This window comes from Plecotus auritus (assembly GCF_963455305.1).
Source record: "Plecotus auritus genome assembly, chromosome: 15".
Taxonomy (NCBI): Eukaryota; Metazoa; Chordata; class Mammalia; order Chiroptera; family Vespertilionidae; genus Plecotus; species Plecotus auritus.
The window spans coordinates 11,815,791-11,868,703 of NC_137781.1; the positions used below are offsets into that span (position 1 = coordinate 11,815,791).

The following is a 52,913-nucleotide window of genomic DNA, read 5'->3' on the forward strand; positions in this document are numbered from 1 at the left end:
ATATTGCCACCAAAGATTAGTTCCCAGGCTCGCTGCTCAGATGAGCAAGGGAAGCAAGGCCCCAGGCCTTTCTAGGAACCGCTCTGGCCACACCCAGCTGTTATGGGCAGGGAAGCTTTTATGTGCAGCTCCTGGGCAGTGGGCTCGCTGCGCTCTCCGCCCCTTCCAGGCAACGGAGTGCACTTGGAATCAAACCTGCAGGGAGCCCTGGTCGGCAGCTCATTTGGTTAGAGAGTAGTCCCCATATGCCAGGGCGTGGGTTGGATTTCTGTTTAGGGCACGGGCAAGAAGCAACCAATGAGCCCTAACCTGTTTGGCTCAGTGGATAGAGCTTCCGCCTGTGGACTCAACGGTCCCAGGTTCAATTCCGGTCAAGGGCATGTACCTTGGTTTTGGGCACATACCCGGTGGGGAGTGTGCAGGAGGCCGATGTTTCTAATTCTCTATCCCTCTCCCTTCCTCTCTGTAAAGAATCAATAAAATAATATTTTTTAAAAAGAAGCAACCAATGAATGCATAACTAGGTGGGACAGCAATCCACGTTTCTCTTGCTCTCAATAAATAAAAATAAAAATCCGCCCTGGTCGATGGCTCAGTTAGTTAGAGCTTGTATGGTACACCAAAAGGTTGTGGGTGTGGGTGTGGGTGGGGGTGGGTGGGTGTGGGTGGGTTCCATTCACAGTCAGGGCCCAGGCCTAGATTGCAGGTTTGATCCCCGGTCCGTGCCCTATTAAGCTGTCTCTTTCCCTTCCTCTCTCTAAAAATGAATTTATTTTTAATTAAATCTTTATTGTTGAAAGTATTGCATTTGTCCCCTTTAAAAATCAATTTTAAAAAAATATCCTGTGGTGAGGATTAAACGAAAAAAATTTAAAAACAAAACCGCCCCAGGGTAGCGCCTCCAGTGGCCGAGCGAGGAAAGCGGTCCGCCCTCGGGTGTGGCCAAACGCTCAGGAGGCGACCCCAGTTTCACATCCCTGCAGCGGAGTCTGAGCTCTCGCGACAGACCGCTGTGGGCGGGGGGCGGGGTTTCGCGAGGAGCGACAGGACGGAGCACCAATCGCAGGCCTGTTCCGCCACGGTGCTTGGTTTGAAATCCCGCGGGTGCCTAACGGCTCGCGAAGTGGCAGATCCTGTGCGAGCCGGTGCTAGGGGCTGGTTGCGGCGCTCGGTTCCGGGTGGAGTAGGTCGTGGACCTCGCCGTCCGGTGACTGGGAGACTTCCATCATGAGGAGAAGGTGCGGGCTGTGGGGGAGTTGGGGACGTGCGAGGGGGACGCCCGTCCCGGGTGCGGGGCCGGTGGGGCTTCCAGAGGCCCCTCTGGGCCCTGAGCGAGGGTGTCACCTCGGCCCGCGCTCGAGTGAGGCTGGGGCTCGACCGGGCAGGGCCGGCGGCGGTGGGCGACGCACGGGGAGCGGCCCCGGCGGGGCGGAGGCCACCCCAGACCCGGACGCCAGGTGGGGCCGAGCGCGGGTGCGTGGAGGAGCCGCAGGTCCGCGGGCGGGGAGTTTGTGTTTATCGTTGTCTCCCTTTTTCTGGGGGCAGTTTTCACGTCGTACTTGAATTGAAAGAGAGCTTGGTGTCCATGCAAGTTAAGAAACTCCGTGTGGAATTCTTTCCGGTCGTTTTAACGATTCGGTGCCGGGGAAGGAGGACCGACTGGGAGTCGGGACCGACGGCGTCACACTGTCATTGGGACAGGATGGGAATGTGTCTTCTCGCCTTTCAGATAAAAGTTACACGCCCTCGCCGGTTTGGCTCGGCAGATAGAGCGTCGGCCTGGGGACTGGTACCGGGTTCGATTCCGGCCAGGGCACATGCCCGGGTTGCGGGCTCCATCCGCAGTGCGCGGCGTGCGGGAGGCAGCCGATTGATGATTGTCTCTCTTCATTGATGTTTCTTTCCTCTCTGAAATAATATATATATATTTCAAAAAGAAGACATGCATAAGGCTAATTTAAAAAGGTGTACTTTTAAAATATATAAATAAAAAATGAAAGTTACACGATCATTTTGTGTTAAAAGTAAGAAGGTCCTCTCCTTGGGGCTCCGAGCCCGATGTTCTGGGCGCTGGCTCTGCTCCAAGGAGACGTCCCCTGGGCGGCGGGGCGGGCCAGGCCTCAGCGCCCAGCCCAAGTCACTCCGGGCACCGCCTCGCTACACAGAGCGGCAGCGGGGCCCGGGGGGTCCAAGTGGGGAGCGGCTCTCCTTTGGTCTCGCTTCCCAGCGACGCCTCTCACCCACTTTGCGTTCATTCCCCTGCTCTCCTGGACAAAGCTGACCTGCCCCTTGGCCGCACCCCGCCCCTGCAGCATCCCCACTCCCTTTGTAGCGGGGATACTGCTCACTGGGTTCCTGCTGTTGTGTGTGTGTTGGGGGCGGGGAGGGGCAGGTGTTCCTTCTTTCCCACCCTTCCCTCCGGCTTCCCACTAAGCCTTAGGGGCCGGGAGGGCTCCCCTAGCCTTGAAGGCGCCAGAGTCCCATCTGGCTCTGACAAGCAGTCCCACCCATTGGCCACACCTGCTGCTGACTGGTGTGGCTCACCAGGTGGGGCTCACACCCTCTTTTCTTCCTTCCCTGCCTCCCTAGCCCCTGCACTAGGCTGGGCAGCCCCCTAAGGGGGCACAGGGAGGCAGGCAGGAGGGGTTTGAGGCCCCTACCCTCCCTGCTTCCATTGTAGGCCTCAAGTTTCCCCTTTTCTCACATGGGGCCCTACTCACAAGGAACTAGCCTTGCCCACTCCCACCCCCAGCTCCTCTCCAGATAGGTACGGGATCCTGTACAAATCTCCATCCTTTCCCATTTCAGTGTTTTTGTTTTTTACTGGAAGGATAGGAGAATTACAGGCCTCATACTTAAAGTTACAAGCCCCCATTTAAGAAGTAATCCTGCTAGTGGACTAAATTCCAGCTCGTGCATAAAGGACAGTCATGACTGGAAAAGGCCTAAAGTTGTATTGGAATGACCTATAACAAACCTTCAGTCAGTTTCAAGATTAGTTTCCTTTAGTGGGGTTCCTTTAAAATCATTATTTTCCCAATTAGTTCAGTATCTGAATAATTTACTTCTAACTACATTCCACCCTTCTGGAAAAGGATATGTGGCCGTCCTTGATTTCAAGAAAATCTCAGCTGCTTTGTCTGTGAAGTGACCCATTCTTTATCTCACTGCTTCACTAATAAACTCACTTTCACTTAAAAAAAGAAAATCTCGCCCTATCAGGTGAATTGGGGCAGATTTAACTAGTAAAAATATACAGGGTGTCCCCCAAAAATGTATACACACTTTTAATAATTCCAATGGGTTAAATTTGAAAAGAAAGGAACAACAATTGAGGTAGCAGCTGTTAAAGTATGCATACATTTTTTGGGACATCCTGTATATTGCCCCATAACATTCCCTAACTAGAAGGGAACTGGTTCTGATTTACCTGTCCCTACCATTTGTATAGAAGATTTACTCCAAGATTTGCTTCTTAATTGAGGAGGGTTTAAGATCAGATAAAGTAGCCCCAGTATCTACAAGGGCCTTAGTAATTTCCCCTTTTACAGTGATTTCAATTTTCCCAAAAGTATTAAGAAGGGGAGCCCTGGTTGGTTTGGCTCAGTGGCTAGAGCATTGACCTGGGGATAGAAGGGTCCCCGATTTGATTCCAGTCAAGGGCACATGCCCAGGTTGTGGGCTCGATCCCCAGTAGGGGGCATGCAGGAGGCAGCAGATAAATGATTCTCTCATCATTGATGTTTTTCTCTCTCCCTCTCCCTCTCTGAAATTAATGAAAATATATTTTTGAAAAAATAAGAAGGGGAAATAACCTCTCATAGTCCTTGGAGCAACCTTGTTTGCTTCTGTTTATTTTTCTAAATCCCATTTTAGTTTTCTACAACCCTACTTTTTGTGTGTTTTTTTGTTTGTTTTTTGTTAATCCTCACCCCAGCATATTTTTCCATTGATTTTGAGAGAGAGTGGAAGGAAGAGGGAGAGACAGAGAGAAACATCGATGTGAGAGAGACATATTGATTGGTTGCCTGCTGCATGCATCCAGACCAGGGCCAGGGGATCGAGCCTGCAACCTAGGTACGAAGCTTGGGACCCTTCAGACTGCTGGCTGATGCTCTAGCCACTGAGCCAAACTGGCTAGGGTTCTACAACCCTTCCTAAGGTGACTGGGTTTTCTACATTAAAAACAGACCTCTCTGAGGGGTGGGAATGGCTGGGGAGAGGTCAATGGGGGGAAAAGGAGACATATGTAATACTTTAAACAATAAAGAATTTAAATGAAAAACAAAAAAAATCAAAAAACAGACCTCTCTATAAGAGTTTCCCAGCAAACCTTATTTAGTTATTCTGTTGCTTTGCTCCCAGAAACCAATAGGTATATTCATTGGAATAAGACAGAATAACCAGGATCACATGTTCTAACAGTAAATTAGTTCCTCTAAATAAATTTTTAAAATGTATATATATTTATGCCTTTCTCCCTTTCTGCCTCTTATTTAATTAAATCCTCGCCCAAGAGAATTTTTCCCATTGTTTTTTGTTCGTTTGTTTAAATATTTCAAGAAAAATGATTTTAAATATAATAATGTTATATGCAATAAACATTAATATTTCAAGACACAAAGATTTTAAATAACATTACAAAAACTCTACTAACCACAAAAGTTGCAGGAAATATTAAAAATCTGCAAGTAACAGGATTACTTCTATTATATTCTAAAATAGTCTTTTTCTCTGGCTCTATTTTTGTTCATCAGTTATGTTGTTCATTATATTGCACAAATGAGTGAGATCATGTGATATTTTATCTTTCTCTGACTGGCTTATTTCACTTAGCATAATGCTCTCTGAGTCCATCCATGCTGTTGCAAGGATGGTAAGAGTGCCTTCTTTTTTACAGCAGCGTAGTATTCCATTGTGTAGATGTCCCACCGTTTTTAATCCACTCATCGGCTTATGGGCACTTAGGCTGTTTCCAAATCTTAGCTATTGTAAATTGAGCTGCTATGAACATAGGGGTGCATATGTCCTTTCTGATTCGTGTTTCTAATTTTTTGGGATATATTCCTAGAAGTGGGATCACTGGGTCAAATGGGAGTTCCGTTTTTAATTGTTTTATGGAAGTCCATACTGTTTTCCACAGTGGCTGCACCGGTCTGCATTCCCACCAGCAGTGCACGAGGGTTCCTTTTCCTCTGCATCCTCCCAGCACTTGTCGTTTGTTGATGGTAGCCATTCTGACAGGTGTGAGATGGTACCTCATTGTCGTTTTGATTTGCATCTCTCAGATGATTAGTGACTTTGAGCATGTTTTCATGTCTCTTGGCCTTCTGTATGTCCTCTTTCGCAAAGTGTCTAAGTCCTTTGCCCATATTTTTATTGGATTGTTTATCTTCCTTTTGTTAAGTTGTATGAATTCCCTGTAAATGTTGGAGATTAAACCCTTATGGGAGATAACATTGGCAAATGTGTTCTCCCATACGGTAGGCTTTCTTGTTTTGTTGATGGTTTCTTTTGCTGTGCAGAAGCTTTTTATTTTGATGTAGTCCAATTTGTTTATTTTCTCCTTAGTTTCCTTTGCCTTTGGAGCTATATCTGTAAAGTTATTGCTACGACATATGTCTGAATGCCTATGGATTCTTCTAAGGTTTTTATGGTTTCCTGTCTTACATTTAAGTCCTTTATCTATTTTGAGTTTATTTTTGCGTATGGTGTAAGTTGGTGATCTAGTTTCATTTTTTCCGCATGTGTCTGTCCAATTTTCCCAACTCCATTTATGGAAGAGACTATCTTTTTAAAAAATATATATTTTATTGATTTTTTACAGAGAGGAAGGGAGCGGGAGAGAGTTAGAAACATTGATGAGAGAGAAACATCAGTCACCTGCCTTCTGCACACCCCCTACTGGGGATGTGCCCGCAACCAAAGGTACATGCCCTTGACCGGAATCGAACCAGGGACCCTTGAGTCCGCAGGCCGTCGTTCTATCCACTGAGCAAACCGGTTAGGGCAAGGAAGAGAGTATCTTGGCTCCATTGTATGCTCTTGCCTCCTTTGTCAAATATTTTTTTTTTTTTTTAAATTCAGTTTCTGCATTTTTTTTTTGTTTGTTTTCTTTTTTTTTTTTTAAATAAATCTTTATTCAGATTATTACAATTATTTCTCCTTTTTTCCCCCATAGTTCCCCTCCAGCCATTTCCCACCCCACCTTCTGCCCTTACCTACCCCCCACTGTCCTCATCCATAGGTGTATGATTTTTTTTTTTTTTTTTTTTTTAACATATTTTATTGATATTTTACAGAGAGGAAGGGAGAGGGATAGAGAGCTAGAAACATCGATGAGAGAGAAACATCGACCAGCCGCCTCCCGCACACCCCTCACTGGGGATGTGCCCGCAACCCAGGTACATGCCCCTGACCGGAATCGAAACCGGGACCCCTCAGTCCGCAGGCCGACGCTCCATCCACTGAGCCAAACCGGTTTTGGCCATAGGTGTATGATTTTTGTCCAGTCTCTTTATGAACCCCCCCATACCCCTTTCCCCCTGGGAATTATCAGTCCACTCCCTTTCTATGCCCCTGATTCTATTGTATTCACCAGATTATTCTGTTCCTCAGGTTTTTAATTCACTTGATTTTTAGGTTCACTTGTTGATAGATATGTATTTGTTGTTCATAATTTTTATCTTTCCTTTTTTCTTCTTCCTCTTCTTTAAGAATACCTTTCAGCATTTCATATAATACTGGTTTGGTGGTGATGAACTCCTTTAGCTTTTTCTTGTCTGTGAAACTCTTTATCTGCCCTTCAATTCTGAATGATAGCTTTGCTGGGTAGAGTAATCTTGGTTGTAGGTTCTTGCTATTCATCACTTTGAGTATTTCTTGCCACTCCCGTCTGGCCTGCATAGTTTCCGTTGAAAAGTCAGCTGACAGTCGTATGGGTGCTCCCCTGTAGGTAACTAACTGTTTTTCTCTTGCTGCTTTTAATATTCTCTCTTTGTCTTTTGCTCTTGGCATTTTAATTATGATGTGTCTTGGTGTAGTCCTCTTTGGGTTCCTTTTGTTTGGGGTTCTGTGGGCTTCCTGGACTTGTAAGTCTATCTCTTTCACCAGGTGGGGGAAGTTTTCGGTCATTATTTCTTCAAATAGGTTTTCAGTATTTTGCTCTCTCTCTTCTTCTGGCACCCCCATAATTCTGATGTTGGTACGCTTGAAGTTGTCCCAGAGTCTTCTTACATTATCTTCAACTTTTTGGATTTTTTTTTTGCTTTTTGCTTTTTCGGTTGAGTGTTTTTTGCTTCTTTGTATTTCAATTCTTTGACTTGATTTTTGTGTTCCTCTTGTCTGTTTTTGGGTCTCTGTATAATATTTTTTATTTCAGTCAGTGTATGTTTAATTTCTAGTTGGTCCTTTTTCATCTCTTCGAGGGTCTCGTTATATTTATCGGCCTTTTCTAGGATATTCTTAAAAAGCCTTATAACCGTGGTTTTGAATTCTATATCCAGTCGTTTGTTTTCCTCCATTTCTTTCGTTTGTGATCTGATTCTTAGACGCCGCATTTTCACTGCTTCCCTGAGTTGGTAGATTTGTGTGCTAGGTTTCCAATTTGGCCCAGTGGGTCTGCCTCCCCAGTTAACCTGGGGTGGACACTCTTGGTGCACCCCTTTGTGGACTGTGTGTACAGCCTTGTTGTAATTAAGTCTTTATTGTTGTTGGTATCACTGGGAAGAATTGACCTCCAGGCCAGTTGGCTGTAAGGATCAGCTGTGTCTATGCTGGGAGAAGTCCGGTGCTGGAGACAGCCTTATAGGATTAGACTTGCCAAATTGCAATAGCCTCTGTGCTCTGCTTGGATGGGGTGGAGTCTCAGTCTTGGCTTCCCATCAGCCTTGCCCTTGCTAGCACGTGTGTGCCTTCAGTCCTCTGCCTTCCCGGCTCCCGATTCTCCGCCTGAGAGTCCAGACTCCCCCCACAAGAGCGTGGGTCTCCGGGGGCTCGCCTGGAACTGGGATTCACTGCAGTCAGAACTGGGGCTCACTTCAGTCAGAACTGGTGTTCGGTGCCGTCAGGAGCCTCTCACTCCCTTCCGCTAGGGAAAGCCTGTGGCAGCCTCCGCAGCCTTTGTGCGCACTGGCGCGAGCGGACTTTCAGTCTTCCGCCTTCCCCGGCTCCCGAGTCTCCGCCCGAGAGTCCAGACTCCCCCCACAAGAGCGTGGGTCCCCGGGGGTTCGCCTGGAACTGGGGTTCACTGCAGTCAGAACTGGGGCTCACTTCAGTCAGAACTGGGGTTTTGTGCCGTCAGGAGCCTCTCACTCCCTTCCGCTAGGGAAAGCCTGTGGCAGCCTCCCGCAGCCTTTGTGCGCACTGGCGCGAGCGGACTTTCAGTCTTCCGCCTTCCCCGGCTCCCGAGTCTCCGCCCGAGAGTCCAGACTCCCCCCACAAGAGCGTGGGTCCCCAGGGGCTCGCCCGGAATAGGTGTTCAGTGCAGTCAGAACTGGGGTTCAATGCGGTCGGGGGCTCCCTTCCCCCTTCCGCCAGAGAAAGCCAGCCAGGCACTCCGCCGCCCTTCCTCTCTGCGCGCACAAAGACCCTTTGCCGTACCTCCAATTCTCTGTGAGCTTTTCTCCTTCCTTCTAGTTGTAGAATTTTCACTCAGTCAGCTTTCCTGCGGTTCTGGATGGTGTCCGTTCTGTCTTTTAGTTGTAGTTTTGAAATTGTTGTGCGAGGCAGCAGTTTAGGTGTTTACCTATGCCGCCATCTTGGTTTCTCCCCCTTTGTCAAATATTAATTGAGCATATTGGCTTGGGTCGATTTCTGGGTTCTCTGTTCTGTGCCATTTGGTCTATATGTCTGTTCTTGTGCTAGTACCAGGCAGTTTTGACAACAGTGACTTTGTAATAAAGCTTAATATCTGGTATTGTGACCCCTCCAACTTGGTTCTTCTTTCTCAGGATTGCTGCGGCTATTCAGGGTCTTTTTTTATTCCAGATGAATTTTTGGAGAGTTCTAGATCTGTGAAATATTCCATTGGTATCTTGTGGGAACCCTTTTCACGTCCCGCGTGGTTCAGGGTTCGGGTTCTGAAGGAGGCTGCACACAAATGACAGAGACTAGAAAAGTATTAATTTGGGAATTGGGGGTCAGGTGGAAGCCCAAGAGAGGACTACACCCCGCTCTGGCCTTGCTATCCCATTTATTAAGATTATGGGATACACCCATAGCCTTTAGGCAGGCAATTCCAATAATAGCCAATCCGCAAGAATTTACAAGACTAACAGGTGGAGGCTGCTTCAGCTACCAATGTCTCAACTAAACAGTGAGTGATTAGCTCTGACCTTTCAGAGCTTCCAAGGTTAACCAGCTTTCCGGGTTCCTTGTCCACACCTTTCTGCTAGTGGGACAATGATCTGTTTCCGACAGTATTTTATGGGGATTGCATTGAATCTATAGGTTGCTTTGGGTAGCATGGACATTTTAATGATGTTGATTTTACCAACCCATGAACACGGTATATTCTTCCATTTGTTTATGTCTTCCTCTGTCTCTTTTTTCAACGTCCTATAGTTTTCCGAATATAGGTCTTTTACCTCCTTAGTTAAGTTTATTCCTAGGTATCTTAATTTTTTTGTTTCAATAGTAAATGGGATTTTTTATTTTTTTTATTTTTTTTTTTAGTTTCTCTTCCTGTGAGTTCATTATTGGTGTATAAAGAAGCCATAGAGTTCTGGGTGTTAATTTTATATCCTGCTACATTGCTGAATTCATTTATTAAGTCTAGTAGTTTTTTTATGGAGTCTTTGGGGTTTTCTGTGTACAGTGTCATGTCATCTGCGAATAATGACAGTTTTACTTCTTTTCCAATTTGGATGCCTTTTATTTCTTCTTCTTATCTGATCGCTATGTCTAGCACTTCTAATATGTGTCAAATAGGAGTGGTGAAAGTGGGCATCCCTGTCTTGTTCCTGTTCTTAGGGGGAATGGTTTTAGTTTTTGCCCATTGAGTATGATGTTGCCTGTAAGTTTGTCATATATGGCCTTTATCATGTTGCAATATGCTCCCTCTATTCCCACTTTGCTGAGAGTTTTTATCAAAAATGGGTGTTGGATTTTGTCAAATGCTTTTTCTGCGTCTATTGACATGATCATGTGATTTTTGTCTTTCAATTTGTTTATGTGATGTATCACGTTTATTGATTTGCAAGTATTGTACCAGCCTTGCACCCCTGGAATAAATCCCACTTGATCATGGTGTATGATCTTCTTAATATATTGCTGGATGCGATTTGCTAATGTTTTGAGGATTTTAGCATCTATGTTCATTAGGGATATTGGCCTGTAATTCTTTTAGTAGTGTCTTTATCTGGTTTTGAAATTAGAAAAATGCTGGCCTCATAAAAAGCGTTTGGGAATGTTCCTTCTTCCTCTTGGATTTTCGGAAATAGTTTGAGGAGTATAGGTGTTAGTTCTTCTTTGAATGTTTGGTAAAACTCCCCCATGAAGCCGTCTGGACTTGGGCTTTTGTTTGGTGGAGTTTTTTTTATTTCTGCTTCTATTTCATCAGTTGTTACTGGCCTATTCAGGTTTTTTTATTCTTCCTGATTTAGTTTTGGAAGATTGTATTTTTCTAGGAATATTTCTCTTTCATCCACATTGTCCTCCTTGTTGGCATATAGTTGTTCATAGTATTTTCTTACAATCCTTTGGATTTCTGTGGTGTCAGTGGTTACTTCTCCACTTCCGTTTCTGACTTTATTTATTTGGGTCCTCTGTTTCTTGATGAGTCTGGCTAATGGTTTATCAATTTTGTTTATCCTTTCAAAGAACCAGCCCTTGGTTTCATTGATCTTATTTTTTTTAGTCTCTATGGTACTTATTTCTGCTCAAATCTTTATTATTTCCTTCCTTCTCCTTGCTCTGGGCTTTTCTTGTTCTCTTTCTAGTTCCTTAAGTTGTAGGGCTAAATAGTTTATTGCCCGTTTTTTTGTTTGTTTGTTTGTTTTGTTTTGTTGTTGTTTTTTTGAGGTATGCCTGTAGTGCTATGAACTTCCATCTGAGGACTGTCTTTGCTGTGTCCCAGAGATTTGGGGTGGTTGTGTGTTCCATTTTCATGTGTTTTCAGGAAATGTTTTATTTTTTCTTGATCTCTTTGGTAAACATTCATTGTTTTTTTGTTTTTTTTTTTAATAAATCTTTATTGTTCAGATTATTACAGGTGTTCCTCTTTTTTTCCCCCATAGCTCCCCTCCACCTGGTTCCCCACCCCACCCCATGCCCTTACCCCCCGCCACTGTCTTCATCCATAGGTGTAAGATTTTTGTCCAATCTCTTCCCGCACCCCTCACACTCCCTTCCCCCTGAGAATTGTCAGTCCACTCCCTTTCTATGTCCCTGATTCTATTATATTCACCAGTCCATTCTGTTCTTCAGATTTTTTATTCACTTGATTTTTAGATTCACTTGTTGGTAGGTATGTATTTGATGCCATTTTGTTGTTCATAATTTTTATCTTTACCTTTTTCTTCTTCTTCCTCTTCTTAAAGAACACCCTCCAGCATTTCATGTAATCCTGGTTTGGTGGTGATGAACTCCTTTAGCTTTTTCTTTTCTGTGAAGCTCTTTATCTGACCTTCAACTCTGAATGATAGCTTTGCTGGGTAGAGTAATCTTGGTTGTAGGTTCTTGCTGTTCATCACTTTGAGTATTTCTTGCCACTCCCTTCTGGCCTGCATAGTTTCTGCCGAGAAATCAGCTGACAGTCGTATGGGTGCTGCCTTGTAGGTAACTAACCGTTTTTCTCTTGCTGCTTTCAAGATTCTCTCTTTGTCTTTTGCCCTTGGCATTTTAATTGTGATGTGTCTTGGTGTGGTCCTCTTTGGATTCCTCTTGTATGGGGTTCTGTGTGCTTCCTGAACTTGTAAGTCTATTTCTTTCACCAGGTAGGGAAAGTTTTCTGTCATTATTTCTTCTAATAGGTTTTCAATATTTTGCTCTCTCTCTTCTTCTGGCACCCCCATAATTTGGATGTTGGTATGCTTAAAGTTGTCCCAGAGGCTTCTTACACTATCTTCATATTTTTGGATTTTTTCTTTTTGTTTTTCTGGTTGGGTGTTTTTTGTTTCCTCATATTTCAGATCTTTGGTTTGATTCTTGGGGTACGTTGATCTACAGCTGAGTTTCTGTATATTCTTTATTTCAGACATGTATGCTTAATTTCTGACTGGTCCTTTTCCATTTTTTTGGCATTCTCATTAAGATCCTTAAAGGTCTCACTAAGCTCCTCAGCGGTTTTTAGAAGATTCTTGAGTAACCTTATAAATGTGGTTCTGAACTCTATGTCGTCCAGTAGTTTGCTTTCCTCCATTTCTCTCATTCGTGACATATTTCTTTGTCTCTGAATTTTGCTGCTTCCTTGTGTTGATGGGGTGGCTTTGTGTGGTAGGTGACCTATAGGGGCCAGTAGCTCAGCCTCCCCAGGTGGACGCCTTTGGTACACCCCTTTGTGGGCTGAGTGCAAAGTCTTGGTTTAGTTAAGCCTTGATTGCTGTTGGTACACTGGGAGGAATTGACCTCCAGGCCAATTGGCTGTGAGGACCCGCTGTGTCTATAATGGAAGAACTGCTGTGCTGGAGACACGCTTATGGTGCAGGACTTGTTTCTCACTGAGAAACAAGTGAGAAACAAGTGGGGCTTTGGTGCTCACTGAGTCTGCCTCTTGAATGTGTCACTTATGGATGTGAGGAGTTGAAATGTGGTGTCTCACACTGACCACTAGGTACACTGGCTTCTGGATCTCCAATGGGGTGCAGGTCAGCTACTGTCTGAGGCCACCCAGCAGGAGCTACAGCGAGAACTACAGTTTTCTCCTCTTTGCTTGGGGTTTGGAGGGTTTTGGAGCTGTCTGACTTGGGCTGCAAGTTTGCTAGGTTAAGCTGCGATAGGGCAGGCCATTCATATGCTAAAGCCGCTGCTTGGAGCTTGGGTGGGTTTGTAGGTTGTGGGGGGCAGGGTCTCAGGGCGTGACTAGGCTAGGGCGTGGCAAACAGCGATGGCTGCCAGTTAGCCGGCTCTGCGTCTCCGACCACGTCCCCCGTCTTGCGCCCCAGCACAATAAACAATTATTCCTGCGCGCAGCCCTGCAAGCAAGCCTCCCTCACTTTCCGACCCCAGCTTCTCCCCGTAGGAGTTTGGGTCCCCCGCGTCTCTCCAGAAACTGGAGTTCAGAGTAATCGGGAGCTTATCTCCCTTTGGGTTGAAAACAGCAGCGCTCCCAGTCGCCCGTTGCAGCCCGATTCCTGTGCCTCCGTACCTCAGCTTTTCAGCGCTTGTGCACCCCTCAATGCTGTTTGCTCTTTCCTTCTAGTTGTAGAACTTCCACTCAGCCAGCTTTCCCATGGTTCTGGGTGATAGACGTTTTGTCTTTTAGTTGTAGTTTTGAAATTATTGTGCGAGGCAGCAGTTTAGGTGTTTACCTACGCCGCCATCTTGGATCCTCTCCAACATTCATTGTTTAATAACATGCTATTTAGTCTCCATGTTTTAGATGTTTTGGGGCGTTTTTACTGTAGTTGATTTCATTCTACTATGATCTGAAAAGAGGCTTGATATGATTTCAATCTTCTTGAACTTTTAGAGACTTGTTTTGTGTTCTAACATGTGGTCCATCTTTGTGAATGATCCATGTGCATTGAGAAGAATGTATATTCTACTGCATTGGGGTGAAATGTTCTATAAATGTCAATTAAATCCATCTGATCCATTGTGTCCTTTAGAGTCTCTGTTTCCTTGTTAAGTTTTTGTCTGGAAGATCTATCCAGTGAAGTCAGAGGGGTGTTAAAGTCCCTTACTATGACTGTATTGTTGTCAATCTCTCCGTTAAAGTCCTCTAGAAGTTCTTTTTATATATTTAGGTGCTCCTCTATTGGGTGCATATTTGTTTACCAGGGTTATATCCTCTTGTTGGATCGATCCCTTTAGTAATATGTAGTGACCTTTGTTGTCTCTTGTGATGGCCTTCATTTTAAAGTCTATTTTGTCAGATATGAGTATTGCTACTCCAGCTTTTTTTTCTTTTCCATTTGCATGGAAAAAATTTTCCTATCCCTTCACTCTCATCCTGTGTGTGTCTTTTGTTTTGAGGTATGTCTCTTGTAGACAGCATATAGTTGTGTCATGTTTTTGCATCCACGCAGCTACCCTACACCTTTTGATTGGAGCATATAATCCACTAACACTTAGGGTTATTATTGAGAGGTACTTATCTATTGCTGTTTTAATTCTGTATGGCTCCGTTTCTCTCTGTTTCTTCTTCTCATTACAGGAATCCCTTTAGCATTTCTTGTTATGCTGGCTTGGTGGTGATGTACTCCTTTAACCTTTTTTTGTCTGGGAAGTTCTTTATTGCCCGGCTATTTTGAATGATAGCCTTGCTGGATATAGTAATCTTGGTCTCAGATCCTTGCTTTCCATTATGTTGAGTACTTCATGCCATTTCCTTCTGGCCTTTAGAGTTTCTCATGAGATATCAGGTGTTAGCCTAATGGGTCCTTTGTAGGTAACAATTTTCTTTTCTCTTGCTGCCTTTAAGATTCTCTCTTTGTCTTTAATTTTTGGCATTTGAATTATGATTAGTCTGGGCGTGGGCCTGTTTGGGTTCTTCTTGTTTAGGGTTCTCCGTGCCTCCTGCACTAATGTGACTTTTTCCTTTACCAGGTTAGGCAAGTTTTCTGCCATTATTTCTTCAAACACCTTCTCTATGCCTTTCTCCCTTTCTGCCTCTTCTGGCACACCTGCTATTCTAATATTGTTACGTTTCACATTGTTCCACAGCTCCCTAAGGCTGTCCTGTTTTTTTCTTTTTGGTTCTCTGATTGAGTAATATTTTCAACTCTGTCTTCTAATTCACTAATTCGATCCTCAGCTTCTCCTAATCTGCTGTGTATTCCTTCTAATGTGTTCTTTATTTGTGTTATGTCATTCTTTATCTCAGACTGTTCCTTTTTCATAGTTACTACCAGTATATCTTTTTTCATGCTGTTGAGCATTTTTATGATCATTATTCTGAACTGTGATTCAGATAAATTTCTTATCTCTGTTTCATTTATCTCTTCTTCTGGAGAATTCTCTAGTTCTTTCATTTGGGGGTTGTTTCTTTGTCTCCTCATTTTGGCTTTCTGTTTGGGGTTTGTGACTATGTATTAGGTAGATCCTAAGCATGTCAAACTCAAAGGCTAACATGGGCCAAATGAGGCATGCAACCCATGGGCTGCGAGTTTGACATGCTTGCTCTACACCTCAATCTCTAGTGCAGGACAGCACCCCCGTCCCCCGAGAGAGAGAATGGAGAGGAGGGGAGATGGAGAAAAACATTGATATGAAAGAGAAACATCACTTGGTTGCCTCCCGTTCACACACCCTGACCAGGGCCAGGGATCCAGCCTTCAACCGAGGTATATACCATACCCTTGCCTGGGAATAAAGGGGTATTGAACCCGAGGCTCTTTGGTCTGCGGTGCAATGCTCTAACCACTGAGCAAACCAGCCAGGGCTGTAAATACTTCTCTTAGTGTGTCAGAGGCAGTGGCTCATGCAGCTGATTTCTCTTTTGCTTTCCAGTGAGGTGATTGCGGAGGAGTCCCTATTATGTCTCCAGAAAGCGCTGAGTCACCTTCGGGACATATGGGAATTGATTGGGATTCCTGAGGACCAGCGGTTACAAAGAACTCAGGTTGTACATAAGCATATCAAGGTGAGTTTAGTGCCTGTGTCTTTGCAGGAGGACATGGGTATTAAAATTTTGAAGTGATTGGTGTTTTGGTGTTATTTGTTGTTCGGTGTTTTTTTCCCCCTTAGTTCCAGATTTTATGGGGCTGTCTTCTCTCTGGTAGGACCTCCTGGATATGATGATTGCTGAAGAGGAAAGTCTGAAGGCAAGGCTCATCAAAAGCATAGGCAACTGTCAAAAAGAGTTGGCTGTCTTGTGCAGCGAGTTGAATGTTGAGCCATTTCAGGTACACAGGGTCTGGGCTCCTGTTTGGGTCTGAGATGGAGGCAGGAGCTTTGCCTTGGGGCTGAGTGGAGGGTTTCTGTGTCAGGGTGGTCCTGGACACGACAAGTGGGGGAAATGTGCTGCCTAGCCAACCAGTGCCAGCAGTCATTTTTTATTTTTTATTGATTTCAGAGAGGAAGGCAGAGGGAGAGAGAGAGAGAAACATCCATGATGAGAGAGAATCATGGATCGGCTGCCTCCTGCAAGTCCCCCACTGGGGATCAAGCCCGTAACCTGGTCATGTGCCCTTGACTGGAATCGAACCTGGGACCTTTCGGTTCCCAGGCCGACGCTCTACCCACTGAGCAAAACCAGCTAGGGCCCTGTTACCCAGAGTTGCCCTGTTGAGAGGTGAAGCAGCTAATTTATTTTTTGAGAGTTTGTTTATTAAAGCTGGGGACAGCAAAACAAGGAAGGGCTTAGAAGAAATAGGAGAGAGTCTCCTTGGAGCTGTTTTGGGAAGTCAGAGAAAAGGGGGCCATGGAGACAGCTTCAAGGGGTTGGCCCGGGACAAGACGCTGCACATTGCTCCCCTGATTGTAAGTCTCGTGGGGACTCAGAGTTTCGGAGATGCCGCCTGAGGGAGAGAGGCGTGGGCCTGCTCTCAGGAGGGTCAGCTTGCCAGAGGTGAATCAGCTAATGAGTGTTGCAGTGCTTTAGTCTAAAACACTCCCTCTTGCTATCAGTCTGTGAGGCATATACTACAACTTTTTTATTTTTAACTCTCAGGAAAAGTTAGGCAGAGATGATACTGTGCCATGAACTGATTTATTTCTAAGTTGTCCTACTTTGAGGAAATCCACTTAGAACTTGGACCAATGGTATTTCCTCTTCTACAGGAGGATGGAGAGCCGACCATCTTGCAACTAGAAAAAGACTTGCGCACTCAGGTGGAGCTGATGCGCAAACAGAAAAAGGAGAGGAAACGTGAACTGAAACTACTTACAGAACAAGATCAAGAACTGTGTGAAGTGCTTTGCATGCCACACTATGACATTGACAGCGACTCCGTTCCCAGCCTGGAAGAGCTGAACCAGTTCAGAAAACATTTGGCAACTTTGAGGGAAACAAAGGTATACTCCTTGCCTCCATACTTCCTAAAAGTCAGTTTGACTTTCCTGTGGGTATCTTCTGATCATTTGATTTTACAGGCATCTCGGCGTGAGGAGTTTGTCAACATAAAAAGACAGATCATACTGTGTATGGAAGAATTAGATCACACCCCAGATACAAGCTTCGAAAGAGATGTGGTGTGTGAAGATGAAGATGCCTTTTGTTTATCTTTGGAAAATATTGCAGCACTACAGAAGTTGCTACAGCAGGTAATGTTTATTCCAAATATGGCCTGGGATCTCATCTCCATAGTATCCAGCAATTTGAAAAAAAAGGGACAGTTTTTCCCTGCAGTGTTCTTTAGGACCCAATGTAGGTTAAGAAAATGAGGGAGGGAGGATGAAGATAGTATATGATATACAACCATGATGTTTTTTAAAAGAAAACTTAATTTATATGTAGCTATAAGAACATGAAATTGAAATGATGGATGAAATAATAGTCATTGAATTAGTGTTTAATTGAAAAATAATTTTTTAAATCTTTATTGTTGAGATTATTACTGATGTCCCTCTTTTTTCCCGTATTATCCCCCTCCACTGGAAAAAAATTTTATTTCAAAATTTGAATCCTAATTCTTGGGGTCTGAGATCCTGCTGTAAATGACAGACTTACAGTTTGTGTTCAGAAGTCATGAAAACACACCTCTTCACAATCTTATAACTATTTATTCTGCATCGGGTCCAGATACTTCTTTGGGGAAACCAGAGGGCTAGCCTCTGCTGCTGCCTTTGCGGTAACCACTGTCTTTCCTTGCCACAGCTGGAAGTGCGGAAATCACAAAACGAAGAAGTGTGTGAGGGGCTGCGTGCTCAGATCCGGGAGCTCTGGGACAGACTGCAAATACCAGAAGAAGAGAGAGAAGCTGTTGTGGCCATGGTTATGACTGGGTCGAAGGCCCAAGTTAAGAAAGCGGTAGGAAACCCATAGGGTGCTGGGTCCGTAGTCTCTACAGGCATTTTTATGTCTGATCTCATGTCTTTACCAACTTCTGCCTTGAACAAGTCTTTTTTTGTTGTTGTGAATCCTCACCCGAGGATATTTTCTCCATTGATTTTGAGAGAGAGTAGAAGGGAGGAAGAGAAACATTGTTGTGATAGAGACACATGAATTAGTTGCCTTCCACATGCACCCTGACAGACTGGGGATCAAACCAGCAACCCAGGTATCTGCCCTTGACCAGGAATCAAATCTGAGACCCTTCGGTGCACAGTCTAACGCTCTAACCACTAAACACACTGGCCAGGGCGAGCAAGTCTATTTTAAAGCAAGCATCAGAAAAAGGTGGCAGGAACCCACTTATCTTTTATCTTTCCTGTACCTTTCTTAGGTTTCTGGCTCCTTTGATAGCATTGTTAGAGTGTCGACTTACCTCTGTGATTTTGTACTATAATTTTATTTAAAAAGGTGAAATTTTTGCTCTAGCCAGTTTGGCTCAGTAGATAGAGCATCGGCCTGTGAACCAAAGGGTCCCGGTTTGATTCTGGTCAAGGGCATGTACCTTGCTTGCAGGCTCCTCCCCGGCCCGGGCCCTCATCGAGGCTCGTGCAGGAGGCAACCCAATCGACGTGTTTTCTCTCACATTGATGTTTCTCTCTTGTCTTTCCCTCATCCTTTCACTCTCCCTAAAAAAAAAAAAAAAAAAGAATGGAAAAATATCTGTGGCCCTAACCTGTTTGGCTCAGTGGATAGTGGGTCGGCCTGCGGACTGAAGGGTCCCCAGGTTCAATTCTGGTCAAGGGCACATGCCAAGGTTTCGGGCTCAATCCCCAGTAGGGGGCGTGCAGGAGGCAGCCAGTCAATAATTCTCTCTCATCATTGATGTTTCTGTCTCTCACTCCCTCTCCTTTCCTCTCTGAAATCAATAAAAATATATTTTTTTAAAATATCCTTGTGTGACAATGGAATACTATGCTGCCATAAAAAAAGAAGGAATTCTTACCATTTGTAGCAACCTGGATGGAATTGGAGAACATTATGCTAAGTGAAATAAGCCAGTCAATGAAAGAAAAATACCACATGATCTCATTTGTGGATAATAAAAAACATTATAAACTGTTGAACAAAAAGATAGATACAGAGGCAGTAAAGCATCAAACAGACTGTCAAATTACAGCGGGAAGGTTAGGGAGAGGTGGGGGAAATAAGAGATCAACCGAAGGACGTATATGCATGCATATAAGAATAACCAACGGATGCAAAACATTGGGGGGTGAGGGCATGTATGGGAGTGGGATGGGGGGCAATGGTAAGATATGTACACATATAATACCTTAATTTTTTTAAAAAAGGCAAAAAAAAATCCTTGTGTGAGCATTAACAAAAATAAATAAAAATGGAAAATTTCTGCAAGGCTCTGTGAATGTAAAAGTAGAACAAGCACCTTTACCAGGTATCTGTGTTTCAGCTGCAGTTAGAAGTGGATCGCTTGGAGGAATTGAAAATGCAAAACATGAAGAAAGTGATTGAAGCAATACGAGTGGAGCTGGCTAAGTACTGGGACCAGTGTTTCTACAGCCAGGAGCAGAGACAAGCTTTTGCTGCTTACCATGATGGTTAGTACAGGAGCGCTGGCCTTCATGGGGCCTGCACTTGTGAAGAAGTGCAGGTGTTCACCAGAAAGTGTTTCCTCTGCTGAACAGATAAAACTGCCTTTTCAAGCCTTTCACCATAAGTTGCCATTCCTGTGTCAGTGAGCATTTGCAGGTGCTACTGGGAAAGAAGGGATGTCTTGATTTCTGAAGCAGCTTATCACTGTAGCCTAGAGTTGTGAAGCTCAAGTTTATCAGCGCTTGCTTACTCTATGCCAGGTGCAATGTCAAGCTCTTAACAATAATATCTCAATCTCATGTCAAGAGATGAGGACACAAAGGTGCATAAATGTTGAGCAGCTTGAACCAGAGGCACAGCGGGTAAAGGGCAGAGTTCACATTTAAGGCCACAGAGTCTGACCCCAGAGCCCAGCAGAATTCTAGTCTGACCTGACCTGAGTATAAAGATGAGGTTATCTACTAAATTCCACATTGGGGACATTTTCTGTGCCCCAACCCACTCCTGAGCAGGGTGGAAACAAAGGATATGAAAGAAAGCTTAGAGAAGGTGAGACATGACACAGAGGTTTGTGAATCTTAGTCATTTTAGTTCACACTTTAGGTCCTTACTCCCTAGTCCCTCCAGGCGGATGGTGACAAACCAGATTTTTATTATACACAATGTACAACTATTCATGTAGCATTTTTACTATCGTGAAGAATAATCTATTTCCAGTTTAGGGAATGAGGGGTTAGAAAGTAAGTTGCTAAACACTACAGGAATATTTTAAAACTCCTGGGCTTCTATCTTGCAGAGGACTACACAGAAAGTCTGCTCCAGGTCCATGATGATGAGGTTGTGCGGTTAAGAAACTACTACGAGGTTCACAAAGAACTCTTTGAAGGCGTGCAGAAGTGGGAAGAAAGCTGGAGGCTTTTCTTAGAGTTTGAGGTACTGCCCTCACTTTCCTCTGTTTTCCTCAGAGGACAATGAAGTATTAAGAAAGCATGTCCTTGCCTTGGCTGGTTTGGCTCAGTGGATAGAGCGTCGGCCTGTGGACTGAAGGGTCCCGAGTTCAGTTCTGGTCAAGGGCACTTACCTCTCAATCCGTTGCAGGCTCAATTTCTGGTCCTGGTCAGGGAGCATCGAGGAGGCACCCAGTTGATGTGAGAGAGACATCTATCAATAGTTTCTCTCTGCCTCTCCCCCTCTCTTCCCCTATCTCTAAAAATGGAACAATATCCTTGGGAGAGGATTAAAAGAAAGAAAGAAAGCATGTCCTTTATAGAGTCAGTCTCCTTTTCTCTTTACTGAGTTTCTAATACCAGTGTCTTCATCACTGAGTCTCTAGCTTACTACTGACCCATCTGTATTTGTGAGGCTCAAGTACAGGAACATGTAAGAGAAAAGCCCTGAACAAATGGCTTCATGCAGGTAGAAGTTTCTGGCATAAAACAAGTCCAGAGGGGCCAGTGCCAGGCAGGTGTGGCAGTTCCACAGTCAGTGGGGTCCCAGGCTTCTCCAGCTCGCAGACCTTATCCTCAGGTTCAGGTTGGCCCTCGCGCTCCACCACAGCCCTCAGGCACCATGTGGAGGAAGGGACACAGAAGGCACTGTCCCCACAGCCCCTCTAAGGGCTCTCCCAGCTCTCGTCCCAGCATCTCTCGCATGTGCCACGCTGGTGAGGCTGGCGGTCCTGCTGCCACAGAGGAATTCGGTTGTTACTGAGGAGGGAGAGAAGGATAGAATATTTTCTCTTCCAACTTTTGCTGTGTTCTTAGAAAATCGCCTGGGTGTTAGTGCACATTTGTATGCTGAATTCCGTTTCTTCTGATCGACATAGCACAGGCTGGTTCCCTCAGAGCATTTCAGAGCTCGGGGCTGGGACTAGGAGGAGGCATAGTGGACACAAAATTCAAGCAGCCTTGCTCTTAGGTTCATGCTGGCCCCGTTAGAGTCTGATGGGTCCTTCAGGGAGTCCTGAGTTCAGCCTCACGTTTACAGGTGGGAAACTAGGACTCAGACCTGGGGAGAACTGTGTGAGACCTGACAGCTGTTTAAGGACAGGTTTCCCCGTCCTCAGTGACCCCTGACTTCTGCTTGAAAGCAAGAAGGAGGAGGAATAAACGTCAGTAAAGAGCCAAATAAGTAACCCTTGTTGACATGCAAGTGTTTAAGAAAAAATAAGAGACTAACTCCCATCCCTTTTAGGAATTGTTTATAGGCCATCGCCGACCAAGCAGGCTGGGAGGGGAATGGAATTTCTTCACAAGCTTAGCAAATTGTCAGGATTGCTTCTGTACTTTTCTGATGACCTGCCCCTAACTTTGAGTGTACACGTCTAATTCCTATTTCTAAATTATATGCTTATACTACTGTTCTGGTATACTGTATGCATGATAGAATTTAAAAAAAAAAAAAAAAAAAAAAAAAACCCGGACCCTAACCGGTTTGGCTCAGTGGATAGAGCGTGGGCCTGCGGACTCAAGGGTCCCAGGTTCGATCCTGGTCAAGGGCATGTACCTTGGTTGCGGGCACATCCCCAGTAGGGGTTTGCAGGAAGCAGCTGATCAATATTTCTCTCTCACTGATGTTTCTAACTCTCTATCCCTCTCCCTGCTTCTCTGTAAAAATCAATAAAATATATATTTTTTTAAAAAACAGAAAAAAAAGAAGCCTAACATACTATATTTTTTTGTCCATTTTGTGAGGGTCAGTTCAATGAAAACCAGATTATCTGTGACCCTTAACCTTGCATATTTAAGCTGCATTGTCTCAATAGGCTGAAAGAGAGTGGACAAGTAGGGGTGCCCACCAGACTCTGAGTGTGGACCTTTCCCTTGTCCCCCCACATAGCTCATTTCCTGTAGGTGATGTAATCTTTTGACGTCTGAACCAAGGAAGGGAGCCAGTGGCGTGGTGCGTTAATATTGCAGCCTGTCTTTTTAGATGACAAAGGAAGCGCCGATTTTCCTGCACCAAGTGGATGTGCTCACACCCAGCTCCCCTGCCTTAGGACCCTCCATTCCTCACTGCTGAGAGGCAGTGGGAATGCAAACCTCACAGACTCCTTAACCAGATAACTGCCACGCGTCCAAAACGGAAACAATCCTGACAAGCCATGATATTTTGAATTTTAATTTCAAAAGTCAATTTGCAATGATGAATATTATAAAAATAAATATATTACTCCCAATTCGGGTGTTCTTGAATATTTTTAGCTGAAAATTCTCATGAAAAATGATTTTAAAGTTGGTCAGGGCTACCACTTAGGGAAAACATTTTTTTTTTATATAGATGCGTGTGGTGTGTGGGGAAGGTCTGCCGCTTGGGTCTACAGACGCTTATAGCGTACAATGGGTTAATAATGCACATCCGAGTATGACAGCAAGGAGTCCTAGCAGAAGTAATCGGTCTGATTGCCTGTCCCAGGGTTTACTCTGATTCAAATGTATTTTCACAGAGAAAAGCATCAGATCCAAGTCGATTTACAAATCGAGGAGGAAATCTTCTAAAAGAGGAAAAGCAACGAGCCAGGCTCCAAAAAACACTCCCTAAGGTAACAGTGTTAATAGTTTCGGTGCTTGACTACAAAATACCTCACTTTGGGTGGATTCTCTGCTTTGAATCATTTGCCCCAAACTGTCTTCTCTTTCAAAGGTTAGGCAAGGATCAGTGACACTGGGCCTTATGGCATCCGCAGCTGTATGTCGAGGCATATTAGTTTTCTAGCACGGCCATAACAAAACACCCCGACTGGGCGGCCTGAACAAAGACACGTATTTTCTCACAAGTCCGGGGGCTGGAAGTCTGAGATGAAGGCCTAGGCAGGGCTGGTTTCTTCCAAGACGTGTAGGTGGTTGTCTTCTCCCTGTCTTCACACGTCAAATAAAACCACATTCCTAGATACTGGAGGATAGACTTCATCATATGAACGGGGTGGGGAGGGGGCACAGTTCAGCCGATAACACAGAGCAAGCTCTTTATCTTGAGCAAGTTCTGTGGGCTTCAGTATCTTCTCTATCTTAACAATAATAGTATTTACTGAATGAAGGGCCAGGTATTATTTCAAAGTGCTTTCCATTTTTGCAGATGAGGAAACGGGGCACTGAGAACTTAAGTAACTTGCCCACTTTTCACAGCTCGCAGGAGGCGGGTCCGGGCCTGACCCAGATGGTGCTGCCCTCACTGCACGCCATCCTCTCACTTTCAGCACCAAAACCAGTGGCCACGCTGGGCCTGTGTATTGGGAACAAACCATCCCTCGCCTTTGGTTTCAGCTACTCTGACATTTCCCCAAGTGGGTCCAGCTCCCCGGAGTCAGCCTAGTGATGCTCTGGGAAAGGAGTAATCATTCTGGGGGAAAATCATTTCCTTCAGGCTTCACACCAAAGGTTTGAAGTACGGTTTTGCTCAGTGGATAGAATGTCGGCCTGCAGACTAAAAGGTCCCAGGTTCGATTCCAGTCTAGGGCATGTACCTTGGTTGCAGGCACATCCTCTGTAGAAGGTGTGCAGGAAGCAGCTGATCAATGTTTCCCCCTCATAGATGTTTCTAACTCTCTTTCCCTCTCCATTCCTCTCTGTAAAAAAATAAAATAACACATGCTTGTGTCTGGTCTCAGCTCGAAGAGGAATTGAAGGCCCAGATTGAAATGTGGGAACAGAAACACTCAACAGCATTTGTGGTCCATGGGCAGAAATTCATGGAATATGTGACTGAGCAGTGGGAGATGCATCGGTTAGAGAAAGAGCGAGCAAAGCAGGAAAGGGTACGTGAACCCAGTTTGGGAAGAGGGATGGGTGGCCATGTGAGCAGCCCAGACCTGCTCTCTCCCTGGGATGTGTCACTGTTGCTTCTGCCTGTCACACAGCAACTGAAGAACAAGAAGCAGACAGAGACAGAGATGCTGTATGGCAGTACTCCCAGGACACCCAACAAGCGGCGAGGAATGACTCCCACCACACCGGGCAAAGTGCGCAAGGTAAGGAGGCTCCATGGCCCACTGGTGTGAGGGCGTGTGGAGGGCAGGGCCACGGCCGTCTCTTGCCATGTGTCCTGCAGAGATTGTCCTGCAGGGATGGGGAAGGGGTTTTGGAGACTTTCAGTTGAGTCCATTTGAGATTGGAACATTATTTCTCTTCTCCTACTCATACTTGACAATATATAAAAACCATTTTAAAAGCACCTGTACCATAATTCCAAGAAGACTACTAAAACTATTTGGTGTTTTTCTAAAAAATATTTTTTTATTGATTTCAGAGAGGAAGGGAGAGGGAGAGAGAGATAGGAACATCAATGATGAGAGAGAATCATTAATTGGCTGCCTCCTGCACGCCCCGCACTGGGGATCAATCCCACAACCCGAGCATGCGTCCTGCTGGTTCATAGGTCAATGCTCAACCTCTGAGCCACCTTGGTTGGGCTTAAAACAGCTTTTAAAAATAATGTATGTTTACAAAGTAGAGTTCACATTATATAATTTTGATTTCTGTCGTTTTGCCTATTTTATATTGTTTGTGGGTTTTTCTTCATAGCATCAAACTTTCTTCAAATACATGTTCATTCTTAGCTACTTATTTCTGTCCTCTTAACATTTTATGAAACTAGCTCCCTGTTGTTCAATATTATTATGAAAATAATGTGAACTTTTAAAAACATATAACACTAACATTCAGTTCTAGGAAGGTTTATTTTAATTAAAAGTTTGAGAATCTCTCTGCTAAGAGTACAAGGTGGGCTATCCTTGCTGTCAAAGTGCTGCCCTCATATGTTTCTTGTTTTTTAATTTATTATTTTAATTTTAAATATAGATTAATTTTTTTAATTGACGTTAGAGAGAGAGAGAGAAAGGGGGAGAAAGAGAAAAACATTGATTTGTGTTCCACTTACTAATGGCATTCATTGGCTGATTCTTGTATATGCCCTGACCTGGGATCCAACTGCAGTCTTGGTGTGTTGGGACAATACTCTAATTAGCTGAACTACTCAGCCAGGGCTATATTATTTTTTATTTTGTAATTACAGTTGGTGTATACTCGAAACAAATATAATGCTGTACCACTCCGTGACTAAACATTTAAATAGCTTAGAAAGTGATCACCCCGATAAGTCCAGTACCCACCTGGCACCATACATAGTGATTACAGTATTGACTGTGTTCCCTGTGCTGTGCGTTCCCTCCCCAGGACGACTTTGTAATCACCAATTTGTGCTTCTTAATCCCTTCATCTTTCTCCCAGCCTTCCAACCCTCCTTCCTCTGGCAGCCGTCAAAATGTTCTCTGTATCTATAAGTCTGTTTCTGTTTTGTTTATTTATTTTGGTCTTTAGATTTTTCATATTAGTGAATAACATGGTATTTGTCTAATTTCACTGAGCATAATACTCTCTAGGAACTCAGCCTTGGGCAAACTATGGCCCGCGGGCCGGATCCGGCTGTTCTATCTGGTTCTCTTGCTCTCCCCTCCGCTCCTTTACTTTGAATTTATATTAGTTCACACAAACACTCCATCCATGCTTTTGTTCCGGCCCTCCAGTCCAGTTTAAGAACCCATTGTGGCCCTCGAGTCAAAAAGTTTGCCCACCCCTGCTAGGTCCGTCCATCCATGTTGTTACAGGTGGCAAGATTTCATTCTTTTATATGGTTGAGTCATATTGTATTATATGTATATACCACTTTTTTTTTTTTTTTTTTAATTCTTGCCTGGAGATATTTTTCCCATTGACTTCTAGAGAGTAGAAGGGGAGGGAGAAGAGGGTGGAGAGAGAGACATCGATGTGCGAGACACATTGATTAGTTGCCTTCCATACGCACACTAACCAGAGCTAGGAATCAAACCTGCAATGGAGGTACATGCCCTTGACCGGGAATCGAACCTGGGACCCTTGGGTCCACAGGCCTATGCTCTAAACACTGAGAAACCTGCTAGGGCTACCACATCTTTTTCCTTTCATCTATTGATGTACACTTAGGTTGCTTCTGTCTCTTGGCTATTGTAAATAATGCTGTAAGGAATATATGTATGCATATGTCTTCTTATTAGTGTTTTGGGTTCCTTCAGATACATACCCAGAAATAGAATTGCTGGGTCCTTTTTTGTCTCTTATTATAGCCTTTGTTTTAAAGTCTGTTTTATCTGCTGTAAGTATTGCCACACCAGCTTTTTCATGAAATACCTTTTTCCATCCCATTTCTATCAGACTTTGTGTCTTTTCATCTGAAGTGAGTCTCTTGTAGACAGCACGTGAAAGGGTCTTGTTTCATTACCCATTCAGCCACCATATGTCTTTTTGATTGGATCATTTATGCATTTGCATTTAGAGTAATTGTTGATATGCATTTGTTGCCATTTATTTACATCTTCCCGTCTTGGTGGAGTGCCCTTATGTAGTAGGTGTCCTGTAGGGCCCGTGGTGCACCATCCCCAGTCACCTGAGCTGGCAATCCAGGTACGTCTGGCCTGTGTAGCCTATGTGCACCCTCCAGTGGTAGTTGAGCCTTGATCTCTATTGGCAGGGATTTACCCCCAGACTGATTGGCTTTGAGGGCTGGCTGTAACTACAGGGGAGGAGCTGCTGTTCAGCACCCTCTGACCACCACACACACACACACACACACACACACACACACACACACACACCACCCCCCTACCCCCGCCAACACACCTCCCTTCTGTGGAGAGGACTCACTTCAGCTGGGTGGTGTTGTGGCCTGGTCTGACACTGTCCACTGGGTGTGGTGGCTGTGGGGCCTTCTGGGAGGTGCAGGCGAAGGTCAGCTGCTGATGATACCCTGCCCAGGGCCACCCAGCATGAGAGACCGTGATCTGCAGGTGGTTGGTACTGATTGCTGGGCTTGGAGGTGCCCAGGAGGGGCCAATCTGAACTGAGGCTTGGGACTGCTTAGCAAGAGGTTTGGGGCCACACTGAAGTCAGATAGTTCTTGTTTGGGGTTTGTGGACTTCAAAGAGATTTTAGGAGAGTCCACATCATGAGCCAAGATGGGCCTTTTGTATGGAAATGCGGTGAAAGTGTTAGTCAAATTAACGGAGGCTCCGATGTGATGCCCACCTGTGCTTGTACAGGGAGGGTGGGCTTAGCAAAGAAACAGTGGCATCTGCCAGCATGCTGTCTGGGAGAAAGCTGCCTCTTCAGCACTTGCCTCAAAGCCACACAGTTCAGTTCCTCCCCAAATGTTTCTGATGTTTTCGAGCTGCTGCCCCAGCCTAGAGCGAGTTCGTGTGAGAAGGAACATCCCTGTGGGGCCCTTTAAGAGGAACACCCGGGACTCTGGCAGCCCTCTGTCTCACTCATCCACCATCCGCCCTGGTTTTCACAGCCAGAAGTTATGAGCCTGGGGTTTGGGGGCCTCGTTTGGGGCAGGGACCCCGGGCTTCTCAGAGGGGAACCTCCAGAGCTGATATCCCTGCCAATTACCAACCCACTGTTGGGTGTGGGACCTGCCTGTTCCTCCTCTCTGCCCCTCCCACCCATCTCGACAGGACTTCAGGTCAGCCAGACTCTGGCGGTTCTCAGTGATGGTGGTTCTGCTGTCTAGATGTAATTTTGCTGTGGTCCTGGGAGGGGGCAAGCACAGTGTTTGTCTGCTCTGCCCTCTTGACCAGAAGCCCAACACTCACGCATTTCTGAAGCTTCAGCTGCACTAATCACACAGTCTGATTCCAAAGTGGTTATGACAATTTGTGCTTCCGGTGGCAGTGCCTGACACTCGATATTTTCAGACTTTTAAATTTTTGTTCACCTGATGGGTCTGAAGTAATGTCTGATTATGGTTTTGGTTTGCGTTTCTCTGCTTACTAATGAAGTGAACATCTGTCTCTTTCTTACAAGGTTTGTGGGAATTCTTTGTTTTGGATGCTGCTCCCTGTCAGTTGTGTTACACTAGCTTTTCCCAGTGTTCACGTGAGTCTTACCTTGTGCGGCTTGTCTTTTTACTCTTCATGGCGTTTCATTGATGAACAGGAAGTTCTTAATTTTAATGCAGTAACCGTGTTGTCAGTCTGTTTTCTTCAGGGCTTGTACCTGTACTTTGTAAATGCTCCATCTGTGACCTAAAGCCACACGATATCTTTTCCGGCGTTGTGTTTCCTAGTCTGTGTCTTGTATTTGAATTGTTTTGCTGTCCCATTTGAGGGTTTTAATCCACCTGAGTTTTTCATTTAAAAAAATGTTTACAGCTTTACTGAATAAGATTGACACATAGTGTCTAAAGTGTACACTTAATAAAGGTTGACATGTATGCGCCTTGAAACTGTCACCACAGTCCAGACCATGAACATACCCGTTGTCCCATTTCTCTTCCCCCATTTCCAGACAAACACAATTTTCTCTGTCACTATTCAGTAATTCGCATTTTATATATAGAGACTCGTATAATACGGCTTTTTTCACTTAGCATAATTTGGAGAGATTGATCATGGTGTCGCATGCATCAGTACGTCATACTTCCTGTTGTTGAGCAGTATCCACTGTATGACTTCACCGTGGTTGGCTTATCCATCTGCCTGTCCATGAATATTTTGGCTTGTTTCTGATTGTTTGCTATTGCAGATAAAGCTGCTATAAGTATTTATGTCTGATTCTTTGTGTGGAGCTGTGCTTTCATTTCTCCTGGGCTGGGTCATATGGTAGGTGTCTGTCTAATTTTAGAAACAGATGGTTATACCATTTTATAGTTCCATGTACTAGACATAAATAGGCTTTGAACACTTTTCACAAGTTTCTTCAAAGCTCTTTATGGAAATGCATCTTTGTTAGACTGCTTCCCAGACTCATTTCTCTGTAGTCTGGGGATGGATTGCTGAGCATGTTCCCTGAATGAGTAATCTCTCTGTTTTCCTCAGCTGAACACGACCACCATGTCCAATGCCACGGCCAACAGTAGCATTCGGCCTGCCTTTGGGGGAACAGTCTACCGCTCCCCTGTGTCTCGACTTCCACCTTCTGGCAGCAAGGTTAGTACTGTGTACAAGCCCGTCCCCAGCACCACCCCAGCCTGTTTATCCCGGGGCCCCGCCTACTGGTTCCAGTTTCTAAGACCCCTGGACTCAGTTATCATTGAGATGCTGCAATTGGCAGATGCAAGCTGGTTAATCTAAAACCGAATGAGAGAAAGAGCGTGGTCATGCTGAGCCCCACTAGTATCATGGGGGAGCCCTGGGATGGGGCTGGGAAGCTGGAGAGAGCTGGTGGTCTCCACAGGCTCAGTTCAGAGCCAGGTCTTCAGTGGCTGCTGAGCAAGGGCCCTGCACGTGGGTTCCACCCCTGACACTGGGTCAGTAGGCATTCAGGTCCCCTTGCTTAAGGAGACAGGTGGGGAGTCTGTGCTGTAATGTGTTTTACAGGTGATGCTCAAGGTAGGTGTTCTGAAAACCATTAAGAGTTTTTTATTGTTTGTTTTTTACATCAGAAGTACTGTACAGGATTACTGACACATGAGTGATATTAAGATGGTATAGTGTGTGTGTGTGTGTGTGTGTGTGTGTGTGTGTGTGACCATTATAAGAGTAACATCCTGATCTCTCCTTTCCCTACAGCCAATCCTCACTTCTACCTGTTCAGGGAAGAAAAACCCCCGTGCTGGTCGGCAGGGAGCCGACAAGGAGAACCTGGAGCTCAATGGCAGCTTGCTGAGCGGTGGGTACCCCAGCTCGGCCCCCCTCCAGCGCAACTTCAGCATTAACTCTGTTGCCAGCACCTATTCTGAGTTTGCGGTAATTGCCCTTTTCTAATATCTGCCAGTCTCTGGGAGCACACAGTTGGGGCAGTGGGTGTCTTCCCACGGGGGCCCAGGTGCTCTTAGCTGGGACAGCTTTTTGGAGGCTGAGAATCCCTTTTCTGCCTTGACCGTGGCATGGGGTGGGCTGGTTCCAGGAGGTACATAGGAAGTTGACAGCAGCAAGTAGACATGTAACCTGGATCCTTCTGCTTAAGAAATACCATTCCCCGGCTGCAGGAGGCGACCCTTCGCATCACTGCCCTGGTGCTCTCTTGGTGGAGTTCTTGGTAATTGTCTTAATTCTCTGTTCTTAGAAGGATCCGTCCCTCTCTGACAGCTCCACTGTTGGGCTTCAGGTCTGTATGGCAACCCCTGCATGTCCCATGTCCTTTCTCAAACCAGTCTGTCATCTGCTGGCTTCATTCCGATCTGGGCACAGGGCTACACTAACCAGTAAGCGTCAGCTGTGCAACCACAGGCCTTTTTACAAAGGAGGCAGGAGTTCCCGAGGCAGACGGCATAACCAGCCACCGGCTTCAGTTCCTGCACCCTAACCTGCCGATTAACAAGAAAACTGGTGCAGACGTGAATTGGATTCTCAGCCCCTCCTCAAGTCAGGCAAAGTTTTTGTATCGTGTTATTCACAACAGAAAGCTTTCACCATCCCGATTGTGACATCAGAGGCCTCCCATGTGCTGGAAAGACTAGTGGCCCCGTGGCCTGGGAGGGGAGCCCCAGCTGTGTGCTGCTTAGAATGAGGTGCTTGGCCTACGTGATGATTCTCCCCTGGAGTATGTGCCTTACTAACCCTCAGGGCTGGATGCCGCCTGTCTGTCCACTCTGGGCTGGCCAACGCTCATTTCCTCGCCTTTGCCTATTTCTATCCCATTGAGCTGCTAAAGCATATGTGAGGCTGTGGAAGAGTCATTTTCCCAGAATGCTCTTCAGCTCCTGTATCCTCCTCCATATTTACCAGCACTTCCCTGCAATGCCCTTTACTTAAGGGGTGTGCTCTCTTCTCTCAGTGTCTTCCTGCTGAGAAGATGAGGCTGCCTTGCCCTTGGGGGTGCCAGCTCGCTTCCTGCTCGGAGATGGAGAATGGCCCAGTTGTCCATGGCTACAGCTCGCTTTGAGCCCTGAAGTTAGCTTCCTAGTCTGGCACGTCTTTCAAATTACATGATTGCTGTGGTTCTACCAGGTGCTCTCTGGCTGGTTGAATGCTGGACTGCTTGTCCAGGTGTCTCTTTTTGGCTTGCTCAGTCAAGCCCCGTTTCATCCACCTGGAGCGCACCTGTACCTGCTTACCTGTGGTCAAGCCTAAGGAGGTGCATGTGGTTTTGGTTGCTGTGGGTGGCAGCCTTCATCAGGCCGCACTGCAGCCAGTAGACTAACCTGTACTAACACCTGTCCTTCTCAGGGTCATCTGTGCTTTCTCTCCTCCTTCTGTACCATGTGCTCCAGCATGAGATCAAATCACCAGGTTACAAGGCCCTCAGCCCAGGGGTTGGTAGATATGTGGTCTGGCCCATTGTTTAATAAAGGGCTCAGGCACCAAAGCTTGTTGCCACCCCAGCTCAGCAACTCAGAGTACTTTGTGACGCAAAAGGGATTTCTCTTCTGTGGGGTTTGAACAGATGGACTGGCTGAGGGAAGGGTCACGTGCTTACCCTGTGACTAATAGAATGGTGCTCAGAGTGCCTCCCCGTTCGTTCCTAACCCACAGCCTGTGCTATGCACCTGTGTCAGAGAAGCGGCCCTCAGGGGCCTTACGCTGACACCTAACCCAAGCTGACGAGGGCGGGCATGCATGAAAGGGAATATTGCCACTGACGGTGTTTATTTTTCCACAGCGAGAACTTTCAAAGGCCTCAAAATCTGATGCTACGTCCCGAATCCTCAATTCAACCAACATCCATCCCTAAGAAGCCCTGATCCGTCAGCTAGCCGTGGACCCAGTTACACAGGGTGGCTTTCCTTTCTCTCCAGTGTAGGTGTGCTTGAAACCCTGGGCCGGCTCGTTACCACGGCCTGGCTTACGGATTGAAGCCCATCACAGGCCTAGTGGGTCCCTAGACACTTTGTTGGGGGATCTAGAACTTTGCACATGTCAGTCCTGGGGCGTTGTTCCCGCTGCACCGTACTCAGTGGGGCCCCATCCTTAGCTACCCTATTGGTCACTACGATTCTCCCCAAAGCACTATTATTTATTCCTGCTCCACCCGCGCAGTCCCGCTGTCAGAGCACTAAATGGTTCTAAGAGGCTTCCAGTGTGGCTCGGGCTGCATGGAGTCCTGCTGTTCTAGTCTGTGTATACTTGTGTTGTAAAATATATATTTTTAACAATAAATAAAAATGCGTGTTGCTAGATTACAAAAACAATAGATTGTGTTTTCAAAATTTCCCAAATAAGGTTTTAGTTGCTTTGGCCTATGGAAAGCGGAAGTTTCTACTTCTACTTGGAAATTTCTTTTTGTAATACATATTGTTTTGTGCCTGTGTAAATGAAGAACACCTCTTAATCTGATAAAAAGGACTTAAAAAATGTTTTCTGTATTGATTTTAGAGAGGGGGGGGGGAGGGATTGAGAGAGAGAAACATCCATTTGTGGTTCACCTATTTGTGCAATTCTTGTATGTGCCCCCACTGGGGACTGAACCAGCCACGTTGGTGTATTGGGATGATGCTGCAACCAACGGGGCTACTGGCCAGGGCTGATCAGAAAAGGATTGTGAGAGGAAAAAAGCCTAAGTTTTGATGTATAAAGGGATGAGTTAACGTTAGGAAACTTGTAGTTTCATTGGTATTTGTCATAAACAGCACTAGGTTTTATAGGGTGAAGCTGTGTGGCTTTTTATTTTTAAAAGTATAGGTTTAGTTTTAATATTTGTTTGTATTTATCATTTGTATGTTTCAGGTATATTTGACATTGAAAATAGTTAGTTACAGGTGTCCAGGAGAATGGTGAGACATTTCTATAACTTAGGAAGTGATCCCCGAAGCAGCGCAGTCGTGACCTGGGATTAGTGGATTCTTGCGAAGCTATAGAAGTGGGCAAAATCCAGACGGGGGGCGGCGGGGGGGGGCAGACTAGAAAAAAAGAATGCATCATGGTGCAGTGAGGCTTATCCTGGCAAAGGAAGTCAGGGTCTGTATTGCTGGTGGGAATGTAAGATGTTGCAGAAAACCGTGTGTGTGTGTGTGTGTGTGTGTGTGTGTGTGTGTGTGCGTGCGCGTGTGTGTACACTTATGCGTGTTGTGGGGGTGAAATGTTTACACTCTTAGGCCTCTCAGTGCAGGAGGTAAGTGCACAAGAGGTACAGCGGGCTACCTTGGTGATAAGAGGGGAGCGTTGTGCAGCTGTAACTGGAAGTGCAGAGGTGAGTGTGAGCCTGTGTAAATGTGTGTCTGTCATGTGGTCTGCACATTCATTTACTCGCCAAGTCGACAGGCATCTACTGACCCCGGAATTCGCCTCTCTGAAGATCCGCACACAGTCCCTGCCGTCCAGCTCAGTCCTGCAGGGTCAGACACCACAAACGGGAGTGACACCAGGCGGTGGTAAGTGCTGTCCAGAAAATAGCGCCTGGGTGGGGTGGGAGCTGCTTTCGCTAAGAGGTTAGGGAAGGCTAGTCCAATGCGGTGACATCTAGTGGCATGAAAAGGAGCCAGCTCCCCAAAAACAGCTAGTGGGGAGCCTTGGAGGCAGGGGCACAGCAAGCCAGGATGGAGGGAAGTGCTGGCTTCATTCGGTGGGCGGAGAGACTGCGGTGGCTGGAGCACAGCACAGAGCGGAGCACGGATGAGACCTAAGAGAAGGCTGGGCTAGGTAACGGGGGCTCAGGCCTGGTCAGGCTTCGGGTTATAGTCAAGGAGCCATGGGAAACTACTGGGTTTTGAGGCAGGGAGATGGTCTGCTTTATGGTGCTAAATCAATATGGCTTTTGGGTGGAGAACAGACAGGGTCTGGGGTGGGGCAGAGTGAAAGCAGAGAAACCAATCTTAGCACGTGCAAAGGCCCAAAGGCAGGGAGGGTGGGTACCGAGCAGGGTCAGAAACAAGCCCTCCAAGGATGCAGCAAGCTGGGCTGAGGAGAAAAATGGGAAGGAAGGGCCAAGGAAGGGAGTTAAGGGGAGTGACACGATTGGACTTGTTGGTTATGAAACAAATGTGCTGAGCACTTCTTTTACTGCCCATATTTTTCAAAAGTTTTATGGTTTCGAGTCTCACATGGTCTTTAATGCATTTTAAGTTTATTATGTATGGTGTAAGAAGTTGGTCTGATTTCATTTTCTTGCATGTATGTTCGATTTTCCCAGCACCACTTACTGAAGAGACTGTCTAATAAGTGGTGCTGGGAAATAGTCCTTCCAACAAACGGGGCCAGGACAGCTGGATAGTCACATGCTAAAGAATGAGGTTGGACTTCTGTCTCCCAGAATCTCATATACAAACATGTATCAATTATAATCTCCAAGGTAACCACTAAGAAAACCACTAGAAAATATTCAAAAAAGGAAAGCTGGAAGGAATCCAAATGGTATACTACAATAAGTCAGCTAGCTACATACTAAGAAAAGTAGTAATGGAGGAATAAAAAATGGTAGAAGTCCTTCACTTATCAGAAATTAAATGTAAATTAAACATTCCAATTAAATTAGCAGATTGGCAGGTGGGTTAAAGAAAACCATAATGCAATGATATGCTGGCTATAACAATCACTTTAGATCCAAAGACACAAAGGGGTTGCGAGTAAAAGAAAAAAAGGTTTTCATACAAAAAGGGAGATGGGTGGCTACATGATAAAACAGACTAAGTCTAAAAAGGCTACAAAAGACACAGCGAGTGTGAATTTTGGAATGGACTACCTGCAATACAGTTGTTTTAAAACTGTCACTGATTTGAGGATCATTTTTCAGTTTCTGTCAAATTTTAAAATACATAGACCTTTTAAACCAGCAACTTCTCTTTGGGGACTCTGTCCTACAGATATGCACACGTTAATGTTCCCAAGATGCATAAAATATGCTTTTAGCAAGATTATAACAATGAAAATCAGAAACTATCTAAAGCCCTGATAACTGGGTATGATTAAACAACATCATAATTCTGGAGCACTAGGAAGCTCTTATACAGTCAAAGTGGGTCTAAATATAAAGGGGCATTTTTAAGATAAAGGGAACATACATAACCATCCACAAAACAAAAACAAAATTAAGGTTCAGAATAAAATACCTCTTATTTTTGTATCATCACATACATGCACATACATTTATATATTCAAATATTGTCTATGTGCTGTAAAGGGGGAAAGGTATAGAAAATAATTTGACGGGTAAGTACAGTGTAATTTATCCATACAACGATGTACGCTGGCACTAAAAGTAAACGAAGCGCTGGGACCTGTTGTATGACTTACTCCACTTACAAGAAATACCCACAAAAGGCAAATCCATAGAAACAGAAGGCAGACTGGCTCTTGCCCACAGCAGGGGGTGACTGCTAATGGGTGTGAGGTTCTTTTTCGAGTGATGAAAACGTTCTGGAATATACCGAAAACCACTGAATCACACACTTCAATACATGAATTATCTCTCAATCATCTAAAAATAACAAATGAACAAAACTAGAAAACTGTTTAATCACTACTCTTCATTTCTTTTTAATTGTGATTTATAAAATAACTGGTTTTATAAAATAGATGCTAGTCTGCAGGGGTAACTAGGAAGGGAACGCTGAGAGAGACCAGCCTGGAGAGACCCCAAGGGGAAGAGTAAGTGGAGGTAACCACAGAGAAGAGGAAAACAGGAGGTGCATGAGCTCCTGCCGTAAAGCGAGTCTCGGGATGGGCTGGGCACGAGCAGCCCTTGTCCGGGTCGCTGTGAAGGTACCTCTGGTCCCGCTGACGCTGTCCAGCTTGTGCTGCAGACCTTCCACGGCCGACACGGAGTGGCTTCTCGGAAGCCCCCGCTTCGCCGGTCTCTTTGAAGGAGAAATTTCCTGGGTGAAGAGATTCCTTCGAACTTTGGTCACTTCTGAAAACATAAAAAAAAGACAAATATTATCACTTATACTATATAGACACTGACTGGGAGGATTTTCTTAACTACTAACATGGTATATTAAAGTTATTTTAAGTTGATGTTTAGAGAGAGAGGAAGGGAAAGGGAGAGCGAAACATCAATGTGACAGTGAAACACTGATCAGAGGCCTCCTGCATGCCTCCTACTGGGAATTGAGCCAGAAACCTGGGCATGTGCCCTGACCTGGAATCGAACTGGCAACCTTTTGGTGCACAGAAGCCCAATCAACTGAGCCACACGGGCCAGGGCTAAAATCATTTACTTTTATAAATTCAGTGTAAACTCAACCTTTCAGGAACATACGGAAGGCCCACAACACTTAACCTGGAAGCTTTGCTCGCTGAAGAATGGACATAACACCTAAGTAAGAGGATGGGCCTTTCAGTACATCCCAGAGTTAGAATGATTGTCCTCACTTTTTTGCTGCTTTGTATTCAGTTCGGCCCAAATAGAGACAAACTGTTCTTTTCAACCTCAAATATCTCAATCTTCTCGGGAATATTTTACTAGTTTTCTGGGTTATTTTAAATGCCCTTCCTCACGCAACAGCATGAAAGCTGTGACCATAGACTCAAAGTTAGGGGGCGAAAGCTGAAGAGTCAAGAAACACTTGGCAAAAGTGAGGAAAACGGCTTCTGAATCTTAGGGTGGCCCCATGGAGGCTACGCGATAATTCAGTGCGGTAAATTCTTCTAAGAGTCATTGAAAGAAAACCAAAGGAAAGAGGTCCACACACTGGGAGGACCCCTTACGCCTTCCCATCAGGGACACACACATTAACGCAAGGACCCCAATCACACAGCAAAGTTTAAAAAAAGTTCCTCCGCTCTAGCTGGTTTGGCTCAGTGGATAGAGCGTCGGCCTGCGGACTGAAGGGACCCAGGTTCCATTCCAGTCAAGGGCATGTACCTTGGTTGCGGGCACATCCCCAGTGGGAGGTGTGCAGGAGGCAGCTGATCGATGTTTCTCTCTCATCGATGTTTCTAACTTTCTATCCCTCTCCTTTCCTGTCTGTAAAAATCAATAAAATATATTTTTTTTAAAAAGTTAATCTCCATGTAAGAGCCCTGCTCACTGCCCGAGGCTGTCTACGAACATGATTTATGACCTGACAGCTAACCTGGATTGCTTCTTTCTGTTTCTCCCAAGTTTTTGAAAAGTTTAATATCTACAGAAAACTTCAAAGAATCCTATATAATAAAAGCCTAATATGCTAGGTGTCTGGTTATCTGTTCAACCAATCAAAGTGTAATATGCTAATGATATGCTAAGGCCGCTCAACCACTTGCTATGACATACACTGACCACCAGGGGGAAGATGCTCTGACTGGTAGGTGAGCTTGCTGCTGGGGTAGGGCCTATCGGGACTGAGCGAGATGGGTTGGACACACACTGGACCCCTCCCATGGTCCCTCCCCGGCTGGCTAACCTCCCACGTCCTTTCCCAACCCGATCCTACAGGCCAGATGGAAGGACCCCACTGGTGCACAAGTTTGTGCACTGGGCCTCTAGTAAAACAATAAACAGAGTCATCGCTAAAATTCACGCACTGTCGACATTCGTGCCCCCCATTTGTACAATTTCTCACCCCCACACCGCAGAGGAAGGGCAGACACGAGACTCAGTCCCTCTACTTCAGCGCATGTCTCCTGGGTACGAGGGCACATTATCTAGCCTATGAACCAGGAAGTCACGGTTTGATTTCCAGGTGGTGGGCCCGATCTCCAGTGTGGGGCGTGCAGGAGGCTGCTGATCCATGATTCTCTCTCATCACTGATGTTTCTAATTCTCTCTCCCTTCCTCTGAAATCAATGAAGATATATTTTTTTAAAAAAGAAATGCTTGCCCTAGGTGGTTTGGCTCAATGGATAGAGCGTTGGCCTGCGAACTGAAGGGTCCCCCCAGGTTGTATTCCGGTCAAGGACACATGCCCGGGTTGTGGGCTCTATCCCCAGTGGGGGACTTGCACGAGGCAGCCAATCCATGATTCTCTCTCATCATAGATGTTTCTATCTCTTTCTCCCTCTTCCTTCCTCTCTGAAATCAATAAAAATACATATATTTTTTTTAAAATGCTCTACCAAAAAAAAAAAAAGATTTCAGGCCAGTTATTTTGCAGAATGCAGCATTTTGAGACCACCTGAACACCTTATTCTCCTAGTACATGTTATCTGGACATATTTCATTAACCAACAACTGCCCATAACTAGGCAGCTGCTTAAATACATACAAGTGAATAAATGTGTCGTTCTAGTCAATGAACAGGTGCTGAGAGAACAAAGCATACCTTGTACTGGATCTTTCACTGGGAGTGAGGGCTGTGGGAGAGTGGGGCGAGAGTTCTCCTGAAAGATAAGAAGACCCAGTAAGAAAACAGATATGCATTTAAAATAAAAGAATAAAATTCCACATGGAACCCTTTGACCCTGACAGTTCTCCTTATGGGAATCCATAACAGAAATGGTTGCAAAATGCACAAAAATAGATACATGATCCAAGGACACTGAAGGCTGCAATAATAATACAAAAGAAGAAGCTCCCTAACTATCCACAAAGAGGGCAACAAATCAATTATGGAAGGCAATCAATGGATGTGTGTCCCTCCCTTCTACTCTCTTAAAGTCAATGCAAAAAATATCCTGGAGTAAGGATAAAAAGTGAAGACATTAACTCTTTAACAGAAATCCCACTTCAGATTCCAAAGGACACTTACAAATCTCGATAAACGGACAGCAAACCACCACTGTAACGATTAATGATTCTAAAGCTAGTTCTCATACACTTTTTAAAAAGTATATATATTTTATTTCAGAGAGGAAAGGAGAGGAAGAGATAGAAACATCAATGACAAGAGGGAATCATTGATTGGCTGCCTCCTGCACATTGGACCGAGCCCGCAACCCAGGCATGTGCTCTTGACCCCTTGGTCCGCAGGCCGACGCTCTATCCAGTGAGCCAAACCGGCTAGGGCGAGTTCTCACAGACTTTAAACGCTTCTCAATAATCCGTGCAGTTCACAAGTTTCACCGCATTCTTAGCAAGGCATTAGTTCTACTCAGTAAACAGACTCCACCTGGGTTTCTTTTTTTCTGCAGCCAACAAACCTCAAGTCCTTATACCTGCCACAATCAAGTTACCATCGGGCTTGACAACAGCACCTGCCACCCACCCCACATTTAACTTATGGAAATAAAACATACACATTGGCACGCAGCCAGATTCCTCTTACGCTTGCACACAGTTTTTCAATGACCTCTTTGCTTACGTTAGTCATTATTTTATGAGTATTGTCAACTACATTGAAGATTTAAATGAACTTATTCCTTCCTAATTTTGGCTTGCACTTTTATTTACATTACCTCTGTCACACTTTTGGGTAAAAGGGTTAATACTTAACACGTATACTTCTTTATCTGTGGATTATAGTTGTACACACATTCATAAAAAAAATCTCGCCCTAGCCTGGTTGGTTCAGTGGATAGAGTGTCGGCCTGTGGACCCAAGGGTCCCGGGTTCGAGTCTGGTCAAGGGCTTCTCCCTGGACCAGGCCCTGGTTAGGGCGAGTGCAGGAGGCAACCAATCCATGTGTGTTTATCTCACATCAATATTTCTTTCTTGCCCTAACCGGTTTGGCTTAGTGGATAGAGGGTCGGCCTGCGGACTGAAGGGTCCCAGGTTCGATTCCGGTCAAGGGCATGTACCTTGGTTGTGGGAGGTGTGCGGGAGGCAGCTGATCGATGTTTCTAACTCTTTATCTCTCTCCCTCTCTGTAAAAAATCAATAAAACATATTTAAAAATATATATCTTCTTTCCCTGTCTCTTCCATTCTCTCTGAAAATCAAAGGAAAAATAGCCTCAGGTGAGAATTAAACAACACAAACATCTGATTTGACTTCTGTGCGCTCCACGCCCACTCCACAGACACCGCCTGCCCCACACACACCGCCTTCATTCTGCTCTACCCTGTGGCTCCGCAGAAGGACTAGGTCTCTGGCGCCATTTCCTGTCTCTGGGAAACAACTTACGTTTCTCGCGGTCTCTGGGACACTTTGCTCTGGGACACTTTGGGGATTTCAATTTGTCGAACATTCTGTGAGACCTCCGCAATGCTTTTGTGTCTTATTAATGCCTTTTTCCTTTTGGAAAGAGAAAAACAGTCAATGTACACTCAATAGCGGTTACAAGTAGTTAAGTTAGACTGAAACTACAGTGCAAAATAAAACATTCCTTTTAAAAATATATTTTTATTGAGTTCAGAGAGGAAGGGAGAGGGAGAGAGAGAGAGAAAAACATCAATGATGAGAGAGAATCATTGATTGGCAGCCTCCTGCATGCTGCCCACTGGGGATCGAGCCTGCAACCCGGGCATGTGCCCTGACTGGAATCGAACCTGGGACCCCTTAAGTCTGCAGGCCGATGCTCTATCCACTGAGCCAAACCGGCCAGGACTTTTTTTTTTTAATTGACCTGTGTTACAGGGGCAGGAGGAGACCAGCCAGGAGGCACTGCACCCGCCCAGGCCAGAGACAGTGGTGTGAGGGTGCGAGGCTGTGGGGTTTACAAAGACACTTGCCTGGACTGGAAGCTACTGTGGGAGCCAAATCAGGGCTTGGAGGTGCATGTGAGAAGAGAGGAGTCTAGGATGGTTCCAGGGATGGGGTGGGAGGGAGCACCTGCCCAGGCAGGTGCGGGATGAGCACCTCTGAAAGGCTCCCACGGACCTTTTCCCACAGAATAGCCTTCCCACCTGGGTAGCTGGTGGGTAAGATCTCCATAGCAACCCTCACCCCCCAGTGGCCTCTCCTGGGGGCAGTGGTCCCCCCAGGAAGTCGAAGCTGCTGGTAGTGGAATCTACCAATGGACCCATGAATCAATCCCATGCCCTTTCCAAACGGGGTGGGGGGAAGGGCAGGGGGTACTTTTCAGCAGGAGCTGCGGGCCAGGCCTTGTCAGCTCCTGCCCTGGGGGGTGGCTGCCCCAGGGGTCAGACCTCATTCTGGTGGCTTCGTGCGTGGCCACCCCGGGTCTGAGGCAGAGAAAGGGCACGGCGATGACTTCCTGGTGCAGCCAGCGTCCTGACCCCCCGGAGCAGCGCGCCCCAGTCCAACCCTGAAAGCCATGGGGGTGAATCCTTCTCAGCCTTAGAAGGGTCGTGAAATCAGAGGAGAAAAGGGAGGTGGAGGCTCCCCGGGCCTGGGGAGGGAGAGCCTTGCTGAGCCTTGCGGGGGCGTGGGGCGTGCAGAGAGGGGATGCGGTGGTGGGAGAAGGGAAGGTCTACACCTGAATCAAGGACGAAGCTGGGAAACCCGCCCTCCATCGCGGAGGGGAAAGGCCCTCGTTAATTTCCGTCATCTTACGCGTTACAACTGGCCATCAGGAAGAGTGAGGGTCCCGCCCGCGGGCAGCTGGGCTTCCCCGCCTCCGAGAACCAGGCCGGCTTCGCGGGTCGCTGTGTCCCCAGAAAGTCATGAGTCTGCTGGGATCGGGGCGCAAGGCCTGCGACCCCCAGGCGGTGTCTGGGTATCAGGGACACGTGGGCCCGCCCTCAGGCGTGGCCCCGCCCTCTAGGCCCCCGCCCCCCGTCTCACCTGCGGACAAACTTGGCTGCGCCGCCCCGCTAGCGCTTCAGCCCCCACGAGCCCGGGCGGGCGGGGTTGCGGGGGCGAAGGCGGGATTATTTAGGGGGCGGTGCTTCGGAGCGCGCGGCGTTAGGGCTAGGAGTCTGGCTGCGGGGTCAGGGGCTGCGCTGCACCCCTGCAGGTGAGTGGGGGCCGGGAGGGGGGTGCAAGGCGAGGACGGGGCGGGCGGGAGGCGCGCTCACCCCTGCGCAGGCCGGCGGGGCGCCCTGGGAGCCGCCACCCTGTGGAACCCATCCTTGCTTACCAGCCTCCTGAGGGCTCTTACCGGGACGCGCGGCCCCCCTTCCTTAAGTCCGGGGCCGGAGGCTGACACCCCGGGCCTGGCCGCGGGGAGGGAGCGCCCGGCTGCGAGGGTCGCTCTGCCTATGTGACCACTTTTCCGAACTTTCCCGGCGCCCCACCCCCTGCGCGCTCCCGCCCGCTCCTGTGCGCGGTTCTGGGAGCCTTTGGGGCGCGGAGAAGCGGGACCGCGAGGGGCTGAAAAAGTTCAGGGTGAGCGGGGCGGGTACCGCTGTGTCCCCAGCGCCGGACACCCCGCGGGGACGGAATGGTTTCGTGAACAAAATCCGTTACCGGCGCTGAGAGAAGTGAATTATAGGCGCGTCCACCTCACGGGGTGCACCACGCCCCTGGATGGGTGCACACAGCCTGGGCCACGGCCTGCACAGCGTGACACTGTACAATACACGGGATAAGCCCTGGCGGTTTGGCTCAGTGGAAGGGCCCCGGGTTCGATTCGGGTCAGGGGCACCTACCATGGTTGCAGGTTCCCGGGCCCTGGTCGGGGCACGTGCAGGAGGCAACCAATGGATGTGTCTCTCTCACATGGACGTTTCTCTCTGTCTCTCCCTCTCCCTTCCACTCTCTAAAAATCAATGGAAAATATCCTCGGGTGAGGACTGACAAAAAACAAAAACGAGATAAAACCAAGCGCGGGAGAAAATGGTTCAATCAGGAGACGCGGGACTGTTTCACAGCCAACTTTTTAGAAAAACAGAAGTAGAAACGGCACACTCTAAAATAACGATGGAAAGTATAGCTAGTCCATGGACAAAGCGTCACGTCGGCGTTATGGTGACCACGGATTGTGCGTTACTGTGTGCGCTGTACTGTGTGTGCCCGCAGCGCAGCAGGCTCGCCTCCCCCCGCATCACAGCCACGTGAGCGGTGCGTGCAGTGAAGCCGCTGTGATCTTGGCTGGTGGAAGGTCTTGTCATCAGTTTGTAAAAAAAAAAAAAAAAAGCAACACCTGTGAAGTGCAATAAAGCAAAGCCCAATAAAGGAGGTAAACCTGTGATCAATAAAGTGAGTCGGGGCCAGGCGGGGGTGGGGGTGGGGGTGGGGGTGGGGAAGGGACTGGGGTGAGGGAGGAGGAAGATGGGGAAGTTCCTTGGGTAAATGTTATGCATCACTATTGGGCAGCAGGTAGGGGACAGGTCCCTGCCTGGGAGGTGCGGGGAGACCCACGCTGAGGGGAGTGGCGGGGGTTGTGTGTGGAGAGCCTGCCTCAGCTGGGAGGCTGCGGTGGAGGAGGCAGCGGGGCGGCACTGAGTATGCTGGGGGCAGAGAAGGGTGAGGACAGGTGGGGTACCTGCGAGTAGTCCAAAGTAGGAAGGGCGGTGAAGGTTTTTTCCCTGTGAAGGTTAGAATCTCAAGGACCACGGGGAGCCTCTTTTGGGGCCGGTTTAAGCTGGGAGTTTAAGGTGGCGTTTGCATTTTTGTTTTTTTAATATATTTTTTTTATAGATTTCAGAGAGGAAGGGAGAGGGAGATAGAAATATCAGTGATGACAGAATCATGGATCGGCTGCCTCCTGCACGCCCCACACTGGGGATCGAGCCTGCAACCTGGGCAGGTGGCCTGACCGAGAATCATACCCTGACCTCCTGATTCATAGGTCCATGCTCAACCATTGAGCCATACTGGTTGGGCAAGAGTTTGCATTAAAAAAAAATTTTTTTTAATATATATATTTTTATTGATTTTTTACAGAGAGGAAGGGAGAGGGAGAGAGAGATAGAAACATCAATGGTGAGAGAGAATCATGGATCAGCTGTCTCCTGCAAGTCCCCCACTTGGGATGGAGCCCGCAACCCAGGCATGTGCCCTTGACCGGAATCAAACCCGGGACCTTTCAGTCCGCAGGCTGACACTCTATCCACTGAGCCAAACCGGTTAGGGCAAGAGTTTGCATTTTTGAAAGATGCCCCAGTTGCCCTGGAGGAGGAGCAGGGACAGACCCCCGAGAGGCTGGGAAAGGTCACCCTGTCAGGCCACCAGTGGCCGGGACTAGGCCTGTGGCACAGGCTGAGGAGACGCAGGTGAACCTGAGAAATACAGTCACGGCCCCCACTTTAGCTGTGGTTTCACTTTCCACGGTTTCAGCTACCCACGGTTAACTGTGGGCTGAAAACATTAAATGGAAAATTCCAGAAATAATTCATAAGTTTTAATGAGTGCCGAGTACTGCGATCGAATCTCACGATGTCTTGCTTCCTCCTGCCCTGGAAAGGAATGAGTTTGTAAAAAATGCAACACCAGCCCTGACCGGTTTGGCTCAGTGGATAGAGCGTCGGCCTCCGGACTGAAGGGTCCCAGGTTCAATTCTGGTCAAGGGCATGTACCTTGGTTTCGGGCACATCCCCAGTGGGGGGTGTACAGGAGGCAGCTGATCGATGTTTCTCTCTCATCGATGTTTCTAACACTATCCCTCTCCCTTCCTCTCTGTAAAAAATCAATAAAATATGTTTTTAAAAAATGCAACACCTGTGCCTCAGTGGATAGAGCGTGGGCCTGCGGACCGAAGGGTCCCGGGTTCGATTGCAGTCAAGGGCATGTACTTTGATTGCAGGCTCCTCCCCGGCCCGGACCTCGGGGGCGTGTTCAGGAGGCAACCAATCGATGTGTCTCTCTCACATCAATGTTTCTCTCCGTCTTTCCCCCTCCCTTGCATCTTTTCTAAAAATCAATGGAAAAATATATTCGGGTGAGGATTAACAACAAAAAATTTAAATTAAAATTTAAAAGCAAGCAACACCTGTGACGCGCAGTAAAGTGGCAAATTGCCCACATGTGGCAGGTGCTCCCCGCATAGCCAGTATCGGGCTGCGTTCAGGGCTCCCTCACTTAACAATGGCCCGAAGCTCGAGAGCAGGATGCTGGCCATTCGGGTCTGCCAGAGAGAAGCCGGGAGGGAAGTGCTTCCGTTAAGTGAACAGGGGGATTATCTACTCAATCAGGACAGGGGAAACGTTTTTGGATACGTTGCTTGGAAGATCTGCAGTAAGATCCAATCTTCTGTGAAACTGTGAAGGAAAAAGAAATTTGCTGTCGCGCCTCAAACCGCAAAAGTATGGCCCTCGTGTGTGATGAGCTGGTTACGATGGAAAAGGCATTGAATGTGTGTGTGGGTGGGAGACACGGACAGAAACACGTTCCCACTGACTTCCCACTGACGGCAACGTGTTGGGCCATAAAGCCTTGAGCTTCTGCGAGGACTTCAGCCAGGGCCCCCCTGAAACGAACGAGTGGCTACATTCACATGACTTTTATTGTTATAATTGTTTTTTTCTGTTTTTTTTTTTAATTTAATCTTTATTGTTCACATTATTACAATTGTTCCTCTTTTTCCCCCCCATAGCTCCCCTCCATCCGGTTCCCACCCCACCCTCTGCCCTTCCCCTCCTCCACGGTCCTCATCCATAGGTGTACGATTTCTGTCCAGTCTCTTCCCGCACCTCCCACACCCCTTTCCCCCCGAGAATTGTCAGTCCACTCCCTTTCTATGCCCCTGATTCTATTATATTCACCAGTTTATTCTGTTCATCAGATTTTTAATTCACTTGATTTTTAGGTTCACTTGTTGATAGATATGTATTAGTTGTTCATAATTTTTATCTTTACTTTTTTCTTCTTTCTCTTCTTAAAGAATACCCTTCAGCATTTCATATAATACTGGTTTGGTGGTGATGAACTCCTTTAGCTTTTTCTTGTCTGTGAAGCTCTTTATCTGACCTTCAATTCTGAATGCTAGCTTTGCTGGGTAGAGTAATCCTGGTTGTAGGTTCTTGCTATTCATCACTTTGAATATTTCTTGCTACTCCCGTCTGGCCTGCAATAGTTTCTGTTGAGAAAGCAGCTGACAATCATATGGGTGCTCCCTTGTAGGTAATTAACTGTTTTTCTCTTGCTGCTTTTTAATATTGTCTCTTTGTCTTTTGCTCTTGGCATTTTAATTATGATGTGTGTTGGTGTGGTCCTCTTTGGGTTCCTTTTGTTTGGGGTTCTGTGAGCTTCCTGGACTTGTAAGTCTATTTCTTTCACCAGGTGGGGGAAGTTTTCGGTCATTATTTCTTCAAATAGGTTTTCAGTATCTTGCTCACTCTCTTCTTCTGGCACCCCCATGATTCTGATGTTGGTACGCTTGAAATTGTCCCAGAGGCTTCTTACACTATCTTCCACTTTTTGGATTCTTTTTTCTTTTTTTTGCTTTTCCGGTTAAGTGTTTTTTGCTTCTTTGTATTTCAAATCTTTGACTTGATTCTTGCAGTCCTCTAGTCTGTTGTTGGGTCTCTGTATAATATTTTTTATTTCAGTCAGTGTATGTTTAGTTTCTAGTTGGTCCTTTTTCATATCTTCGAGGGTCTTGTTATATTTATTGGCCTTTTCTAGGATATTCTTGAAAAGCCTTATAACCGTGGTTTTGAATTCTATATCCAGTCGTTTGTTTTCCTCCATTTCTTTCGTTTGTGATCTGTTTCTTCGTCTCCCCATTTTTCACTGCTTCCCTGAGTTGGTAGGGTAGCTTTGTGTGCTAGGTTTCCTATATGGCCCAGTGGGTCGGCCTCCCCAGTTAACCTGAGGTGGACACTCTTGGTGCACCCCTTTGTGGACTGTGTGTACAGCCTTGTTGTAGTTAAGTCTTAATTGTTGTTGGTATCACTGGGAGGAATTGACCTGCAAGCCAGTTGGCTGTGAGGATCAGCTGTGTCTACACTGGGAGATTTTCGGTGCTGGAGACAGCCTTATGGGATTAGCCTTGCCAGATTGCAAAAGCCTCTGTGCTCAGCTTGGATGGGTGGAGTCTCAGGGCGGAGCAGACAGTCTTGGCTTCCCGTCAGCCCTGCCCTTGCGTGCGCGCGCCTCCAGACCTCTGCCTCCGCGGTTCCCGAGTTTCCGCCTTACAGTCCAGATTCCCCCCGTAAGAGCGTGGGTCCCCAGGGGCTCGCCCAGAACTGCGGTTCAGTGCAGTCGGACCTGGGCTTCAGTGCAGTCAGGAGCTTCCGACTCCCTTCCGCTAGGGATAGCCTGTGGTAACCTCCACGGTCAGTTTTTGTGCGCACTCGCACCTCCAGACCCCTGCCGCCGCGGCTCCCCTGAGTCTCCGAGTCTCCGTGTGCCTTTCTCTCTACCTCACAGTCCAAACTCCCCCTGTATGAGCCTGGGTCCACAGGGTTTCGCCCGGAACTGAGGTTCAGTGCAGTCGGAACTGGGGTTCAGTGCAGTCGGGGGCTTCCTTCCCCCTCCCGCCAGAGAAAGCCAGCCAGGCACTCCACCGCCCTTCCTCTCTGCGCACGTGTCTCCGTACCTCAGCTCTTTGCCGCTCCTTCTCCGTGAGCTTTCCTCTTTTCTTCTAGTTGTAGAATTTCCACTCAGCCAGCTTTCCTGTAGTTCTGGATGATGTCCGTTCTGTCTTTTAGTTGTAGTTTTGAAATTGTTGTGCGGGGCAGCAGTTTAGGTGCTTACCTATGCCGCCATCTTGGTTTCTTCTATTTCTTTTTTAAAATATATTTTTATTGATGTCAGAGGAAAGGAGAGGGAGAGAGAGAAATATCAATGATGAGAGAGAATCATTGATCGGCTGCCTCTGCATGACCCCCACCAGGGATCAAGCCTGCAGCCTGGGCATGTGCCCTGACTGGGATTTGAACCGTGACCTCCTGGTTCATAGGTTGATGCTCAACCACTGACCCACACCGGCCGGGCAAGATCTGTTGACTCTTTTGAAGAAGGTGGGGTAGGGGGTGTGATGTGACAAAGCAGAGACTGGAAATCTCAGCATGTATGTGTGTGCGTGTGTGTGCGTGTGTGTGTGTGTGTGTGTGTGTGTGTGTGTGTGTGCATGTGTGTGCGTGTGTGTGTGCGTGTGCGTGTGGTAGGAGGTGGGGCAGGGGAAGGTGCCGCTGGAACACAAGCCCTTGGGGCAAGTGGCGGAGTTGGGCCTTATTTGCAGTGACGAGAGTCCTGGCGTGCTGCCGTGTAGGACTGCATTGTGGCCCTCGCAGCATTTGGGCCCCAGGCTGGGGCACAGAGGATGCTCTGAACTTTGACCTCCCTCCCCTCCATCCCTCCAAGGTCAGGAGCTGCCTGCCCCGCCCCACCACGGCTCAGCTGCTCTTCTCCAAGTTCCACTTCGTGGACCTGGCGGGCTCCCAGCGAGCGCCTCAAGGAGAGCGTGTCTGCTGGAGACCATGGCCACGTTCCATAAGGCCTCCCACTGGGCCTCGGGCTCTCCGTCTGTAAAGTAGGGGTGACATTGGCATTACCTCCTAGGGGTGATGTAAGGGCTGAGGGTGTAACGAGGGCCCAGCAGGCTGGGGAGCGCTCAGTAAGTTGTAATAATAGTGGCGATGTTCTTACCGTTAATTTAAAAAGGGTCGATTATTACAAGAGGTGGCCCAAATGGCTTGCAGAGGGGATGCAGGTAGGGCTTGGAGCAGAGTAGCGCTGGGCTGGGGGAACCCCGTGGGAACAGAGTAGCGCTGGGCTGGGGGGACCCCGAGGGAGCAGAGTAGCGCTGGGCTGGGGGAACCCCGTGGGAGCAGAGTAGCGCTGGGCTGGGGGAACCCCGTGGGAACAGAGTAGCGCTGGGCTGGGGGAACCCCGTGGGAACAGAGTAGCGCTGGGCTGGGGGGACCCCGAGGGAGCAGAGTAGCGCTGGGCTGGGGGAACTCTGAGGGAGCAGAGTAGCGCTGGGTTGGGGGAACCCCGTGGGAACAGAGTAGCGCTGGGCTGGGGGAACCCCGTGGGAGCAGAGTAGCGCTGGGCTGGGGGAACCCCGTGGGAACAGAGTAGCGCTGGGCTGGGGGAACCCCGTGGGAACAGAGTAGCGCTGGGCTGGGGGGACCCCGAGGGAGCAGAGTAGCGCTGGGCTGGGGGAACTCTGAGGGAGCAGAGTAGCGCTGGGCTGGGGGAACCCCGTGGGAACAGAGTAGCGCTGGGCTGGGGGAACCCCGTGGGAACAGAGTAGCGCTGGGCTGGGGGAACCCCGTGGGAGCAGAGTAGCGCTGGGCTGGGGGAACCCGTGGGAACAGAGTAGCGCTGGGCTGGGGGAACCCCGGTGGGGTAGATGGAGCACCCTGGGTCCCAGGGACAGACAGGCTTGTCCTGCCAGCCCCTGGCCCTGAAGCCCGGCTCCCTGCCCCTCAGGACGATGAGGGGGCGCTGCTGGCCCTGCAGAGCCAGGTGGCCCGCCTGGAGGAGGAGAACAGAGACTTCCTGGCCGCCCTGGAGGACGCCATGGAGCAGTACAAGCTGCAGGTAGGGCCCCACTTCCTTGGAGGGGTGCAAGAAAGCGGTTTCCCCAGATGGGAGGAAAGTAGCCGGGGTGGGTGGGTTCTGGCGGCGGGCAGAGATGGGGGCAGGCACAAATGAGCAAAAGTGTGCGGGTGGGGAGCAGTGCGGGTGGGTGTGCAGGATGGTCTTGAGTGTGGGTGGCAGGTGGGATGGGAGGTGGGGGGCAGGATGGGGTACCAGAGCAAGACGGGTCCTTCCTTTTGTCCCAAGGTAGCGGGTGAGCATTGCTCCTGGCGCCCTCTGGTGGCGGTGATTGGCATGGGCGCGGAGGACAGGCAGGGTGGGGTGAGAACTTGAGCCTGAACTAGTGCAGAGTGTGTGTGTGTGTGTGTGTGTGTGTGTGTGTGTGTGTGTGTGTGTGAGAGATGGGGGGACGACCATGAGGTGGCCTGCACTTCCTCCTGTCAGCTTCCCTGTCGCATAGCCCCACCCGCGTCCCCTTCAGCACCTGGTCCTTGTCTGCAGAGCAGCAGGAGGAGATGGCGGAGCTGCGGCTGCGGCTGGAGCTGGTGCGGCCAGGCTGGGGGGGGCCCAGGGTTCCTGCAGGGCCTGCCTCTGGGGTCCTTTGTGCCCCGGCCTCACACAGCCCCCCTGGCGGGTGCCCACTCCCACGTGCTGGGCATGGTGCCCCCCGTGTGCCTTCCTGGAGATGAAGTTGGCCCGGAGAACTGGGCAGAGGTGAGGAGGTGGCGAGGCGGGGCGCCCGCTGGGCCTTTGGACTGGGCAGTGCTGCACAGTGTGCCCCTCACCCCAGGCTTCATGGGAGCAGCTGTGGGTGCCCCTTCTCGTGTCCCTAGAGGAAGGGCCAGGATGGGGTGACTGGGCCCTCTCAGAGGGCTGGTGCTATTAAACAATATGGATATTGATTGATTTCAGAGAGGAAGGGAGAGGGAGGGAGAGAGCAACATCAATGATGAGAATCATGGATCGGCTGCTTCCTGCACGCCCCCTGCTGGGGATTGAGCTTGCAACATGGGCCTGTGCCCTGACTGGGAATCAAACTGGGACCTTTCGGTTCATAGGTTGATGCTCAACCACAGAGCCATGCCGGTGGGCGGGCGGTGGTGCTACTGGGAATGTGCAGTGCACCTGGGGGCTCCTTGCGGGCTGCAGAGCGGGTGCTGGCTCCCAGCACCGGATGGGAAGCGTGCACACCTCCAGGGACAGGGAGCTCATCACCCGTGAGGCCGCCCGCCCCCTCTCTTTGCAAGTTTCCTTTTCCCTGAACCCGGTCTCCGCTTCTGGTCCTGTCACGTGGGGCCTTTTGGACACAGGGTGCGCCTGCATCTGCCCGAAAGTTCGGGGTCCTCTCAGCCTTGCAGCCCTGAGGGCCCGGGGAGAGGGGGTGCGGGGGGGAGGGGCGGGTCGGCAGAGGTCTGTCACGCAGCCTTCACTCCGGCCGGCCGGGCGGGCGAGGTTTGCAAGATGAGACGGTGCAGGTGACCTGTGGACCAGAGAGAAATGGCAGGTGGTCACGTGACCTGAGCATTCCGGGTGCTTTGGGAGCAGGGGAGGGGGAAATGCCGGGGCGGCTCCCGCTCTGACTTGAGTGGGGAAAGGCCTCCCCCGGGCGTCACTGAGCTGGGTCTTGGAGGTGAGTCGGGCTGGAGGCAGAGATGTGGGTGGGCACGCAGGGCGGGGCACAGGCCGGTGCACAGACTTGGTGCCGGGAGTGGCCCCTAGAGGGCGCCCGCGAGGCTTCCTGGCCTGAAACCCTGGTGCCCTGGCAGGTGCCCGAGGGCAGGGAGGCGGGAGCCAAGCTGTTGGAGGAGGAAGATGGGCTGGACAGTGGCTCTTCAGCTGCATCAGGAGAGGAAGAGGAGGAGGACGAGGAGGAGGGGGAGGGGGAGGAGCCGCCCCGGAGGACCCTGCCCCTGCGCAGGTGAGGACCGGCTGGGGGCCCAGGCGGGGAGGAGCTGTGGTCTCGGGTGCCCTCACCTGCGTCGCCCCTGCCAGCCCTGGGTGTTGGGGGAGCAGACGGAAGCTGTGGGCTCTGAGCCAAGCGCTTGCCGGTGGGAAAGGCCTGGTTCGCAGCCTCCAGGGCGTCCTGGGTGCCCCCTCCTCCCCTGCACCCCTAAGCTTGGCCCCTGGCCCCGGGATCTGCTGGGCGGACAGGTTCCAGCGATGATGGGGTGGAAGGCTGTGACCTGTCTTCCTGACTGTGGCCTGGGAGGTGGCCAGGCGGGGGCTGGGGCTGGGGAGGGGTACAGGCATCTATTTGCTCTGCCCCCCCAGAAACGGGATCAGCAAGTGCAACCAGAGGGTGGAGGCCGGCCCAGGGAGCCCCCCAGCAGGAAGGGCCCAGAGCTTTGCCTCGAGGAGCTGGGAGCAGCCGTCCTGGACCCCAGAGGTGAGCTCCGGGGGGACATAGAGAGGACCCCGACCCCTCCTCCCGCCACGTCCTGACTGGCCACCCTGGACAGTCCACACTCCTCCCTGGCTGCCCTGGCAAGCGGCCCGCCTCCTCCACCCCCCTCTCGCCCCGCTCCGCCCCCTGCATCTCCTCCACACCCCGCCTCTCCCCTCCACCCCCCCGCCTCTCCCCTCCACCCCCCCGCCTCTCCCCTCCACCACCCCCGCCTCTCCCCTCCACCACCCCCGCCTCTCCCCTCCACCCCCTGCCTCTCCCCTCCACCCCGCCTCTCCCCTCCACCCGACTGCCTCTCCCCTCCACCTCCCTGCCTCTCACCCCCCCTGCCTCTCCACCCCCTGCCTCTCCCCTCCACCCCCCTGCCTCCCCCCTCTGTCCATGCAGTCCAAACTCACAGGCTCACACGGGCCCAATAAACAAGGTGTGAGTGTATGTGGCGGCAAAACAACAAAAGCTTCCATTTTCATAGAAACGTGGGTTTATTTCGATAGAGACGTGCTGAATGCAAAGGGCTGAAATAAATGAGTCGTCGTTAACATAAGATCATAGGACATTTTAATAAAAATTTGTATTTTTTTCTTGAACATTAACTTACCAGACACTGAATAACTGCACAAATGAATAAGCATAATGCAAATAAACCTATTTTTCTTGTTCTCCGAAAGCAAAATATTTTCTGTTGCGCACACCAAACAAGTCAGTCCAAGACTAATGAGTGGCCATCGGCTGCTAAAATATTCGCTGCTGGTGTTAGTGGAGAGAAATGGCATGCCTGCGTGTAAGGCGCGTAAGGGAAATGAATGCAACATAATAGTAA

General features: G+C 48.0%; 1 protein-coding gene across 5 annotated transcripts; it reads left to right on the forward strand.

Annotated features, from left to right (window-relative positions):
- Positions 1-1,096: 1,096 nt before the first annotated feature.
- PRC1 (protein regulator of cytokinesis 1) lies at positions 1,097-32,966 on the forward strand. 5 transcript variants are annotated; one of them, XM_080651555.1, is made up of 15 exons: positions 1,114-1,238; positions 15,613-15,745; positions 15,885-16,007; positions 16,885-17,118; positions 17,197-17,367; positions 17,921-18,073; positions 19,566-19,713; positions 20,505-20,641; positions 23,154-23,249; positions 24,315-24,461; positions 24,564-24,674; positions 29,556-29,666; positions 30,249-30,425; positions 30,745-30,786; positions 32,281-32,966. In XM_080651555.1, the coding sequence occupies exons 1-15, from the start codon at positions 1,228-1,230 to the stop codon at positions 32,350-32,352; spliced, it is 1,866 nt and encodes a 621-aa protein (XP_080507681.1). In that variant the 5' UTR covers positions 1,114-1,227; the 3' UTR covers positions 32,353-32,966. The 5 variants fall into 5 exon arrangements, with proteins under 5 accessions (XP_080507683.1, XP_080507681.1, XP_080507684.1 ...); XM_080651558.1 differs by having other exon boundaries at positions 1,115-1,238; positions 30,249-30,348; positions 32,281-32,801; XM_080651559.1 differs by having other exon boundaries at positions 1,121-1,238; positions 30,249-30,348; positions 30,748-30,786; positions 32,281-32,801.
- Positions 32,967-52,913: the final 19,947 nt, after the last annotated feature.

Bases quoted from the DNA above. Each gene is read 5' to 3' on its own strand.
- PRC1 (XM_080651555.1), top strand. The intron at 17,119-17,196 runs GTATACTCCTTG...TTGATTTTACAG, and splicing joins CAACTTTGAGGGAAACAAAG to GCATCTCGGCGTGAGGAGTT. The intron at 30,787-32,280 runs GTCTGTATGGCA...ATTTTTCCACAG, and splicing joins GCTCCACTGTTGGGCTTCAG to CGAGAACTTTCAAAGGCCTC.